Raw genomic sequence first — 66,878 nt, 5'->3', positions numbered from 1 at the left:
ATCGGTCCTTCCAAGATCTTTGCATTTTATGATTTTTTTCACATACACAGTTTAAAGTTACACCTCACAGTGGTTTTGAACTCGGAGGTAGAAGGGTGTGATTTTAGGTATGATTTGTTTACCTTCAAATGATTGCTGTGCTCACAACACAGCTGACTTTGTGTCTTCATGTCTGTGATGTATGTCACTTACAAAAAATGTTGCAGAAGGAACAAACATAAAGGTCTTACACCATAAATGAACAACCGAAGAACAGCCTTTCTAGAAGTGTTCAGTGTAGCTGAATCCCAGAGATCCAGGCACTTGAATGCAACTGAATGCCTTGATGCTGCTTGTATGGTGTTATTAGCTCTTTACAATGTTGATGGTGTTTGACAAAATATCACTGTGATGTCGTACCTCCACGGTTGGTAATTTGTATTTACACTGAGGTTAAAGTCAGTATGTAGGCAAAAATTGCAGCATACTCTTCCTACTTTAAGCATTGAAAATGGTAGGGGTGGAAGGCCAGAAAGCAGTCAGCTGTTTCTTGCACTGCAAAAAGAGGCACTGTTGTTAGGTGCAAACAATGTCATCATTGACTGTCAGCTCCCAGCTAAAAGTCTGCGGCAGTAAATAGCCAAGCAACACCGTTAAGCATCAAAACTCCATTGTCCGTTATGTGAGGTCCACGCAATGGTTTCACGGAGTCCAAGAGGGTCTTGGTGCTTTCTATCTCTCTACATTTGCCTGGCTGTGTGCGTGTATTGGACACAGGCTGTTCCAGATTTCACAGGTGAGCGTTCCTGGGCTACTTCGGCTCTTGCAGATGAGAAGTGTGTGTCTCAGCAGTGTGTCCTCCATGTTACATTCCATGATTTATTTCCAGCACATCCTGTGCCAAACATCTGCAGGGACTCGTACGGAAAGTCTCGCGTCCGGGTTGAAGGCTATTCTCTTTAATTTGTTTGTGTTAGGAATTACTGAGAATAGGAAAATGGTCAGCATATTTGGGCAGCGTGTACAGAGACAGATCGTTTCACTGTAATTCGGAGGAACAAAAGATTTTTTTTTGAAGACACTGAGAAATTAACTTATTTTGCAGTCTGTTGGGGGAAAGTGAGTTGTGAATACAGCATTCCAATTGACCCATACAAAAAGTAATGTATTGAGAATATTTTAGACAATATATTTTTTAGCTCAATAAATATATTGAAAATATGTACGTTGTTGGTTTGGTATATTTTTGCTTTGCATTAATATATTTTAAATGTATTTTCAATATATTTTTGGGCTTAACAACATAATCTCAGGATATTACAATATATTTTATTTTTGTATGGGAGAAAGCACTTTTGCTATGTTATCATGTCCATTTGAACAGTTTCAAGATGTGACTTGAATTTGTCTGCTGAGTGTAGCCTGGGGTTGGACAGTATTTGAAAAACAATAGCACTTTGAAGTTGACAAACATGATTGGTTACCTCTCTTGACAACGACAATTCTGTATTTCATAATGTTTTACAAAGATCTGTGTGAAAATATAAAATGTAAGAACCTTTACCATTCCCATAACAACATTTTGCAGCTGACCATTTACCTGGTGCTTAATTTAATTCACTTTATTTAATTCAAAGTATTGTGAGAACTGCTGCTGTATTTCCTCCTATCTGCAAACTGAGAGCTGCCATGCCTGTGAGAGAGAGAGATCTCAGGCTAATTATAGCTGGCTGTGAATGAGTGCCTGGCACGACCTCTTTGAAGGCTGTCTGTCTGTAGCTGCCTCTCAAGGGACACAAAGCAGGGCTACAACTTGGCAGAGTGGGGCCAAGAATGGTAACCAGCCTGCGAGAGCTGCCCTGACCTCATGGGGTAATTACAACGCCTACACTGACTAACCGCTATTCAGTGTGGGTGTTGGCATAACCCCCTCTCCAAAACTGAGGCCACCCTTCTCAGACTCAGAGCTAGGTGACGCGATTCAAACGCAGACAAAGACAAAAAGAGGAAGCTAGTCTCTTTGAGTCAACCCCAGTCTGCAGCTGCAAACGGTGATGAAATTCTGGAAAGGCCCGGCTTGGAAAAGCGTTGCTTGGATACGGCACATGACTGCCACAGCTTCTTCCAGAGCTGTCCAACCACATGAAACAGGTTTCTCTTTTCTTCAGGATGATGGCATAGCCATTTATATCACTTTCCGGTGAACTGTCAGCCACAATTTAATAGTTTCACATCTTAAGATTTCAAATCTGATTAATTTGGCATGGTGGCTTTCTGTGGGGTTGAGCAACAGCAGCTGCACATTGCTGTCTCCCTCCCTGCCCTTGCTCAAGGGGCAAAATTATTTTGCTATGATTCAGTACTATGACTGTGTACAATTCCCCTTATGCTGGGAACATCCAGTACACACCCTTAAGATTAGATATGACAGGATAGGTCTTACATTGAGATATGATGTGGCTGTAAAGCTGAATAATGATTATACCCCCTCATTGAAACCTTACTGCTAGAGCATTTATTTTCTTTACAGTTTATACACGGTTGCCTTGGGCTTCAGGTGTGAGAGCTGAGGTGCTGCACGTGATGTGTATAAACTGTGTCCCGACCATCTCTGCCTCCTCACGCTCTCAGTGTACCTGCATACGATCCTGAGGAACCACACTACACATGGCTGCGAAGGCGAGACCCTCTCGGTCACATGTCCCTCCAGGACCGCTGTGGCCGTCCTGTCCGCCTTCTACGGACGCCGCGTACCGAGCGAGAACTTGTGTCCTTCGGCGGACGCAAACAGAATCGGCGAGAGCACAGACTGCTCGTCCTCTGTGGCGGTTCAGGTACCGGACAGCAAACGGCCTACGTTCTGCTAACAATGGACTAGCCTTATGTTTGCTTTCTCTAACATGTTTATGATTGTTTGGATGACTTCGGCAGTACAAGTGGACAAGCTGTCCTAATAATGATAATGATAAAACAACACAGCTGGGGTGAATTAACAGGATGTGTCAGATGCTGCTGTCTGTAAATCCAGTGTGGAGCACTTGGGTCGGGGTGAAACAAATTGGGTTGTGAGGGAGTCTCCAAAGGGAGAGAGGGAGATTTATGCGGCCTCATATGAGTGAACTCCTGTGAGGAACATGTAGAGATGCTCATTTTTGTGTGCCAGCAGAAAGTGATGGACGAATGTCAGGATCGAGTGTCCTGCCATATCCCGGTTATCAGCCATGTGTTTGGCCTGGACCCCTGCCCTGGCACTAGCAAGTACCTCATTGTGTCCTACAAGTGCCGCCCAGGTCAGATTCCATATTTCACAACTGCATCAAAGTAACTCCTCATATTTATGAGCCAGAAATATGCATGGATCTTTTAATTCAGACAGTATGTAAGCAGAACACATTACACGTCTGGCCAAAATGCAGCGATCTACGTTACCTACAACACATGTTCACAGCGAACACTTTATCACTCCCATGTGTCAACATTTCTTTGCATTTAGCTTTAATGCCACTGTATTTCATGAGGGACCTTTCGAAGACTTTGAGAGAGCCACAGCCTCTGTGTGTTACAGAGCACCACAGCAGCAAGACGGTGTGTGAGAATGAGAGGCTGCAGCTGGAGTGCAGGAACAACACAGTGCTGGCCATCTACTCTGCAACTTTTGGACATCTACTGCAGGGGAGCAGCGAATGCCCCCAGCAGGGCGCCGCTGCACCAGACATGGGTCAGCACAATCTACTGCCAGGGCTCGGAGTGGGAATGACTGACCTGCCGAACTGTATCACCCACTTTCATCTAAGGACAAGATTAGCCTCTAGTGGAGAAAGAGTAGAACTGCAGTAATGATTGTTCTAAGCACTGCAGCTGCCACCTCCAGGGAGCCATGGGAATTAGAGAGCAACTTGAGCATATATCACGTACCACAGCAGATATACTGTATATCGTTCTAATGCATCAGTGTCAAACGAATTTAAAAAATACACTGCAGTGCACTGTAATCTGTGAAAGACAAGGTTAAGAAATGCAGGCAACAACTTACTAGGGATGTGCCAGAAAAAAAAAACAAACAAAGCAAGACAAAAAAATCATAGTTCAGAAAACTTTATTCATACGTCCGTACAAAATGTCAGGAATGACAACATACATTCATACTATTGGTGCATAACTCCATGTCTGTGTACCCCTCAGACTGCCTGTCCCCTACGGCTCTGAGGAGGGTATCACGCAGATGTCACGGCAGGACAAACTGTTCTGTGCTGGCAGACACACAGGGCTTTGGGGACCCCTGTTTCCCTGGGGTGAGGAAGCACCTGCACGTGTCCTTTACATGCGGTGAGTGACAGGAAGAAGGGGCAGGACTGGGTGTGTGTGTGTGTGTGTGTGTGTGTGTGTGTGTGTGTGTGGTGGTGGGGGGGGGGGTTTACACAGATCTGCCTCTACACACTGAGTGCCATCTGGGGATCAGAGATGCCAACTATTAGTCCTCACTTACAGTGGTTCCTATTTGTATTTACGGATTGTTATGACACTAGATTCACTCTTCTCTACATGCCACCAGAATGCCACTTATCTGTATGTGTGTCCATAATTTCCAACAGTTCTTCCTCTCAAAGCCATCCCACACAACTACATGTTATTGCAATCACAAAATTACGTACCACAATCATTAATACTTCATAAAAGCTGTGGTTTAACTGTTGCCACCAAAGATGGGTTATTAATGTATGCTAAAAGTTTAACAACTTTGACACATTGATGTAATTAATGACACCCAACAGTCCAACTACATAAAGTAATCAGTTACGCTGTACAGCTCATTACAGACATACCTGGTATATTATTTCAATTGTTCTCCCATCCCTTTCTCACTCTCTCAATGTTTAGTACCTAGATACCTCTTGGAGGATGTGGGACGTGGGTCCTCTGACCCCTTCCTGATCTCTGACTACACACACGGTAAGACATACTCACCTCCATTTTCTTAAGTTACTGGCTTCACTAAGGTGTCCATTTTCTTTCACTGTGACTCTGCAGTGGCTGTTCACAGAAAGCAATGCCCACTGAGAAACGTCACTTCTGCTGCTTGAAATAGCCTTAGCCCATTTTCACTCTGCTGGATACCCATCCACTAGCAACAGAGATAAACAGGAGGAGGGAAAGAATCAATTTGGTCGTATGATAAAAAAATACTGTGTGGTCTCAGAGACCGAAATGAGTTCAGCTGGGATTCTGATATTGTTCCTGAGTCTTTGATTGCGCCCTGTCACATGGCACAGTAACTGCAGGGAGAGCTGTGATTGGCCTCTAAGCCCGGTCCCCTCTCCCCTGCAGGCGGCTGGTATACTGGCCCAGGAGTATCTAGGCCTCCCCAAAACATGGTGCTCTTTACCAACTCTCTGGAAATCTTTGACCAGATCAGGGGTATGTGTGTTGATTGTTGTACTCAGGCTGAGGGGGTCCTTGATGGCACCCTATTTTTTAAGTCTGAAGATGGGAGCCCTGCAACTGGCTATTATGGTGGGGGCTGAGTGGTCATTGTATAAGTTGGTGTTCCATGTACATTTTCTTTAAAGTTGCTGTAATGGCTATGTGGTCTTCTATTCCACTTAATGCATGTGTATCCAAGTACATGCCCATCTATAAGCACACTGTAGGATGTTATGCTCCCTCTCTCCCACTCCACTCCATTCTGGTTGTTCAGACCTGTAAATATGGGCATGGTTGTTTATCCTGTCAGGTCTCCCGGAGAAGGTGGCTCTGTACTTCGTGTCTGGCATCTGTGCTGGCTTGGCCTTCCTGCTGTGCCTGTTCGGTGTCAAGTCAACGCTGGCGAGGGACATTAAGATCCTGATCTCTGAGTTTCGGAGAGGGTCCAAGGACACCCAGGACCCCGGCCTTGAGATGATGGAGGACATAAACGATGACGCCTCCTCGGACTCCTCCTACCGCCGCCTCACACAGTCCTACCGCTTAGCCGAGATCTTCGGCCCGGAGTTGACGGTGGAGATGGCGGAACAGCAGGAACAGAAGGAGCTGCCGAACGGGAGTATCTGGCCACACAGGGACTCCAGCCCTTACGCAATGCATAAGATCAAGGCAGCCACCGCCTGAGTGACCACACTGACCCCAGACCAGCAAGGCCTCTGAAGGGAACCAATCTTCATGGCCAAACAGTGGTGATGGTGTGCCCATATTTTGATGTGCTTTGCACAGACACACGTTCACTTGTTTCATTTCACAAGGACTGGGATAAATGGAAGAATGGCACATGCATTAAAAATATATTTTTCATGTTTTTGACTGCATATCATAGAAATAGTGAATCAGTTACTAATGTAAGTCATTAGAATATCAGAAATATATATAATAATAATAATCAGAAATATGTTTCTTATCAGTGTACAATGTTCAAATTCATGATAAGAATCAGAACTTGTTGCATTTTTAACAGAAAAGATTACCTATTATAGATATGTTCAACCACATAATTAATTCAATTGTACTAAAAACCATTTTATCTACATATTATGTTATTAGTTGAAAAAAAAAAAATACTGTGTGTGTGAGATTCTGCATCAGTATCCCAAGACAAGAAAACTGCCAGTCAAAATTCTGTTGGTTTACATTCAGTTTAATTGTTGGGGAAAGAAATGAAAAACATTTCATTAAAAGATCATTTCTCAAGCCTTTTTCAACGGCTGTCTGTTTCATGGTTACTGTGGTTGACTATTGTGGGTCAAAGATGAGCACTGGACTAGAAGTCAGGATAAGCAAAAGCACAAAACCATAAGTGGCAAGCGGCTTTATGTTTAGTGGACAAGAAGATAAATTAAGAGCTTGAAAAGGATCACTGTGGTTGTTTCACATTATGAGATGACACAATCAGCATAAAATCTTTGACAGCATACATACTCTCTTTGGTTAATGTTATTCATTTTGCATGTCAATCTTGGTCATATCTCAACCAGACAAGATAGACGTCCAGCATTTCCCTTTATAACGTTTAATTACATGTATATCATCGTCAGAAACTGAGGTTTAATTTAAAGTGAAATTTTCAAGTAAAATTCAATTTTGGTTGGTTATGGATCATAGGCGAAGATTGGATAATTAAAAGTCTGGTACAACATTGGAAAGTGCACTTGTTTGACATTTTCCGGGCATCCTCTTCACTAGAGGGCACTGTTTCTCTTGTTCAATACAGTTTGTTTCCACTGATACATCGTTGGGCATCATGTAAAGCATACCGTTCCTGCGGTCGTCACTACCAATCATTCTGCAACGGGCAAAACACAGACCCTACCGCCTTCTGATTTCTGTCTTAATTTATTCTTGGTATGTTCTGACAAGCATACACTAATTCTGACTAGTGTACTTTGACGATATGCGTTAACATATGTTTAGAAAAGTCTTTATAACTGAAGCTCCAAACAAAGTCGGGAGGATAAATTTTAGACATTCCCTACTCGGTTAACTAGACAAACCGGTCCCGTCCACAACTACAAAAATCCCATTTGGGCTACCACTTCCTTTTGCGTCAGCTGTTTAGGAAACCCCTCCTCCACCCCACGCCCCCTCTCTTCCAGCTGTTTATGATGTGTAGACGAGGGGTCAACAACCTCAGTCCGTGGCCAGATGCGGTCCCTTCATTTGACTCCAAGCCAAAAAAAGTAGCTAAACCACAGCAAACGCAACAAATTGACGGTTTGATTTTAAATCCATATGTCCTGGACTTGCCGTCTTGTGTTCCTGGTGGTTCCAGACCTGTTCTTACAGTATGTTCATGTAGTCAGTGCCACAGAACAACAGAGCACAGAGCAATCATCATTACCTGAATCGAGCTCGTTCAAAATTCTGCTCAACGATCGTCCGAGTGATGTAGAATGAAGTAGGCCTAGCATTTTTGGCCGTTCTTTTTGTTATGCACGTCAAAGAAACTAACAAGCCTAATTAAATAGCATACTACATCACAAAACAGACGCGAAACACGAGTGGTGATCCTCAACCCTCGGCTCTCTAAAAACCTCTCAGTGATTCTCCTACCACTGCTATAATCAGGATACACAACTCCCCCCATCCACTTATGCAGCCTTGGCCTATATCACCTCGCGCAACTCAGTTGGATGAACAGACGACATATCTACCTCAACTGGTGTCCTGTTGCGGCCAGAGTATGATATAAATCTTTGGTCCTAGGCTATTGGACAGCAAAAGGAAATGCACCATCTTACCTTCAATCAATCATCAAACCATGTTCTCGGTCACGTCTGTTCTCTACTCTGGTCCGTCAGTGGCGGAATCAGCGCTCCACAACAGTCCTCAGAGCTGCTGAATCACTGACACTCTTCCGCCGCAGACTGAAAGCTCCTCTGTTCAAGCTACATCTCATTCACCGAACACTGACTGGTTCGACTAACTACGGCACTTAACAGAATATGACATGTTATGCATTGACCCCTGCGATCAGGTTGTTGTGCTTGTGCAGTTATCACCTCTGCTCTTAGCTGAACCTCTTGTATGCACTTCTGAAAGTCGCTCTGTATAAGAGCGTCTGTTAAATAACTAAATGTAAATGTAGGCTGTCAACCTGTCCCAGGGTAACAGACTGTAACAAACAGTTACTGTTTTGTTGCGTGGTTTTGACGCTCTTAAGTTGCAGATAATACGCATTAAATTTTCAGCATCAGATCTCCCCAGAAATGCCCGACAACAGAGGAGAGTTGTAACAGGCACGTTACTGAAAGGGGCGTGGACGATTTCGTGTTGCTACATCGGTAGCTATCGAGTTCTAGCCGTACCACCGGCAAGAAACTGTCGCTGAGAAAAATGTAGTAGGTAGCCAACAGTGAATGTGACCGATTTACTCGCAGCTAGCTAAACAGCTAGCTACCATAATTTACCCATTTCAAGAACATTTCTCTCACTAGCAAAGGCTGGTTTGACAGCTGACATTGGATGACCGTGTGGCGTTTGACTCATTCAGTCGGGACCAGATTCAATTACTCCGTCTCCGGCGCCTCAAGAGAAAAGCGTCTTCTTGGGTGGGGAACATATGCTGTAGCCGGCCACCTCGACTGAGAGCCGGCTGTGCGGTGCACACGCAACCAAGGGGGATCGAACAGACTGGTGACCCCCTAAACCTACTGCGACTGTCACCCCGAAGGCCGGACACTACTGTCGGGATCACTATCGGGAAGAGGTGGATTGGTGTCTTGTCAAAAAAAAAACGTCAGGAGGAAGAACACGGACAGGGATACAAACAGCAAAATTTAGCTAGCTAGCTAGCTAATGTCACAGTTTTATGACGATGGATACATTTTTGGGCTTTGGACTTTGTGAAGACAAATGTCTAGCAATATCCTTTTGGATCTGATAATCTGAAACATTTGCAGCTAGCTTCCGAGCTAACCACAACATCGACGAGTGTTAATAATTAGATAAGTTCACATATGTAACGTTAGGGTATGATATGGGGGTCTAGCTTGCATAGCTAGATATGCGTTTGTGGTCTGAATATTGTTCAGACTCAGTAGCAGGTCATTAGCTCTTGGTTAGCTGTTAGCTACAGTAAAAATCAAAAGCTATTTGAGTTTATTCTGTGTTAATGCGTCATCCAAGCATCCATTAGTCAGCTATTTTATGAGCAATGGAACAGCAGCAGAATTAAACTTAACAGCTACTGATTTCACGCACTTGAACAGATAATATATATATATACCGTCACACAAATGTTATCTAGTTCGATATTTATAAACTAACCAGGTATTAAAAGTAGTGGTTGATGTATAGCGTGTTTGTCGTAAATTGTTGCTCTTGGTAGTTTTAATATGCTGTAACATCCATTGTGAACCTTCCTGTTACGTTGGAATACTTTTTTCCTAGTCATGTAGCTAATCGGCAAGCTCACTAAAACTGAAAGCATAAAATTAACCTGGGCCGAAGAAGCGGTGACCGCACGCTGTCTCTTTTAATAGTGCTGGCACAGACTAAATGGGTTTGTTGTTGGTGGTTTGTACCTTCTCCGTCTTCCCCTTCTGCCTCACTTCGCCTGATTCCTTAATCGTTGTGTCCAAACCGTGAAAGGACAGGAGCTCCGAGCCGGGAACAAGGAGCCTCGCCTGCTGACGCTAATAGAGCGCTCCGGAGAGTACATGTGAGTATGCCTCTGTTTACATCTCTGGCTTAGCTCGACCTTTCTTCGTGGAACGACGGGCATGCAACTTCAGGTTTAATGTCAGCAGCTGGTTAACTTTGCAGTGCTGGCAGTATTTTTGGAAGCCTGTTAAGTCTACAGTTCTGTCCAGATTCCCCCTTAATCAAATGTTATTCTTTAGTCTATCTGTAAGACAATCTTTTCTGTCTCAGTTTTCGTTAATGTTTGACCCCACAGACAGGCCTCCTGTAGTGTAGACGGGGCTATTTATGGAATCTTGTGTTGTTCTAATGATGGGCTTCAAGCTGCAGTGGCGCAACAAGGCCCCCATTCATGATGTCATAAGGCTGACTTCTAATTTACATGCTTATCCCCCAGGCCAGAAGAACATCTGTCTGCTACATTAAGACAATTTTAATATATTTAGTGCATTGGATTTCATTCAGTTTAAACTGGGAAAAACCTTGGCTTGCAGCGGAAGCTGAAGGATGCTTTCCCTAATAGGTGTTCTTGTAGATCCTGTTGGCTGGTATAACAGCATTGTGCCAAATTGTACAGAGAGCCCTTGTGCGGCAGTTAAAGGGTTAAAATCTTGCCAGTCCAGGCAACAGGCACAGCTAAGTTCCAGGTGTAGTACGCAAATGTTTTATAATAGTGACGATGCAAAGTTACAGTGCAGAAACAAGGACCCTTTTTGTGCTAATGCGAGGCAAAGGTTGGCATGTTTTGGACTGCTTACGTAAGTCTTGGGTGGGAGAGCCCAGATCTGCTACTGGCACGCTGCTGTGCACCAGGTGCCTCTGTTGAGGCTAATGGCTTTAGCGTTTGCACAATTGCTGGGTGTCAGAGTTGGGGGTGCTTGAGAGTCGGGCCAGTGACTAGGGCCTTTGAGGGAGCTGCGTGAGCAGTGCTGGTCAGTGCAAGCATCTGTGATCAGCTCCAGCTATCAGCCAGCTCTGCATTCCACAGCCATGTCCCTGGACCTAATGGGACTCACATGCCTACAAACCCCTAACCGCATTAGAACTGTACTCGCTAAGCCCTGCTGCAGTCTGCAGAGAGTTCACAGTGACTGAATTAGGCCACAGACTTAAAGCACTAACTCCCAGCGCAGTGAAAGTGCTGCACCAACACTGAGAGGTGGAACTCCTGTCATAGGTTTAACCTGTGAAAAGGTTTCCCGTGTGAACCAGATTGGCCTGGCCTGGCCTGGCCTGACCTGGACTATCTGATTGACAATGAGTTTCTACAAAATGCAGAGGTCTCTACTGTGTAGTATTAGCACAAGCATGCTTAAGCTTGCCTTTGCCTTGGTATTGATCTTGGCATTAACGGACTTTACATATAATCCAACATATAATATGACGTTTTATAGTGCATAAAAACAGGTAGCGTGAAAGACCTGGCCAGAGACCTAGGTAGCGTGAAAGGCCAGGCCACTGCGTAGTGGGGGAACATTGCGGAATGTCCGAGCATGACGGTTGCATAACGCTGTGGATTTATGAAACCGGTGTTGTAACAGAACAAGGTGCTTTACTCAGATTTTCAGCTGCCCTGTTGTTTGTATGTGCTTTTGTAAGGTGGGTGTGATTGAATGGTCATAATCTAACCAGTCAGTGGATTTTACAGTGCTTCACAGTGAGATGGTACAATTAAAATTAGACTAAAAAGTTGCAGAAATTGGACTAAATTCATATCTGCTGTGGATGATCTCCATTTCCCACAGCCATGGAAATTGTCTAAATTGTTTCCTTTCCATTTATTGTGGAGGTAATTTAAATCAACGCATAATATCAAAATAATGTCTTCATCCTCCTTAAGTTGTTGAATTTGTTTGGCGCTTATGGTAGTCCTGTAACGTATGCTACTTTTTCTTACCCGGCATATTTACACTTTTGCACATCTGCAGAATAAACTTCATTTTTTGACGATCACATTTGTCTAATTCCTTTGTCTTTTTTCCCTTTGTTTTATTTATTTATTTATTTATTTTTTTAAAACCGTGTGCAATTTGCCCTAAATGTTATGGTCTGCACGGTTAAAAGCAGTGGTGGCTCTAATAGAACATAATACCCAGGAAAGCATTTGGATGGATGTATTAAGTATTCATAAATCAGCTTTGAAGGGCTGTTAATTCAGGGTGTGCCTGATATGTGCACCTGACAGTTCCCCCAGGGTTTTCATTCACATTTTCTGGGAACGCCAAACTAATTTCAGTTTCTAATAAGATGTAGTCCTGCTGAGCATCACAAGAAGCTGGGGATGTGCAGTTCCATTAGTTTGATATTTGAGTGGTCTATGTCTCACAAGATCGAACATTCAAATAATTGAGTCCTGCACTTTTCATCCAAGTTCTGTATGAAACTCTGGTTCTGTGTAAACAGTGTCAAAGAGGTTCATTCACTCAAGCATGTGTCCACCCAGGAAAGCAAACCAATAGATTATTTCTGATAATATGCAGGATTTGTAGAGTCACCTTTGTTAATATTTTGACAAATGCTGTATTTGTTTGTTTTTGTTATTAACAAGTGTTTAATTCTGGCCTAATCAATTAATTAGTGATCTCATCGTTAAATATTTGAATAAAAGAATATTCAGTTTCGCCTCTACTCAACCTTTCTCTTTGTGCATCTCTCTTGCACATACGGGAGTTACTGCATGTTACAAAATTACTTCCTGCAGGACTGTATTACTTCACATTAATTTACTGAGAAAATCAAATGAAACAGGGGCTGTGTCTGTAAAACATGCTGTCCTGGCCTGTGTACTCCCATTATAGGGTAAAATATGGCCTGCAGTGGCCCACATTGCAAGTCATGGGCTTTTCTTTCATTCAATGTTCAACCACAGGAAAGAGGAACATTTAACAGCTAGCTGTGATGTATTTTCTCGGTTCTGGTTCACCAAGCAGAACCATTTATGAGAACATATGCAACATAACCATAAGCATCTGATAGTTGGAGAATTGTGTTGCTAACAAGCAAATATCCTAGCATTAAAACTAACCAAAATTACCCAGGAGACCTTGTTTAATTATGTCACATACAGCAGAGTTTTCATGTTAGTAAGAGTAAATTTCACTTTATGAATTGCATTTAAAATTTTTAGATTAAGAAAAAAATCCCTGATGGTTCTATTGCTATTAAGTTCAAGAAAGGGTCTAATATCAAGCTCCTTGTTGAGACCACTAAGTGAGAGTACCCCAGTGTAAACCTAGTCTGCAGGACTTTTACACTTTTGGCAGCAGACATTGTGCAGATGTATGCTTTCTGTTCAGTGCTGAGGAAATGGCATGTGTGTATGTTTTCCTTTTTATCTGTGAATTTGTGAAAGTTAAGTGGTGACGGTCAGTGTCCTCTAAAATTGTCCTGTATAGATACATAAATGTTAATACTCGGCTGTTGCAGGTTGGGTGTTCTAGCCAACCCTGATGCTGTCGTCACAAGTCCAGTGCCTCAGCTATCCATACCCATTAACAGCCATTTCCACCTGGTGCGGGGTAAGTCCAGAGCCTGGAGCTCCTCTGTGAACTTTTTATCAGATGCCAACAACTGTGAAGAAAATGGTGCTGATAATCCTGAGGGCTGTGAAGAAAAGGTTAATGATGGTGATGAATACTGAGGTGACTGTCAGAGTAGAGACATCAGAGCCTGATCAGAAATCAGAGCCTGCAGTCATGGAGTTTTAAATGTTTTTGGTCAGTTCTGAGAGGCAGAGTTCTCAGCAGCAGTAGCAGACATTTATTCATGGGTAATTTCAGTTATCCAGGGAGCTGAGATTTTTTTTCCCCTTTCATTGCATCCCAACATTTATTTAAGATTTTCATTTTTGTGAAGATGTCAGTCTCTTTTTAACTGAAACAAAAAAGTAAAACAATCCTGTAGAATAGAGCGCTCTTGTGTTTGATCCCTGAGTTGCATTTATTTACCATTTCTCTTTTTTTTCCCCCTCAAATAATGCTTTGTTTCAGAGGCTGAAGAGGCTCTTCTCATTGATATCCCCATTAACTGTGAGTAGTGCATTTCAGAAGTTTGCTACATTTATTGCTACAATAGCACAAAACGTTCTGTCAGTGTTTCATAAAATACTGTGATAAATGGGTGGTTTTATGTCTCCAGACTGTGGCTGTATAATTAATACTTAAATTGTGTTCTGGGGAAAGAAAAGCACTTCATTTTATCTCTGTTGTTAGATAATAGCAGTCATTATACAGTGCTTTGAGAACAGTATTTTGGCAACAGTGTAATGATAAGACCTGTCAGTTGTTCAGACAGTGCTGTTAACCTAATGTTGCCATTGACATTGACTTGTTGCTGATATCAATGTTGTATCAATGCTTCTGTTGTATAGCATCCTATAGTATTCAAGCGGTATGCTGTTTGGGTTCCACAGGCAGACCTGCATGCTTCAGTATGCAGGTCGCAAGTATTGTACAATGCTGGCTGAGTGTTGCCTGGGGTTGAAGTAAACTTTGTTGTGTATCTGTATCTGTGTTTGCGTGTGTGCATGTGTATCTGTGTGTGTGTGTGTGTGTGTGTGTGTGTGTGTGTGTGTGTGTGTATCTGTATCTGTGTTTGTGTGTGTGTATATCTGTGTGTTTGTATCTGTATCTGTGTTTGTGTGTGTGTGTGTATATCTGTGTTTGTGTGTGTGTCCGTGCGTGCGTGCGTGCGTGCGTGTCTCCCCTACTCCAGCTCCCCTGCGTGTGCGGGTGCAAGGTGAGCGCGCCCCAGAGCTGCTGCTGGAGCTGCTGGACGATGAGCGCAGCCACGCCTTCTTTGCGCAGTTGAAGAGGGCCAAACAGCAAGGTGAGGTCCACATTGCGGCTGCCAGCACAATCTGCTGGAATTATTCATCGTTATTGTTCGCTTATCACATATCCGTTATTAATCAGATTTGGTGGCCCCTCATGTTGTTGGATTGTTTGCGGAACAGTTCAGGTAAAGATCTGTGGTCACTCAGTGTTAAAGCAGCGGTGTAGCTTGACACATACCTGACACGCACTGGTCATCTGCTCTGGTCACCTCTCCGGACACCTACTCACCGACCAAGGACAGCTCAAGCACACAACAGTGACCAGGCTCTCTGGTCCTCATGCCACCGTCAGCCTTAAGGCAGTACCACCCTGGCTTTTACAGAAACCTTCAGTTGCACTGGAAGTCATATATTTCAGTGAAAGCCCTGCATTAAATCACAAAGCTACTGTCATGGTGAAGGTGACTGGCCCTTGCTCTGCATTGATACTTTGAAAATATGCGTTGCGTCTGTTTAACCATGCTTCAGATGCCACTGGGAAGGCACACCCACTGTTCATACAAACCCACATTCAAACAGAAAAGAGGCTCAAACTACCTTTCTGTACCTGCTGGGAGCTGCAGACAGAGAACAGCAGCGTTGAAGAGAATACAGTCAATATCATCTTAAATCTTAAGGAATAATAACATCATATAAAAATACACTAGGAGGAGTTGGTCCAGAACAGCTCCTAAACATGCTTGGAATGCTCATGATTAAAAAAGGCTGAATTGTTACCAGTCATTGTCCGATAAATTCTTACTTCCTGCAACAGGGAGAGGTTACATGCTGATAGTTTGGGAATAGAATTCAGTGGGATTGTATTTGGGACAATTTAGTGCACTTCATTTTCATGCCAAATAAGGAGCAAATTAAGGAACAGCACGCGTTCTTATGAGACTGTTTAAGTGGCACTCTGTTACAGAATCACAAGACTGTTTCCCTAGATGATGACAGGGAAAAGAAACAGTTAACGAAAAGTTGCAGGTTTGATTCATTGCTGGGGCACTGCTGCTATACCCATGGGCAAGGTACTTAACCCAGAATTGCCTCACTAAATATCAAGCTGTATAAATGGACAACATGTGAAAATCGGAACCTATGTATGTCACTCTGGATAAGACCCTCTGCTAAATGACGGCAGTATAATGCAATGTCAATACATTCAGCACGTTTGCTCACGGGGAGTGAAACTTCATGCTTCCATCATGCTGAGTGCCTCTGTCGAAAAACCTGTCCCTCCAGTTGTTGATGACGTGTTCACTTGGCCGTTTTCTGGCGCATTCAGGCATTGCTTAACAAAGCCCTCAGCACGCGTGGAGGGTGGAAGTGAGTCTTCTTACGTTAGTGAGGCGCTTTTCTTAGCCTCCACCTTCAAACCTGTATGGCAGCACTATTGTTACGTGACCTGCCCCGGCCTTTGTCCTGCTCGTTATTTGCTTTGTATAGGGGATAGCCCATATCTGTGGTATGTGGAAAGCGTGTGATATACGTAGTGTGGGGTGGTGACTTTGATGGCGGCACCATACTAGCAGTTGTGTTTTAAGAAAATGTGCCGGTTGGTTCCGGTTACGCTGCTCCCCATAGCTTCAGTTGGTTACGTCAAAAAAAGAGGGTTAGGTTTATTATCATTCTGCACTGAGTGTTTCCTCATAATTTGATTTACTCAATGTAAGGAGATCCAGAGCATCTTGGATTGATGGATTGGATTCTTGGATTAATGGTATGATATATATATTTATATATATATATATTTATTCATTTAGCAGACGCTTTTATCCAAAGCGACTTACATAGGTTACAGCTCTTTACAATGTTATCCATTTATACAGCTGGATATTTACTGAGGCAATTGTGGGTTAAGTACCTTGCCCAAGGGTACAGCAGCAGTGTCCCAGCGGGGATTGAACCGGCAACCTTTCGGTTACGAGTCCTGCTCCTTAACCACCATGCTACACTGCCGCCCATCACTTTCTGACAATATGCAATATTATTGACTAATCTCAAAAGATGAAAACAGCTAAAATAAAATACTCCACCAGATTGAATATAGTATAGAATATATTTGGGAAAACTTGATACTGGTACGTTGTGGCTAGATTGTACTTCTGACATTTATTTTAAGAGCTTTGTATATTTAAATAATATCAATCACTTTGCACTTTGCATTTTACATAATTTCAGTACTCTGTGTATGTGCAGGTTGACTGCATACTCTGTGTGCTCTGGTTGTGTTCATGTGTGAGAGAGAGCGAGAGAGCCCTGCTGAGTGCAGTGTGTGTGTGTGTGTGAGAGAGAGAGCGAGAGAGCGAGAGAGCCCTGCTGAGTGCAGTGTGTGTGTGAGTGTGTGTGTGTGTGTGTGAGAGAGAGTGTGTCTGTGTGTTTGATGTCTTCATGTTACAGTTTACAAGTGTTCAAACAAAATATGTACTCAGGGGTCTTGGGGAGGCTGAAGACGTGACTGTACTGGGCACAGGTTTATTTTAAGTTTTGAGTTTTCCGGTGCTGGGTGTTTGACAAGATTTGACACAGATATTCAGACACAAGGTCACTAAGGGTAGGGTTTTCACTGTATGCAAGCAAACAATATGTTGTGCAGGAAGCTTTTTTGAGCAAAAGCTTCTAAATCCTCATTGAATTAGGAGTGACATACTCATTTATCTCCAGTGCAGTGACAGTGAGGAAGTTACCGCATGTGTCTTTGTTTCCATCCTGACTAGTGGTGAGATACACATTGTGTTTAGTTCTCAGAAGCCATGGAAAATGTGTAATTCTACTCGCTGGTTCAGAATGCAGATTAGACAAAGGCTTCAAGGGTGCTTCCTTGCTGAATGACTCATTCAGTCCAGCCATTTCAGTAGAGGTTGCTTTGTTTCAGCTGTGTCGAAAACCCTGCTGCCCAGAGAGATGGTCCCCCTCACTCCCACACCCCATGTGCGGCCAGCTCCTGCACCCCCACAGAAAGGCGTCACCAAAGCGACCAGCCCAGTGGTTCCCAGCAGCAAGCCCCCAGTGACTGCCATGTTCCTTCCTCTGAACCCCAGCATTGAGCCAATCCGGCCTAGCACAGGTGTGTAGAGAGCCTGGGGGCAATCCCTGATTCTTACCTGTCTCTTTTACCGATGGGAGTACCTGTGCCTTTTCGAGCAGCAGAGGGGGAGTGTTAAAGAGGTCTGTTGACTGTCCCCGTCTCTCTCAGCAGACACGAGAGACCCAGCCCTTTCCCTGGCTTCGGACTTTGGCTTTGAGGAAAATTTCAACCATGCGCTGAAAGTGGAGGAGAAGAAGAACCTGCAGAACCGTATCACCCCCTCACGTGACCCGCCTCCGGTGCCCCCTCTGCCACCCCGTGAGAAATCCCACACCCCCTCCTTCACCCCTCCACCTAGACTGCCCCCCAGGGACAGAATAAAAGTCCCTCAGGGTAGAGAGGGGCCTGTCCTCACCCCTGCAAATAATGTGTGAGTAATACTACTACTAGAATCATTTGACCTCTGAATATTTTTAACTCACAATTTTTATTGTTGAAATAATTGTGACCCACATTTTTCTGCAAGCACAGAATTAGGGTCCATATCAGTGGCCTTTGCTAGGCAGGTATATAACTGGTTGTTACATCCAGCCAAACACAATCTGTGTGATTTAATTTCTCACAGAAATATGTACAGGGTTTTTAATCCTGTTGAAGTGAAGTCTGTGAGGCAGAGGTTCTCTGAGCCTCTTGTCTTATCTTGTATGAGAGGAGCTGCTGCAGAACTACATGTGATGCGATGATGATGATGATTATGACCTCACAGAAGCAGGCCTGCTGTGAAGGGCACCGTGTATTGGAACAACAGGCCCGCCTCCGGCCCCATGAGGCGGAACGTGTTCTCCAATCAGGCCAGCCAGAGGGAGGGGATTATCAAACACCGCATGGTCAGGAAGGAGAAAGAGTATGTGGACATACATGACTATAGGTAAGGCACAATGTCCTTACACAGGAAGTGGAGTGCACTGATTAATGCAGTAGCATGGGAAAGAGAGTGTGTGTGTTTGTGTGTGAGACTGCGTGCGTTGTGTGTCTGCATTTAATTTAACCCTCTGTGGCTTTATACAGGTTGTCATGGTGCCCTGTGTGCTCTGTGTGTATATGTCTGTAGGGTGGACCTGGCTCTGTGTTTTGTGTGTGTTTTGTGTGTGTGTGTGTGTGTGTGTGTGTGTGTGTGTGTGTGTATTGTATGATGGGTACTGCTCTGTGCGGTTTTATGTGTGTATATGTGTGTCTGGATGATGGCCTCTGTTCTGTTTTGCAGGTTCTTCACAGGCACTTGGAATGTGAATGGCCAGTCCCCTGATAGCAGTCTGCAGCCCTGGCTTTGCTGTGACCCAGAACCACCAGATGTCTACGCCGTAGGGTCAGCATCAAGATCAGGGTCAAAGACAAGAGTCAAGTGCTGCCGAGTTGCAAAAAGAGCATTTTTGAGCTATGATTCATAATGGCCCTTTGCATATTGAAACTTATTTGCCACAGTTCCCATTTTTGTAGACGTGATCATTTACAGAATATGTGGTCGTGTTGTGGTTTCCTGTGAACCATGGTCTTACTTGACATGTGACATCTTTGGCCCCCCAGATTCCAGGAGCTGGACCTGAGTACCGAGGCCTTCTTCTATCTTGACTCCTCCAAGGAACAGCTGTGGGTGGAGGCAGTGGAAAGGAGCCTACATCCTAAAGCCAAGTATAAGCGTGTGCGTGGGAGGCACAGTCTTTCCATATAATACACTGAAACTTGAACCACACCATTTCGACACACTGTTTTAAGATCTTCCCACTGTTTTAAGATCACATCTCCCCCGCTGGTGTTAATAGTCTCTAATGGTTTGTTAGACAAAATAGCAGTCATACACTTAATGCTTGCATTCCGTTAAATACCTTCCCTAGGGTTGACTTCCCAATAATTACCCACTTCTCAGAAAACCTGAAATTAATTTCAAGCTCCATTTGAAACTGTGTATTAAATGATTGGATGTATTTCAGACTGCTGATTTTTGTTTTCAGAGAGCATGCCCCCGTTCAGTGCACAGTGGGTGCAGATTATAAAGCTGTTATTTTGTCCTCCACTTACACGCTTTAAAAAGCTTTGTTAATGAGTTATGTATTGCATTTGATAGCAACGGGTGTCCACGATGCTGTAGATGTTAGTGTCATCGGTTGTTCAGAACTTTCTCCTTTTCGCTTGTCTTGTCTGCAGGTGCGCACCGTCCGGCTGGTGGGCATGATGCTGGTGGTGTTTGTCAACAGTAAGCACAAGAATCACATCAGACAGGTGGCAGCTGAGACTGTGGGCACAGGCATCATGGGTAAAATGGTGCGCATGTGCAACGCCTTACATTCACGAAATGTCACACCGTGTTCACCTGATTAGAACGCCCGATTAACTTTGACCCTTGCTGTTCTGTAGAAATGGTATGCCTGTAATCAGTATGCACAGTTTAGTGTAAAAAAAGTTTATGAATGCAGACTTACTGTATGCATTATTCAGTGGTTTACATTTTTTGTTATTTCACTTTCATTCTCTACCTCAAGCTTCCTCCTCACTGCAGCCCATTGCTGTATATGTAGACTACACGCTAGGTTTCCCCACCCTCTGTTGACAGAGTGATGAAATGTGTGTTTCTAGGGGAACAAAGGGGGCGTGGCAGTGCGGTTTGTGTTCCACAACACCAGCTTCTGCATCGTGAACTCTCACCTGGCGGCACACGTGGAAGATTTTGAGCGCCGGAACCAGGACTACAAGGACATCTGCGGCCGCATGAGCTTCAGCCTGCTGGATTACCCCCCACTCAGCATCACAAAACATGAGTAAGCCATCCTCCACTTCCCAAAAAAAAAAAAAAAGAACAGGCCAGCTCAGGAGGCTCAGCTGTAGAGTTTCCTAGCAATGTCTGATAACATTATGATTTTATGATTTTTATACCGCTTGTATACTGAACTACACTGGTGCCTCCTATATGGTGACATTATCCATTACTTCTCCAACCCTTCTCCAGTGTAGTAATTTGGATGGGCGATCTGAACTACCGCCTGTTTATGTACAATGCAGCCGAAGTGAAATGCCTCATCTCCCGGAATGAGCTGAAGAAGTTGCTGGAGTATGACCAGGTGAGTTGTGCTCTCTCAGCCCGGTTTGATTGTAGATTCCCTTGTTAGTTTCCTTTAATGGGAATTTAAAAAAATATTGGCTCTTCATTAAAAGCAATTTCCCTATTGAATACAAAACCACAAGTTAACTGTAATTCATAAACCACAATTCTTCTGAGCTGGGCCTTTATGCCCAATACTGTTGAACAGAGTAAAGAAACAAGTTCCCTCTTTGTTAGGGACTTGTTTATGATGTGAAAGAATTGCTATTTTTAACACTGTAGTGGAGTAGTTCCTCTATCTCTTAAAATAGTATCTATAAGTGTGCATTTGTTGTTCTTTTTTGAGCTCAACGTCCAAAGGACGACGCAGAAAGCTTTTATTGACTTCACGGAGGGAGAGATAAACTTCAAACCCACATACAAATACGACCCCAAAACAGACCGGTGGGACTCCAGGTACTGAGGCTGATCTCTGAGTCTATGGGTCAGCGTGGAACTGTGCTACCTTGTGTGAGGTGGAGTGGTTGTGTAGCCGTGTCTTAATAGTTTCCTTCCCACCAGAGCTGATCTGCTGTTGCACCTGCCTTGTCGGCTTCCAGGCCCATTAGGTGTCAAACACGATTTCACTGCCTGGCTCCAGCGTACCCTTGTTTTTGCTCCAACCTTTCTCCCCTAAGCTGGAATCGGTGAATTTCTGTAGTTAAATTGCAGTGAATGATTAAGGGTTAAAAATGCAGATAGAAGTGGTTGCAGGTTTCTGATGTGCATCTATTAAGCAATAAGGCAGGCATGTGGGTTTGGAGAGACTGTAGAGTGGAAGATATGAGTAAAACACATACACACGCACACACACACGCACACGCACACACACACACACACACACACACACACACACACACACACACACACACACACACACACACACACACACACACACACACACACACACACACACACACGGTTGTAATGGAAATAACTAATGTTTCGGTCACCTTTTGACCGTTGTCTTCTTCTGCATACATTGTGAAATACCTTACCAAAATGATTAATTGCATATAAGGCACTGGAGTCAGAGCATACATGTCAGCAGCCATGTCTGAGCCACAGTCTGACTCCTCCCTCTCCCTTATCGCCGTTTCCGTGGTGTTGTCTGTAGCGGGAAGTGCCGTGTCCCGGCGTGGTGTGACCGGATCCTGTGGAGGGGGAGTGGAGTCAAGCAGCTCCACTACCGGAGCCACATGGAGCTGCAGACCAGTGACCACAAGCCCGTGAGCGCCCTCTTCAGCATAGGGGTAAGACGCGTCAACACAGGTGCACAGCAGTCCTAATTGTCTAGTGATGCCTGATACATTTTGTTTACACTTTGTTTGTGTAGATCAACAGTGATACCTCATTCTGTTTGACCTGTATGCTAGGTAGAAGATAAATGTCGAGTGTGACACAAAGGGCAGGAATCATATTTATTTGATTGATTTATCATTAATCTGATGGTTCACCCATTAGTAGATGCTAGAGCATGAAATATAGTTTAAAGACGCAGTACGAATTAAGAGGTGCAAATACGTGAAATAAGGACTGCATAATAACACTACAAACACTACCTAATAACAAGAAAAGTTTAAAAGCAGCTGTAATACCCTGAATATGGGTACAACCCTAACTGGTCATTGTCTGGTTTGTGTAAAAACATGGTTTAGTTTTACATTTACATTTATTTATTTAGCAGACGCTTTTATCCAAAGCGACATGCAAAAGTGCATACAGTAAGTATAGCGACAGTACGGGGACAGGATGTGTACAGTTCCACAATGAGACAGTAGTTCTCAGCTGAGAGCAAGGTCTTTTCAGTTTTCAGCCTAAAAGTTCAAATGTAGTCCTGATCAATGTTGGAGGAACCCATTTAAGAACGAGAATCTTTGGGAGGGGCACAGAAGTTTGGAGTAGATTCTGCTGCTGATGGACTGCAGGTGAAAATGGGTGGACCCTTGCTGTAGGGCTTTGGAAGGGCAGGGCTTCCTGTCTAGTTCTAGAATTCTGTGAATCGCAGAAAAATGTCTGTACACAGACACTGGGAGTTTGTTTAGTGCATCGTGTTGGAGTGGCATTGCTCCACAATAAGAAAGTAAATAAATGCTGGGCTAATTTGCAAAGTACGTACTGTCGTACACACAGAAGAGACAGCTGGGCTGAGATGCGTGTTAATTGCTTTTGCTTTCACACCCGTGCCCGTCTGCCGGCTCACGGCATGCTGTTCAGTGCAGGATCTGTCGGTGTGATTAGGCACGCCTCTGTCTGACAGGTGAAGGTTGTGAACGAGCACCGGCAGAAGGAGGTCTTTGAGGAGATTGTGCGCGTGATGGACAGGATGGAGAACGACTTCCTGCCGTCCCTGTCGCTGTCTCGAAGGGAGGTGAGTGGAGAGACGCCAATCCAGAGCATTGATTTTTATATCTGCGCCTGTTATTCTTTCTCCACCTCGGTACAGCTTTCCTGCTTGTCCTCCATCAGTAAGTTTCAGTGCAGCTCTGCTTTGACCGATGCCGTGAGCGAGCTCGGTGTGTTAGGGGAAAAAAAAGAGGTACGATCAAATGCAAGAGGTCTTGTAATGATCATCACAAGATGTACGGTAGGGTTTAGTGACATGTGAAAGCCTTAAACTGGTTAAGCAGGACGCCGTTGGCCAGGAGAAGAAAAAGAAATGAGTGTGCTCTTCTACGTCAGACATTAAGCTATTGCATACAAGCAGTTGATTCATTTTTATTCCACATAATTATGCAGTGTACAGTATGTACAGTTTGGTATAGTTTTTGCTCCTCCTTAGCATTCCAACGGTCTGCACAGTGCCATTTAATACCTGATGAATGCTGCTGTTGAATATGTTTCAGATTTCAGTACTGAGTGTGTGTGCTTGTTTCTGTGTGTATGTGTGTGTGTGTGTGTGTTTCTGAATTGCTCCTCTCTCTCATCTCTCGCCTGTCCTGTTCTCCTGCAGTTTGTCTTTGAGAATGTGAAGTTTTGCCAGCTGCAGAGAGAGCGCTTCATGATCACCAACAACGGGCAGGTCCCCTGTCACTTCGCCTTCATCCCTAAACTCAACGATACCCACTACTGCAAGCCCTGGCTGCGGGCGGAGCCCTGCAGTGGCATCCTGGAGCCAAGTGAGTCGGCGACACGGCCGGGCACTCACACACAGTGGATGGAGAGTTTCCCTGGCTTCTGGAAAGCCTGCAGCTTTCAGTTGCACAGTATGGAGGCGTGACTGACTGCCGTGATGTAACCTGGCAACCGTCTCCCGTGTCTCGTTACAGACGAGCAGCTGGAGATCTACCTGCAGGTGCTCGTCGACAAGGACACCGTCACCCTGCTGAACTCCAGGGAAGACTCCATCGAGGACATCCTGGTGCTGCACCTGGACCGAGGCAAGGACTTCTTCCTCACCATCAGCGGCAACTACCTGCCCAGCTGCTTCGGCACCTCCCTGGAGGCCCTGTGCCGCATGAAGAAGCCCATCCGCGAGATCCCCGTCACCAAGCTCATCGACCTGGTGAGGTGGCACCCGTGAGCGGTCCACAGATCACAGACACGCACAGGGCGGTCCCGGTCAGGGTTCCACAGCGGAATGCAAATGATAGAAGGAACGCGTCTGCGTAGCAGTGAGGAGATCGCGCATAATTAAGGGCCAGCAATGCCAGCCTGCCGTGCCCAAGAAAATAGTGACTAGAGCTGGGGCTGTTTGTGTCTTACTTCTGTCTCTCTCACAGCCTGTAGGTAGGCCGCAGGCAGACACACACACACTTTCCTATTAACGCGTGGTAGGCGGGGAGGGATCTTCTCACTGAAGAAGGTAGGGTATTTTTAGAATGTAGGCTCTTAGTGAAGAGTGCCACAGTGACCAATGGAATGAGGAAGTGGTGTTCTCTAACCAGAGGCATTTAAGAATGGATTTACCGCAGACCATGGGAGGAACCTGAAATATCTTTGTGTTTATTTTTCCGTTTGGAGTGAGTGGAGTATTTCCTGTTGAATTAGATTATTCTTTGAAAAAAATACAATGGTGTTTTGAAAGAGCTGACTCGCTGGTTAATAATAGGAAGGGATAAATAGCCTTAGAGCTGGCATTAGTTCAGTCTCTTCTTTCCTCTTCCTCACAACTGGCTCTTACCAGCAGTTTGAAGGAGCTGAGTGATGACCCATTTACTGGAAATTTCGGCGCATTTAAAAAGAGTGGCGTGCTCTTCAGTCTCCCGTCTTCAGTCTGAGTCTTCAGTGATCATGTCCTTCTTCCTTTCTCTTTTCCCTTTCCTCCCTCCTTGATTACTGCCTCTCAATCACTCACTGTCTGGGCTTCTTGGTGCTCAGGGAGAAGAAAGCTCCACAGAACAGGTAAAAATTCAGTATGATCCCAGGGTAGTGAGTCTGTGACATCCATATAACTCTCTAACTGCGCACCTCAATATGTGACCACTTTCGCTGTAATTTCTTTAGAGGGTAAGGTTTTTAATAAAATACTTAAAAGCTAAGGTTAAAATGAAAACCCTTCGCTCTTGAGAACTGGAATTTCTTACCCAAGATCTGTGTTGTAACACAGTGCTGTTGTGTGGAGTGTGTCTTTTTGACTCTAAACACAGTGGAAGTGGTTAGAGTGAGTAGCCTCCCACCACATCCCTATGGAGACACCTCCACAGTGCATTCTGGGACTGTAGCCTCCTCTTCCCACCCCAGAATTAATGCAGTCTGCTCCACCGATCCCAACAGCATTGGCATCTCGCTCAGTTTTAATCCTGTGCGCCGTTCCTTGCCTGAGCTGGTTAACGGTCACTAAGACAGAACTTTTCACTGAAGGCCTAATTAAAGTAATTTGTGCGGTGATTCGGGTGCTCTTTGTAGCGGTGCAGTGAGCCGCGACCACCTGGAATCCCCGTTTCGCGTGACGCCGGTGTTCTGTTAGAGCCGTTAACACGGGGCCTGGGTTCTCGTCGTCTGTCATCACCTTGTCATCTTTTCACCCTGCCGCTCCACGCCCCTGGTTTCTTGAGAACAGCTTTGCAGGGAAGGAAATCACTCACTGTGCATGGCTGACAGATAGCGCAGTGGATGGAAAGAGATTTTCCAGCCTCCCTCACCACATTTATTCAGGGTGTGTTTCACTGTCGGTTTCCCACTCATGTTTCCTCCGCCTGTGTATCTAGCTCCGCTGCGGGGGTTATTTTTGGCCTCTGCTCTGTGTTCTCAGGGATGCACTTTCACACGCCTGGAAAAGTGTGATCGGGACGGCTCAGTGTGGGATGGCCCTTGTCCAAGCCACTGATTCATTTGATTCTAATTTATTATGGTGAAGTAATCTCTGTGGAAGAATCTGGAAAGTGATTTGTAGGTGTGCGCCAGTAGAATTAAGCTTGTTTTTGATGAAGAATTTTCTCTACTTAACTGCACCGCCCTGTTGTTGTATTTCCCCCTTGATAGTGTATGTCACAGTTTCATGTACACAAAGTGAGGAGGGCTTCCATTTTTATTGTATTTGAAAAAGAACAAAGGAAAATCTCAGCATTCCTTCCCTCGACCATCTTGTCATTTGCAACGCAATCCATACTGGATGTTGTTAGTCAAAAAGTTTCTACATTTTTGTAAAGTGTTTCTTCTTCAGCAGTCAAGTTTAGCTTAATGTATCAAAGATCATAGGACACAAATAGAGTTCTCCTGTAGCTATTTGTGACTTTTACAGCCCTTAACTGGCTAACCACATTACTATAATAAACTCCACACAGCATGGTGCATGTGTGACAGTGTGTGTCACAGAAATCAAATAGCTCTTTGGCATTTGTGCCTTCTGGCTAACCTGTTCATGTCCAGCTTCGTATCTAATGTCAGGCTTTTCTGTGCACTGAATCAGGAGGACTGTCGTGTGAGCTTCCTCCTGGTGGAAGACTCGGGAACCGAGGACAGGCCCTTGAGGATACCCAAGGAGGTGTGGCTGCTGGTGAACCACCTGTTTACCAAGTCCTGTCAACAGGTGAGCTCAGAGGGCAATGTCAGGCCCACTGCCAGTCTGTGATAAGGTGGATAAGACCTCATTTCTCTCTTCCTCGTGCCCTTCACTCTAGGAGGACCTCTTCCAGACACCAGGTCTACAGGAGGAGCTGCAGAATATTATAGACTGCCTGGACACCAGCATAACTGACACCATCCGTATCCTTGCTCTCTTACCCCACTTCAGGATCTGTAGACTTTCAGCCAACTTACAGAACTTCGATGGGTTGCCTCAGTATTGACCCAAACACACAGGGCGTTCTGTGCCCCTGGGTGTGTTATTGGTAGAGACAAACCCTCTTGGTGTTGCTTTGTGAAATTAGCACGTGTTCCTACTGCTTTTGTATAAAGTGGGTCAGTGAGTTTGTGTCAAGGTGCAAGGGTTTGATGTAACTATATATATTTTTTTAAATGTACTTGAACCCTTAATAGTTTTTTGGCAGCCTCTCACAAAAAGAAGAAAGTAAGTACAAGTAATCCCTAAGACAGTGTGCAGTTACAAAACATGATCCATTAAGTCAGCTAGAATCCTATAAACGGAGTTTCTTGTAACCGTGTGGAAGTGTCTTGGCAGAATGCCCCTTAGCTCAGGGCAGATGGCTGTAGCTGTAATTGGTTGCATCAGCTTTCACTTTTCCTGTCCTCTTTCTGTGGTTCCTGCACATAATCCTTCTCTCGGTGTCTCTCCTGTCTTCCGTCTCTCTCCTGAGCTCTTTTCTGTTCCTCCCTCATTCAGTGTACTCCTTTTATTTCACTTGCTCTCCACCCACCCCAAGGGTCTGGGTGTGCCGGTATTATGTGTCTTTCCCTCAGTTTTTTTTCTTTTTTTCCCCCCTCAGTCTTCCTCCCCATCTCCCTGTCTCAGCTGTGTTGCTGTTGTTGTTGTATTATTTCTTTTTTCCTCTCATTTTCTCAATCTGTCTCTCTCTCCCCCCCTCTTCTGTATCCTTTGTGTTGCATTTACCCCGCATTCCCTTGCTTTCTCCCACTCTCTCTGTCTCCCTTTCTTTCTGTCTGTCCCCCTTTCTTTCTGTCTGTCTCCTTTTCTTTCTGTCTGCTGTATGTCTGTCTGTCTCCATTTCTTTCTGTCTGTTTATCTGTCTGTCTGTCTCTCTCTCTCTGACTCTCTCTCTGTCGCTCTGTCTCTCTCTCTCTCTCTCTCTGTGTCTCTGTCTCTGTGTCTCTGTCTGTCTCTCTGTGTCTCTCTCTCTCTCTCTGTCTCTCTCCCTCTCTGTCTCTGTGTCTCTCTCTCTCTTTCTGCCTGTCTCTCTGTTTCTGTTTGTCTCTCTCTCTGCTGTCTGCTCTGTTGTTGTTGGTTGTTGCTCCACATGTCTCCCTGTGTTGCTCCCTGACCGTGCCCCCTCCCAGCTGGCTGTAACCACTCTGTGGCGGAGGCCCTGTTGATCTTCCTGGAGGCCCTGCCGGAGCCTGTGGTGTGCTACGAGCTGTACCAGCGCTGCCTGGAGTGCTCATATGACAGCCGCCTCTGCAGACAGGTGCCCTGCCTGCAGCACTGACCTCAGTGACTGCCAAGCAACACTTATGAGCAAATGATTGAATCCTTTTTATATGTTATCTGTTTTTCTGTGATTTTGCCACTGTCATCAAACCCCAGAACAGTCTTTGACAATAATATGCAATTACTCTATATATACGCTATTGTCATAGCTTATTAATTTTCATTGCTGTTTGGTAAGCTTTTACATATTTACATATTTTCAAATATTATTTATGTATGTTACTGTTAGATTTGTCATGTTAACATGAGATTAACATGTGATTAACATGAGACTAAAATGTGGTCATTGAAATAAAATTGAATTGAGTGCAGATCTTTGATAATATTGCTCCTGAATAATAACCTCACGCATCATTGGAAGCTGTATATTTGCTGTCCAGGGGCATGTTTATGTAGGTGATAGAGTGTGGATCAAAAATGGAACACCTGTATACTGTACTCTGATATCCGTGGGTGGGCGTTTATTTCCCTGCTCCTGTTTCGTGCCAATCTGCAGCTCGTCTCCCAGCTGCCTCGGGCTCACCGCAACGTGTTCAGCTACCTCATGAGCTTCCTCAAAGAGCTGCTCAAGCACTCCCACAAAAACAACCTCACTGCCAACCACATAGGTCAGTTCCCACGTAAAGCTTTGCAGCCACCACCTCCATGCTGCTTTGAAATGTTCTAAGTGTTCTAAGTGCTCTAAATGTTTTCAGTGTTCCAAATTCCAGTGTTCTGTTTTTACGTGTCTCTCCTCCCCCCCCCCGACAGCTACCTTGTTCGCCAGCCTCCTTATCAGACCCCCACCCAACCTGGTTGGCAAGCAGTCGACGCAGGACCGTCAGAGAGCCATTGATTTCATCCTGGGGTTCCTTATGGGTGGTGACGAAGAGTGAAGGCGGCCCTCAGAACATCAGGGGGTCACGGCCTGACCGCATCCCCTGGCAGGGGTGCTGGGGGCAGTGAAAGGCGGCGCGCTTACACTGGGCGTCGGAACACTGCTGACCCGGCAGTGAGTAGATGGTACGTGGAGAGGGACTGGCGCAAGGTGGCCAGCAGAGGGCGCTGTTCTCCACAGGCACTGTCAGTGCGCTCCCTGTGTTTCTTTCCCATCGCTTCAGGTCATTGCCGTGCAGAACTTCCCCCAGAATCTCCACCCCAATGCAGAGCTTTGACTATATCACGTCTAAATGGTTCTTCTGCGTTGCTTGCTGACCCAGAAAGGTACTTCCCAGATATGTGGCATTACTGTCCTGTTTGAACATGTGACCCCACTATTTCATTATGAAATCCGCACACATTAGCTGGATTTTCTCCCTCAATGAGCCCTCTGTGATATGTTTTCACTTGTGAGTGGGCATGTGTGTCCTTGGGTTCGAAGAAATTTGCAGTGTATGACACTAAAGACAGGTTGCAGTAAGGGCTGTTGGGACAAAAAAAAGCTGAACTGATGCTGCCTGCCAGATTTTTTTTGTTTACCTTAATGAACCTTACAAACTGGGAGTGTGTTCTCCTACTGAATGTGATTTTGAAACAAGCTGAGACTCCATCCTTTGACAAAAAGCATGTCGAGGGATGTTTCTGATGGTGAACTTTGAGATGACTGAGCACTTTGAAATGGACCAGACAATCTACCAATGAGCATCAAGGTTTTATGTGCTGCTTAGGACCTGAGGACAGTGAGGGGGTGATATTTGAGAGTCGTCATTGATTATGTCAGAGGTCGTATAAATTTTAGTTGCATCCCGTATGTTAACCCTTTTATAATCTTCGTTCTTCTCTCCTTCCTCCTGAATCCAGTGGAAGACAATTCAGGTTTCCTAAGTTTAATGAGTGAGTTGATCAGTTCTGCGGTTTTCAGTGACCACTTAGTGGTCACAATCAAAACCTTTCAGGTCTGAAGTCTGCAGCATGCTTCTCTTTAATGTTGAGCATTTTAACTTACAGCTCCGTTACATCACTACGCATTACCTGAATCCCTTAATCCACTTCCCTGCCAGCAGAATTACATTACATTACAATTTGCTGAGCAGATGCTCTTATCCAGAGTGAATTGCATAGCTTATAGTTTTACGTGTCATCAAGGATATTTACTGAGGCAACTCAGGTTAAGTACCTTGCCCAAGGGTACAACAGCAGTGCCCTACCCTGAAATGAACCAGCAATTTTTGGGTCACAAGCCTTGCTCTTTATTGGGTAATTTTTTTTTTTCACAGCTGCCAGAATGAACTATATTTTCCGTTCACTTCATCATAATATATATAGCAAATGCACTGAACGAGATCAAACACACCTAACTGCATTAATATCTTAGCTGTTGTTAGCGGTACTGCTGCACCTATTGTTCATTAGTGGATATTAAAGTGTTCTGGCACCTCATACTCAATGCTAGAATAAGCCGGCATACGGTATATGTCATGCCAGTGGTACATCATATGTTCAGAAAGTGGAAACCTTTATAGGCTTTTGTTGGTTTGTTCTTGCCATTGTGTGATTGCACTGGAAGATTAAAGGTCTACATTGTATAATGTTAGGATGTTAGCTCCTGTCAGATGGTCCAAGGAATGGAATGTTACTACTGATAAGTGAGGACTCACTGTGATGTCACAGTGACATCACAGTGCAGCATTCACTGATTTTTTTTTTTTTTTGCTGTTGAAAACTCATTACTAACACATTGAGAAGGAGAAACTCATAAAATGTCTTTTTCAAAACCTTTGCTGTTAACTAGGTCAGTAACTAGGCCACAGCACGAATGGCTTCTGTTCGAGATCTCCGTACAGATTACGGAGAGCAAACACTCAGCCACTCAGCAATCTACTGTATGAAACTGTGACCGTCTTAAATGTTTTTGTTACTTTTGTTATTATTTTTATTTTATTGTATTGTACTGTGGTGCAAGTGGTTCTTGTGCTGGCGGTGGCGTTTTACATGCAGATGCTGTGCTACCTGCAGTGCTTGTTTGAACTGTCCTTATGGGACTTTTCTCTTGCTCACGAACCAAACTGTCATTGAGCATTGTTTTTCATTCAAACAACACCTGTGTCTGAAGTGACGAGAGGCCCAGGGCAGCCTCTTGTGGAGAAGGCGTCGGTCCACTGATTTGATTACTGGCACGCCGCAGAATGCGCCCGCTGACTTAGCAGAAGAATGTCTCACTGTTCCAAAACATATGACACAACTTCCCAAAACACTGACGCTCTGCCTCACGCCACCTCTTTCCTCTGCATTAAACAACCTTATAAAAAGCTCTACCCTGCTCTGTTGTGGCTTCCCAGTAGAGCTTCTTGGTGTCTGGCACTTTGGCGATGTGTCTGCCAGCTCTTAACCGCACTTCAGATTCGGTTGGTGAGGAAACTGTCTTGTAACACAAGGCCATTAGCAGAATCACGAAAGGGCCACCAGGGCTTATGACCCCTGCAGAAATGTCACAGGCCTAAGTGCTTGGCCAGTTTTGCCCAAAAGATGCCTTGCGTTGTAAGGAGGGGGCTGGGGAGATAGCTGCTCATCGTGTCTCACAGTGGAGGCTGTGTTGAGCCGATGCTGAGCGTACGTTGAGATTGACTTTGTGCACCACAGAGTGCAAGCAAGTCATGAGTATTTATTTGCTGTCCTTGACATTGCAGTTCACGTTGCTGATGCCATTGAGACAGACCTGGAGGAGATTGGATTGGGATAACTTATTCTTATTGGTCACTGTATGGATGTATGTATTTATGTACTGTATGTGTTATTTTTAACCACCATGTGGACTGTGTGTTCTGCTGTTCAAATGTTGGGCTCTGTAAGGATTTGTGATTATTGTACATATGCAAATGAAATATCCACATGCACACCTCTTGTTTCCAAAACCTCTGTTTTTGGTACTTTTAATTTATTTAACAGGAATAAAAAGATGTGAATGATCATTTGGTGTGTGGTTTTTAACTCCATTCACTGATGCTCCAGAGAGACAGTACAACATAGTTGAATTGATCCATGTCATGCATGAATATATGCTTCAGGGGCTTTATTTTTTGAAAGAATCATATACACAGTACAGTTATTTTAATGGCATTTTACTCTGAAGAAATACTTTGTAAACACAGCAGAAACTAAAGAAGGCCACAAACAAATAATTGAAGCAAAATGCAATGTAATAAACTTTGTATTAACAGATGCTTTTATTCAGAGTGGCTTCCATAGATTAAAACGGTTACATTTTATCCACATTTACAGTTGGTTATGTGCTGAAGTAATTAGGGTTTAAGCACCTTACCCAGGGGTGCGACAGTAGTGACCCACTGGGGAAGTGAACTGGCAAACTTTGGGTTATGAGACCTGCTCCTTACCACATCCTTATCAGGGATATCCCACATGAACATCAGAGGTTCTTAAAGTTCCTCAGTTGATTTCTATTTTCAGTTTGTGTCCTGCCTTTGCAAAATTAGGTGCTGTTGCTTGAGCAGCAATATACTGAATATTTTCTCATTTACGTAATTATGATTTGATAATAATTCAAAATGGGGAATGATGAAACCTCAGGGAACCTCAGTAACAGCCTTGCGGAGTGCATCTGCAGATACTCCCCCGCTCTGTAGGGTGTCGATCAGTCATGCTGGTGCTGCTCTGTCTCTGCTCCCTGTGAAATCCCTGCTCGTTGACAACGCCCCTATAATTAGTCCAGTGGGTGGCCTGTGAGAGATCCCTCAGCTCCACGCGAGATTCCCCCTCTCTCTGCATAAAACGCCCTGCCTGGACCTGGAGCCGCTGTTTGCCTGCTGCCAGTCACCCTGTCACGGCCCGCCGTCCTGTCACCTCGTCCACCCGTTCACCCGTCCACCCATCCACCCGATGGCCATGCTGAGAGTGTCATCCTACCGCCGGCTGTTTGAGGAGGAGCAGTGGGGCAGGGCCCACGGGTCCGCCCTGATGTGTGGAGGACAGTACCGTGCCTCGGCCAGGTCAGTTTGCTCTCTCTCCGCTGCACGCTCCGTTTCCCTGTTCCCCCAGGCTGAGGACTGGGTCAGGGTACAACCCTGGAGCTGTGCTCGGTGTGTGCAGGTGCTCATGTCGGAGTAACAGTTTACTGAGAAGAGACACAATGCAGAGGCTGACCGTGACGGATTTAGCCCTGGAGTTGTCTTGGCATTTATGTGTGTCTTTGATGCTGCTTTTGAAGTGTGTCATATATACTGATATACAGCAATGGAAACATAGTTTGCAGGAGCCAAGCTCAGGTGTTTGAGAGTTTAAGGCAGTTCTTTGGCTCCACATATTGTGAGTGTGTTAGTGACGCTGTTGGATAACTCTGGGTGTGAGTGAGTCCTCTGCAGTCTGCTGTACAGGGTTGTATAACGCGAGAATGCATCTCCGCAGCTATGGAAAATGCCTCACCCAGATGTAAGGCTCTTTGTTTTCAAAGTCATGATAGTGATGTCACAAAACACTGACATCACTGGGAAGTTGCCCAGCTGTGTAATTTGACACATGCTTGATCAGGGAGGGACTGTCTCGTCACTGATGCAAATTGAGGTCATTGGACCACTTTGTGGATGCTCTAATCGGGATGGAAGGTATGCCATCCACCAAGTTATGGGTTGATGATGCATATACCCCATTCCCATGCAGTGCAAACGTAAGCCATGGCTTGACACTGCATTCATTTAGCAGATGCTCTTATGCAGAGCGACTTCCAACACAAAAGAGCATGAGCGCTTCCATTCAAGTTGAATAAGCAATAGTGTCAGACCAGGCTAACAACACTCCCAGACCAGTGAGTGTAAGCATAACACTATCCAAGCCCTACCACAAGTTAACCTCACTAGACAAGGGAAGCCAAGTACACTACCATACATTAGTTGCTGGATCACATAATCCAAAGCACATTCCCCTCTTTAGGGTTTCCAGCTGAAATGAACACAATGACCCTGAGCTCTGACTCAGTACAATCATTTACTTCTGCACCATTGGAGTACTTACAAAGAGCATAACACGTCTGCCATGTCCTGCATGTTGGGAAGGCCGCAGGTCGCCCTGACCGGAGCTGTCTGTGTGCCTGTTCCTCAGGGGCGGGGCTGCAGTCTGCGAGTTTGGGGAGCCTGACTTCGAAGCCTCACGGACCCTGAACAGAGAGGCCATGTCTCGTTTCGTGAAGGAGCGCACCCTGATCGCCGCTCTCAACGACCGGCTGGCTTTCCTCATCGAAACGGTGAGGCTGGGCTGGGTCTCGCCAATGCGGCTGCTGTTGGAACACCACCCACAGATCATCACCTGGTCATGCCATTGCAGGGCAATACATTTGACAGGAAAAAGCTGTGCTTAGAAATAAATTGGAGAAAGGTTTTAAGGTTTTAGATGTTTTAAAGGTTATAAAAAGTTTGAAAATGTCTCCCCAACCATAAATAGCCCTTTCCTTCATGTGCTCATATTTGCATGTTTTTTTTGTCTGTGTTTATTGATTCCTGTCCTAATTTATGCATTTATGTGCACTGGTAGTGGAATGGCAAATAACCTACCACTGCCCTTGATGTGATCTGGAACACTGTGTAACAACGTGAATGCTGAAAATGATGCAGGCTGAAGTACAGTTACAGATCGTGATACACAACGCACGGCTCCGTCTCTGCATTGTGTGTGTGCTGCTCGCTTCCGTCTCCTTCGATCAGCGGAGCGGCACCATGTGCAGGGCTCCTCAGATGGAGCCTCTCTGAAGGCGTGCTGGAGAGGTGTGACCCCCCCCCCCCCCCCTCCTCCCCCGTTGCTGCTCTCGCAGGCCCGATGTCTGGAGGAGGAGAACGAGTCTCTGGAGGCCCAGATCCTGGAGCTGGAGGAGAGGCTAGGCAGCCAGGAGACCGCCGTCACCTCCACCGCCGCGCCGCCTGACCTCAGCCTGGAGGCCGTGGTGGAGAGACTGCGCAGAGAGAAGGTAGAGAGCGGAGAGGGGTGCTGTGTGGGCCTGCGGGGGAGAGGAGGGGGGGTGGAGCAGTGTATGAACCATTCCCTCACATCGCAGTCCTCATCTGCACTAATGTTCACCAGCCTTGCAGACGACCCTGTGTAGTATGGTTTATATTGGATCTGATCTTAGAGAGGACGGAGCTGATCTGGTGAAAGCCACATCGATATTCCATATATCTAATGTGTTCCTTACTTCACCTGGTAGCCAGAGGAGAGCAACTATCTTGTTGCAAATCTTTACGCACCAAGCGGAGATCGGCATCTGTGGCCCTGATTATCACAGAGCATAGAGCTGTATGTCCCGTGCGTGGCTGACCGGCGTTCATGGGGTAGACACGCCCGGAGCCACCTGCAGAGAGTGGCTCTCAGTGATATGACTGTCTCCTTGGCGACTGCGCTTATGAGCTGGAGATCATGCTCGTTGGCTCACAGGCCAACAGAGGGCAGTTGGCCTATTTGTGGTAGGATTGAGGGGCTGCGGAGGGAGATTTATGGTCAGTCAGTGCGGAGGCTTTTTCTGATGGTTGCTGTCCTGATAGCTCTGAACTCCCGTCTTGGCAGGAGGAGATCTTGTGTGACACCGCCAAGCTGAGGAAGGAGCTGGTGCTCCTGCAGACACGGCATGAGGAAGCAGTCAAGCAGAGGACCGTCATCGAACTGGAGAGAGACGATGTCACCATGGTAATTTCCATTTTGATCTGCTCTGTAGGATACTGCTAAATTAATCCAAACAGTGGTTTTCTTCAGGGGCTTCAGATGCAAGACACTCATCTGTGTTTATAGCTCTCCTGTACTCTTTTTCCATTACGGAAAAGGTATCTTAGAATAGAAAAGACCTGCTTTTTATTGTTGTTTCAGCTCTCAGGATATTTCCTATAATTCTAAATATTTCCATGATGACTATGCAAAGCCAGTATTGTGGAAATGAGCTTTTTTTAAGTATGGAAAAATCCAGTGTAGCCACTAGATGGCACTGCTTGTCAACACCCTCTTCACTGCCTTGGGTGCCAACTCTCTGAACCCAGCCTCCTTGTGTAAATTACTGTTTCGGCAGCACATCAACACAGCTGTTCATCACCAGATCTGCCCAAAGGGTGCTGATTATTAGTTCCACAGACTCTGGGCCATCCGCCACAATGAAACCCAACCTGCTGTCTTTTAAATCCAAAATGTCTGAGCAAATTGCCTGGAAAACCCAAATCTAATGTGTTATTTTATGAATTCATTCAGGATTTAATTTCCTTTATGACCTGCTATGTTGCATCTCAGCAATGTAGGGGTCCACTGTGACTCCTTGTCCTGAACTGAGTGAAAGTCAACCATAATTCTACAGCAGAAGAGCAGAACTGGCTATAATGGGGCTATTCCTAAGAGTAAGAGTAAGAGGGGGCAGTCAGTGGGTTGCAGATCTCTTAACATATTGGTGCAGAACAAAGCAGGAGGTGGCTTTTAGCATCACCTTGTCATTTTGAGGTTTGATGTCATTCCAAGACACAAGGCAGAAGTTGGTCTCAGTCTGCAGGTCTGAGAGCTAGCCTGCCAGGCATAGCCTGGGTTCTTTAACTGCTTGGAGTGGTAAGATAACATGGGAGACTTGCACTGAGGTGCAGAGGAAGCAGGATAACAGCAACCCTGCCGCTGCTGGTTTGCATTTAAAATCCACGAAACGGGATGGCGTTGTTAAGCACTGCCTAAAGCATTCTGGGAAGAGAGGGATCTTGGGGGGGGATTTCTTTGCAGCGCGCACACACACAGAGCCCAGACTCTCTCCAATTACCGCCTTGTGTTTGTACAGAGATAGCAGAAACAGACCGCCCGCCTGTCTGGTACTGTATGCGCATGAGGGACCCATGTGTTTGACTGCCGTGCGAGGCATTCGAGTTTTCCTCCTCCTTCTCAGTTCATTCAAATGCAAATGCAGGTATGCGGAGTAACTGAATTCATCATCGCTTAATCAGGCACTCAAAAGACACAGACGATTTAAAAGCCCTGCAGATGAATGGATTGGGGCACAGTGTGTTTGTATCTAATTACCAGCCCTTTCCCTGCTTCTTCCTCTGCATCCAGTGACTACCTGTAGGTTGTGTGTGTGCGTGTGTGCGTGTGTGTGTGTGTGTGTGTGTGTGTGTGTGTGTGTGTGTATGTGGTGAGGTGGTTGAGTGAATGCAAATGTATGCACAAAATATAGAAGCATCTAGAAGCATCTTGCACTCTTGTATACCTTATAGGAGGTGGATGCAATTACCACAGAATGCCTGGCCCTGAGGGAACAAGTCGCCATCTACGAGGAGCAGCTGGCCAGGATGCAGAAGGAGCATGAGACGGTGAGGTGGTTTTGGAATATGTCAGCCTCCCCAGGTCCTACTCTAAATGGTAACCGCAGAGCATCCATCGTCTCAGTGGTCACTGCCAGATAGCGGCAGCTGAGACAGTGAGGACCTCAGACCGGCAGAATGGGCAGCCTTGGCACTCCAGCCTGTGGACATGAGTCAGTGACCTCTGACGCCACCCCACTTGAGACAGATGCTGTGGAGAGCTTCCGAGAAGAGGCTGCTGGCAGCGCGGTACACAGCGCGCTTGCCAGATGTCACCATGAGCCATTACACCATGACGGGGGGAGGAAGTCTGGGGACACTGACAGGTATGGACCAAGAGGAAACCAGACCGGGGGGAGGAGACCACACAGACGAAATAACTGGCTGACAATCAGGACTCAGTGCTGGAAGAAAAACACTACTTTCCAGAAAGTATCCCCCCCCCCACTATCTCCTTAGAGCTGACAGACTGGTTCTCATATTTGATTCAGGAGCAAAAGGCACAAGTGCATTAGAAGTAGGAGAAACTCCATAACTCTGCCTTTTCCTCTAAAGCTCAGCCACACAGCGTTTAACACACTCCTTCTGGGACGTGGCCAGTAATCTCAAGCCCTGGAAGTGTGTCTGAAAATGAAATGAAAACAGGAGTCTGCTTGGTTTTATTAACTGCTATTATTATCCTCCTTTCCACATACAGCGCTCCATATTCCCATGATAAATCTACTGCGGTATCGTTATTCATGTCCACGGAAAACAGGCTGGGAATTGGGCTGCTCTTACTTTCTTAAGCGCTTTTCTTCTCACACTGTGAATTTTGAATGTGCTTTTAAAATACTGTGCACTGAAACTTGAAGTCAAAACACGTCAGGGTCTCTGTTCGCCCGCAGACGGTTGAGACCCTTGTTGAACCCGGTGATGGTGTTCCCATGGTAACCCTGGAGTTCCCGACCCCCGATGCCACCCCTGCCATCTTGGACATCAAGGAGTATTACTATCAACTGGCAGAGAGTCTTAAGGTACTGGCATCCCTGCAGACCTCCTCACAGTCTCAGTAAGGAACGAGTCTGGCCTGACGGGCATGAAGCAGAAGGAGAGACTGTTTGTATCTCTTTCTTCACTGACAGAACATAGGGCCCAGAGTCCAGGGTGCGTGTTGATGCAGGGTGCCATTGTCCATTGTCTGCAGAGTGTGTCTGAGGAGGAGGCGCTGTGTGGGGCTGGAGCTGTTTATTCAACAGCCTCACACAGTGCGGGCAAGGATGGTCAACTCTTCAACAAGTTCACAGCCGTACGCTATGCTTTAGTCCCCTTCCCGTTATATTCAGGAACGCAGGGCTGCAGCAGAGGGAGTACTTTGAGGCAGACAGCTTACAGCCCCTTGAGGTCCCCTGCTGCGGTTTTACTGTGTGTGTAGAGGACTGGCTCTGCTCTGTCTACCAATTCTACCAAGACAAACTCTTCATTCCCTCTCTCTTTCCCTTTCTTCCCCAATCCCTGGTCCCACTTGCGGTTACTAAGCTAGAGCTCCATTAGTTGCCATTGTTAAGTCTGTTTTGTTGTCAGTAGTCACTGAAACTGAAGACCAGCCTGAATTCTCCTGAAGTTAGTACACGTGTTTTGGTTGGAGGGAATAATGTTGCGGTCGCAGCTAAGGTGGAGTGGGTAGTGTTACGGTCACAGATGGGGTGGACCGAGTAGTGTTACGGTCACAAGTGAGGTGGAGTGAGTCGAGGTTTGTGGTTACAGATGGGATGGAGTGAGCTTGTTTTCACTTCGCATGAGTGTGAAGGTACACGGGGAACCGAGTGACTGTGAGAGTACTTGTGAGGGTGGGAGAACGAATGATTATAGCCAAGCTGAGCACGGCCAAGCAGAGATGTCTTATGTTCCCAGTATGAAACGAGGGTGGCAGCGGCCGTCGCACTGAGGGACAGGAAGCCAGGGGAGGTGGTTAAAGTCCCCGGGGCGAAAGTGACAGATGTCTCCAAAGTGACGGACATCGGTGAGCTGAAGGACCTGGTGAGTGACCCTACTTGCAAAGCAAACATGACAGCCCCCCCCCCCCCCCCCCCACCTTATCCATTATTACACTACAGTCAATCACTGCTCACTGATCCACTGCCGGTGTCTCCGGGCAACGGCTGCCTCGTTCCCTCCCTCAAGTACCTTCCCTGAAACGACGACTCCGTTGGCCGTCGTCTCCAGCGAGCTTCCCCCGCAGCACGCGGCAATAGTTAAATCAGGTCTAATGGTGGAAATTAATGGGCTCCAACGCCTAAGGAAAGCAATCCCCCCTGCTCGGGTGTTCGGGGAGCCGGTGACTGACAGCTCAGAAATTAAGCAAGCCAGATCCTGCTGACCGGAGTGTTTACACTGAGAGATTTAGCTGGGAGATGTCAAGGTTGCGGTGTCTCTCCAAGCAGGATTTATCTTTCTCACTGTCTCCCATGATTAGCAGTAAATTTCACAGCCCTCCTGCTTTTTCCAATCAGTCTGCAACTTCGTCAGGCTTGTGCGTTCTGCAGTTAAGGCTTGAGGGGCTCAAACCTAAACTGCATGCTGGTAATACACTAAGACTGGAGCCACCAGCCTTCTACTTTCTCCTATACAGAAAAGGTCTGTTGAGAGGTACGTCTGTACCAGACAAGACAAAATAGTCTGATATCATTAAGGAGCCAGCAAAGGGTATGGGTGGGGTGGCATGCTTCAATTTTACTCAAACGGGGAACAGAAATCATGCAACAGAAATCATCAGGTCTCCACAGCTGACATGGTTCCACGTGCAACAACAAACTGGGTTCAGTTCTAATTATCGTGGCTGTGGTCATGCCCCCGACTCTTCAAATAAACAGCCCCTCCCCAAACTACTGCCGATGCTTTCATAACGCAATATCCTCTTCCCTTATCTGCCACACAAGTTTGCATGACGGACGGAGAGGTCGCTTTCGTCTGCTCCGTTTCCTCCTCTCCCCCCTCCTTTCGCTGCCCGTGATGAATGCCTCAGGTCTGCTCCCTTGCTGAGACACTGCTTGACTAAACAAACAGCTTGTGGTGAAATCAGCTGTGGTCACGCTGTATATAGTAAAGTAGGTTTGACTGGGCCACTTCTGTCTGTGCAGCTGGAGGCCGAGTCTCCAGACCTCACTAATCATACTGGAGCAGAGTAGTGAGCTGGCCACTTTGGGTGGTGTGGATGGCTCCATCAGAGATATTCTGTATGATAACCAGATATTAAACTTCTGCTTTCCTTTGATCTTCCATACTTCCTCATCTAGTGGGTTCCAGTTGTAAAAGGAGGTTCTGGCACTGTCTGTGATACTATGCTAGCTAGCATGTGCTTGCATATGGATATTCTGCCTTAGACCACACCCCTTTAATAATGTTCATAACTAGCAAACAGCACACGGTTTTTATAATGGGAGAGAGACAGCTTTCAGTCTGAAGAACAACAGAGAAGGCTGACTATCTGGTAAACACGTATAATGCCTGTGCTTCTAGTGGAATCCCCCCCCCCCCCAATGGATCTTAACCCATTCTCTGATTTACCTGAAAGAAAAGCAGGCCCCTGAGTCATCATTAATCTCTGACAGCTAATTGTTTAAGTTACCTGATTACTGTAATAATTCACAGCATTGGCCACCTCTGAGGGGGAAGGGTGGGTTGCCTGTGTGTGCTGTTTGTTGTAAGGAGGTTGCCTTTGTTGCTATGTTCCATGGGGCTTATGTGCAGTTATGTGACTCTTTATGTGTGTGTGTGTGTGTGTGTGTGTGTGTGTGTGTGTGTGTGTGTGTGTGTGTGTGTGTGTGTGTGTGTGTGTGTGTGTGTGTGTGTGTGTGTGTGTGTGTGTGTGTGTGTGTGTGTGTGTGTGTGTGTGTGTGTGTGTGTGTGTGTGTATATGTGTGTGTACATATGCATGTATTTGTGTTTATCTGTGTGTGTACATGGGTGCATACATGCATCTGTCTGCACATGGGTGTGCATGCAAACATGCATGTATGTGCATGTGTCTGTTTGTGTGTGGGCATATGTGCATGTCTGTATGTGTGTGTGTGTATGTGTGAATGTGTGTGTGCGCATGTGTGTGGGCATATGTGTGTGTCTGTATGTATGCATGCATGTGTGTGTGTGTGTGTGTATGTGTGTATTGCATGTATATGTGTGTGCATGTGTGTGGGCGTGTGCGTGCGCATGGCCATGTGTGTGAAGATCGCGGAGCTTCAGAGGGAGCTGGTAGAGCTGGAGAGGCGCGGCGGGGAGCTGGAGGCTGAGATAGAGGCAAGCAGAGCGGCCCACCTGGAGGAGATCTCAGAGCTGGAGGTGAGGGGACACCGCGGTGCCTCTGAGGCCCCCCTCTCATTGGCTGACTCTGGAGCAGGTGCCATGTCTCACCGCTCTCGTGGTGTGTCTCAGTGCTGCGTGGCGGATCTGGAGGAGGCGCAGGCGGAGCTGCAGGCACAGATGAAGGAGCAGTGTGCAGACTACGAGGAGCTGCTCAGTCAGAAGATGTCTCTGGATATTGAGATCACAGCCTACAGGTAACCAAAGTCTGGTGGCCCCGCAGTTTGTGAGGGAATATATACTGTATATAGGTGTTTAATTGTATTCTTTGGCTTGAAGTCCCATCATTACAAGGGGTAATACAGCGGTTTAGTATGCCAGGAAATGGGGACTGTGTGTGTGTGTTTGTGTGTGTGGTTACTTGGCTGACACCATATGGTAAAGAAGAATTTCTTGGGTGGGAATGTGATTTCCTGTGGTCAATAGGGTTCATGGCAAATAGATCCTGTGGTGATCCATACATCACATATGGTGAAAGTCGTTCCATTTATTGTGACTTTGCAGACATTTCTTAAGATACCTCCTCTTGGCTGAGAATGCTTTGCCATCTGCCAGGCTGATGCATGGAGTGATGCACTTTGGTTTCTCTATCCCTCTCAAATGTGTTATTCTAACAGGAACACCTGGCAGGACCTGTGGTCTCGGGAAGAGGCTGTCTCTCACAATGCCTTATTAAAATGAAAAGGGGACCTCAAACTGCCAGGGCTGTGTGTCCATAAGCTGCCAGCGAGTTTATCCTCCGGCAGGCTGTCAGCAGCATGCCTCTGCAGTAGTAGATTTGCTACAAATCAAACGGTCTCTTCCCCAGGCTGGCTGTCCCAAGGCCACACAGGCCAGACTGTCTGGAACTACTTTACTTTCTTTCCAAACCCGCCGGCAGTTCGTCATCCGGGGTGAAAAACATGAATAAGAAATGAAATCTGGCTTGTTAATGCCTGTCTGTGCTTCCCAGGCCTTTCTGCGCATCGCACTCTAGTGAAACTATATAGAATTTATGAGTGCCATTTACTTGTAGAATTCACTAAGAGCATGCTTCAGACAGATGCTCCGTGCTCCCGGTCCCAAGTGACTGACTCTGAATGTAGGGTACAATATGTGTGTAACAGTTGTGTGCAGCTTCCTGTGGGCTCTGCCTAGTTGAAAACTAGTTGAATTGACATGCAAGGCTCTGTTTAGTCCCACTGTGATACTTTTTTTTAATTAACATGCATACCTATGTGTTCTTTTTCCTCTGCTCTCAGGGGCTTGGTGGAAGAGGAGGAAGAGAGGCTATGCTACCTGTAACAGGAAGTGGGGGGAGAGAGGCTGAGACCAAAAAAAGCAAAAAAAAAAAAGCAAAAAAAAGAAAAGACAAAAGCACCAAATTCATTATGAGAGCGAACTTTACCAGAGCTAACAGCCACGCAACAGTCCACGCATACATAATCCCATTGTGACAGATTTACAAGGCATCTGGAAGTCTAAGTTGGGCCATTGGTAACAGATTGCTGGCAGGTAACCCTTGTCTGACAAGAAAGAGTGCATTGTCTAGAGGTGGTGGGGGTGGGATACTGGGCTCGTAGGAAAAGAACTTGCGTGTTTGTGGGGTGGAGGAGATCAGAGCTTGTCCGACGTGTTCCCTGCCTGCAGAGACTCCTGTTTTTGGGAGCTACCAAACTGACAGCATCTCATAGACCATGACACCCTTCTGTGTGGCACAGCGGTAGGTTCACGTGCCCCCGAAGCAAAAGGTGATAGTCATCGCCCCTCATGCCAGCGCTGATGGATGACGCACCCTTAACCTCTGCTCTGTCCTTAAGCCGGTGGAAATCTTTAGAACTCAGATAAGAGCCTAACACCATGGATCTCAAACCATTCATGCTTATATGCATCTTTTTAAATTTGCAGTCACCCATATATCAGGTTGACGCCTAACCAACTGCACTCAGGATGGTCATGGTTGATTGGTTTGAAATGTTGTAGCAGCTGAGTAAACGGTTTATAAATTTGTCATACTGAATTTCTTTGACAAAACATGTGTTCCAGAAGCTGAGGTGTATGTAAGAACTCTAATTTTGCATACATAAAATATTCATTTTGCATGAACTTCTGTTGTCATACTGATTTTTTTTCCCCATTGTTTTCTCATCAAGCACAACCTCGGTGATTCAGTAATGGGCCGGGAGAACTGTAACGTGCTCTGAACCCGCCCATCTTTAAAATATTCCAGTCAGTCCACCACCTCACGTAGCGTGGCCCTCAAACCATGATGACGCAGTTAAGGCAGGATAAACGCCACTTTAGAACTTTTCCCCTTTTCGTTCTCATGGTTACCCTCACAGGCGATCTCTCTACATCTGGCAACCAAATCAAGGTCTCGTTATCCACGGCGGCGAGATGAAAAACGCCGCTAATAATGGATCAGATAAGATTATCCACAGTCGGTGAACTCCTGTCGCGCCTGACCACTCCTCTCCCTTCGGCTGCAGTCCGTCTGAGGAAGGCCACGGGGCCCGAAGTGACTTGTTTAATTGTGCGGACATGAAACATGGCGGTGGGGGGAGGAAGCCCGGTCTGTCTGTGGGGGAGCTCTATTTTCCTAAGGCCGTTGCACTCTCAGCCATCCCCAGTGCCACAGAGGGTCAGACCCTTGGGGCCTTATCGTCCACCGTAGGCCTCTGTGAGCCGCAGGAACGTCTGCCTGGCAACCATCTCCCTTCTCTGGAGACATAGCTAGACTTGGGTCCTCTGAGCGAGAGGGAGAAGAGAGTAGAGGGGCAGACACTGGGGGGGTGGGGGGGCCCGGGGGGGGAAGGAGATAGTGACCTAGGGGTCACGTCCAGCACTTCAGTAAGATTTATGTTTTGGGTGATGTGTATTAAAAGACAGTTTTACAGCACTACAGATATGCATTTGTTTATTTCTTAGCTGCCTGACATTAGGGAAAGTTTCAGGCAGTGACTTTCTCATGAGTGATCTGATCCATGCAGCTGTCAAAACCAAACAAGATTAGGGAGTGTCGTTTACGTAAATGTTTTACATAACACAGCACCTGAATGCATGAATGCGCTGACCCAAACAAAAATTAACATTTTTCCAGAGCTCATTCTCTTTTCAAAATGCCCAGATGAGAGTCTAAATTGGTTTTGGCAGTCTGAACCGGTGAAAGAAAGGGTGGAGTGTTGGTTAAAGAGCTTAAGTGTGTTGGCATCATCGTTTGCAGCGTGAAAATGTTGCCCCTTGAGTTTTCCATTGGACCTCCTCACAAAACCGCATGTCGATGGTCGTTAACCCTGAGAGTGCATCTGTGTCACTGAGGGGGCGGGTAGGCCCTGCCCGCAGACCCCCGGGACCCCTGGTTGTCTCGATTTGGCCGGTGGTCATCAAAGCTGGGTCATGGGTCAGCGGTCACTGACTCCGTTGGCCTTTTTAATCCACTTGCCCTTGGTGAGCACAGACGATGGGATGTGGGAGGGTAACGAAATCCAGGGCACCAAGAGAGAAGGAAAAAAAAAAGAAAATTTACATTCAACGTGTCATCACAGCTGTAACACCTGGTTGCCATTACACACCATTGAAGCACACAAATAACATCTTCAGGTGGCTGTGGGGTTGACCGGGGGGATAGGCAAGCATGCAAACATGTTTCAAGCCAACAGATTCTCTGCAATAGGCAAATGCTAATTCCGTTTAACAGTCATTCACCTGGAAGAGTAAACGAATATCGAAGAATTTGTTTATATTTAATGTTTTTTTTTTATCCTGGTTATACTGGGTGGATACATGCATTTAGCAGACACTCTTTTCCAGAGTGATTTTCTGCACAATAGAACATAAGTGTATCTATTCAAGTTAAAAGGGCAACAGTGTCAGACCAGACTAACAACACCCAGACCAGTGAGTGTAAGCACACCACCATTCAAGCCCTACCACAAGTTAACTTGTGCAATCTGACTAGGCAATAGAAGCCAAGTATACTTTAATACGATACACGGTACATTATATAGTTTTCACTGCAGTTTAGTTGATGAGGTTCCATGCATAGAAGGTTAAATGGTTTTTGAGTCAAAATATTTATCAGGGAAAAGGTGAGTTTAAATGAAAACCTGTGACAGTGGAGATCTAAAGTAACAGGGGCCACAGCAACTGGTGCGATCCATTTCAGCTTTCACCAACAAAGAGCTAAGTAAATGCCTGTATTCCCAGAAGAATCACTGAGCAAATAAACACCTTTCTATGAAAAAAGGAAAATAAGAAAACACAAGAAGTGTTTCAGAGAAGGATCATTTTTAAAGATTTCATCACCGTGGTGTCTGGAGGCCGGGGACCAAGCTAGTGTTTATACACCAAATAAATAAGAGAAGAGGGAGGAAAATCGAGACAGAAAAAAAAAACATTGTGAAAACATACAAAATGGAGGGGCAATTGGAAAAAAAGAAGTATTTCCCTAACAAGAGAACAAGTAATAAATGAGGGGCCCCTTCACCCCTGTGGAAGAGCCGGCGGGGCAGAGGGTGCTGGAGGTGGGCATCGCTCACAGCGTTTATGGAGCTTACAAGTTCCTTTCCACACTGTGGGAGAGAGAGAGCCACGATATACTCCCGGGGGCCCTGGGAAAACACCCATAATTCCAGCTACCATCCCACTGGGATCCTGCTGCTAGGCCACCACTGGGGAAGAGGTGGCAATAGTGAGGTCATGTGACCCTCCCCTTCCTGTATTCAGTGTGTTGTTGGGTGACAGTCTGATCTCTGATCAGTGCAAGATTGACACACTGGTGATTGCCCTACCCTGCTCAGCTCACTCACATGTGGATATTTTTCTACTTCTTATTTGATAGTGACAACCAGAGGATTTCTGCTACTAATGTTTTTTCCCCACAGTGAGAACAGTTCAAGTCAAAGTAGAGGCAACTGTAAATGGCTGTGTTGAACATGTATATTTGCTCATGAGGAAATAGTTAGGACACCTATTAGTAAGGAGTGGAAACATTTATAAACGATGAAATTCACAAAATCAATATAATCTCTATAAAAATTTGATATCCCCCAATGTATGCTACAACATATTCCTCAATAGACAGCATGCAACAAGCATTTTAACTACCTTAGTTAGCTAAGCAGTTGCATTGTAGGAGAGATGCATTTCTGAAGGTTTTTATTTTTCATCTCAACCATAAATAAAAACTTCTGACATCCTGAATGGTAATTCAGATCATGATCAAGAGATGATTTTTTTTTCTCCTGCTTATTTCTCAGATCAAACCAATATTAGATACAACAACCCTTCCCTGTTGAAGAGAGTTTGGCCTTCCCTTGTCTGATGTAGACTTTTAATTATAATCATCAGTAGTAATAAAAGGAGGATCAGAGGGATCAGCTGCAGCTCGTGGCTTTCTCAGTAACTCAGGCACTTTTCCCTGAATTAATTTCAGAGCCCCCCTCCCCCTGCCTTTTTCTTGTGCATCCACACACAGCGATCTTAGGAGTCTGCTGCTGCCAGAAATGTGTGATTTCCAATTTAAAACCATAATGCACAGAATTTCTTGTTTTAAAAGATTAATAGACAGTGGCAAGGACGGCAGCTTTAAAAGACCTGTGGTGCACATAATTCTAATCTTGTTACAATCAAAGATGTCTATCAACCTCCTTGCTACAAAGTGATGTTGGTTTTCCAACAGAGCATCGCTTTATTTTTCTATTGCAAATAACCATTTACACTGTCTTTCACCAATGTTTCCAAGACAAGTGTTGGTCAAAAGTGTTTTATTATATGGCATCTGTCTTCCTCCTATTGCCATGAGCTTTTGTTTTCTTTGAGACTCGCAACTACAGTACAACCATATCACCCATCTGTCACCAATCCACGACAGCCGTTGTTATTTCAGGATGATCACCATCTTGTCTGTCTCGATGTCAATGTTGCACAGAATTACTGTACATTGCAAGTCCAGTACTTGTTTATGCATGGCTACATTAACAGCCTGATTGCCTGATTAAAGTGAGTTAACATTAGCTACACAATGTATTGTACAGTGATGCTTATGTAAGCTAAACACCACTGAGAAAACAAATATCATTAGTCACAGTAATTGTATTTTTATTGGACACATATCTTGCTGACAGTCCAGTAGTGGGCCTATATTATCTCACTAATTGTATGTTACTCAGTAACGCAAGATAGTTAGTTAGGTCTATACCAGATCGTTAGCTAAGTAAAATTAAATCGAGTAGTTAAAACATGACTAGATAGCTATTATTGCATATGCATTTTGGAGGCAGCGTAGCCAATGCCATGAATGCCAAAGCCTACCTGACAAAGTCTATTGTTTTGACACTCTTTTTAGTATTATAAGCTGCCACAGCAACTTTGCATTGATGTTCAGTGAAAAAAGGCAGCTTTTTGGTGGCTGAGGATGCAGGTGCTAAGATGCATCTGAAGAAAAGGTTTCCGTGTATGTTAAAAAGGTTTTCACGTATGTTATCGCTCAAATTACTAACTGAATTACAAACAACATCCCATATGTGAATTGTTGTTTTTAAAATTGGCACAATAAACTGACGTCATTGGCACGGCCTGGGCAGCTCATAGCCAGACAGCCTGCTTATTGGCAGCAGCTGGCACTGATCAGGATGAAAAGTGTTGCCTGTGGTCCATGCTGGTGAACCGGCGCATTTGTATTCCACAGAAGCAGTAGCTTTCATTCAGATAAAGCAGTGTTAACATCTTTGGCAGCTCAGTGAGTTAATTACCAGCAAAAGGCATTCAGTTTCAGTCCTTTTAGGTATTGAACTTCAGCCATAGGGCCCCGTCGGAGCATGGCCGCCTTGAAGTGCTGCCCTCACGCAGAACCACATCTTTTGTCCCCGAGTATCTCTCTGTCTTGTTGCAGAATTAAAATGGAAGTCAAAGACTGCATTGTTTCTTTAAGGCTTGACGTTAAAGGACAGAGGAGACAATCTTATTTCAGGGAGGAAGTCAAGCATTTTTCTTAAAAACCTTGATGCTTTACACAAATGCTTCTTTTCCCACTCCTCCTCATCTGCCCCGTCTTCCTCCCCTGTCTCATATGCTGAGGATTCCAAAATTCAACACAAACTTCTTCTCAGATATCCCATTACTTTCACACAGTAGGGAGAAATGAAAACATACTGGGATGCATGTGTTATGTATCATTTTAGTGCATAGATTTCATGTGTTGATTGCTTGGAATGGACACTAATAATTTTACTGAGAAGGCTGTTTTGCCCCCAGACTCACAGGCCTGGTTCTTCTCAGCTATGGCAGGACTAGCAGGTAACAAGGATTAGCAGGCTTCCTCCTTTATTTCTGAATCATACATGTATGCAGTTCAATCATTACAAGAGGGCAAGTTAAGTAAAAGTTATTTCGGGTGCAGGGAAAGGGTACATGGCATTGTAATCTCTCAGACAAAACTGGCAGTTACCTGATGTTAGACATAAAAGCTTCAAAGACAGACCCATGTAGAAGAAGCCTTTGTATGCCTTTCATTATGTGGGTGATGAATTGGGAGGACTACACAGGGAAGTTAAACATATGGAGCAAATAGAGATTAGTCTGTTACAGCACAAAGGTTATCCCCAAATTAATCTTGGAATTCTTCTTTTATTTTTCCTATAGCTAAAGCTGACAAGACCAGGTGATTGATATGGATTCAATTCCCGTAGCACACTGGCCAGGACACTTATGCCTGGAACACACAGCTTGATTTTTGAAAATTGTAAGAAAGTATACAGAGTTTGTCCCTGACACCCTATACGAATTGGCTTCATCGAAATGACTGGACTCGGGCCTGATGCACCACAGGAGTTCTGAAATTGCGGAGCTGCAGTATATCACCACCTCAGGTTGCGGCTATGATTACTACTATTCCTTTTACCAACCTCGCCATTTTATCACTATCTTGTTCAGATGTGTTACAGCACGTAACTCCAGGGTACGCAAAATTGCCTTGCCACTGTGTCTACTGAGCCTCCTGGCCTTTTTGTTCTAGTTTTTGTGCTTCTCTTGTTTGCTGTAGTTGCAAGGTCTTTGCAAATGGATGAAATGGATACTCATATTCCCATATGAACACAATAAGCTCTTCATGTTCCATCTGTGTCCAGTGGGTGTTTATGCTATAGTACAGTACCACATCTACTCAGAGAAGGGTTCTTTATTTTCCAAATTTTAGTGTGATAGTAAAAGCATCAAAACTATGAAATAACAAACAGAATAAATAAAAGCTCTCATATTTTATTCTTGAATTTAACGATTAACACTATAAACATTCAGCTTCTAGGAGGTGGTGAAGGCTCTCCTTCACATTGATCTAAAGAGTTATGCTTAAGTTCTTGAAATCTGTTTGTTAGACAAAGTATCTTTGAATGCCTGTTTTCCCATTATCTTAATCAGGTGTGTCCAAACTTTTGACTGGTGCTGTATATGCAACTAGTTGCCACTGTGTCTAGCTGATTCCACAGTCCTCTCAATGCTTCTTGTGAGGAAGGGAGGCTGGGATGTTACTTTGCTGAGGAGTTGTTGGCAGTCTTCACATGAAAAAAAAAAAGACTCACAGCTCACAGGGACCTAGGAGAGCAATTATTATAGCTCATAAACCGCTGACACATGACAAAATGTACTGAAATCTACAGGGTCATTACATGTGATGCAGGCTTCACCTGTACAGGAGACTCACGCTGTTTAACGTGTTTCATAAAGCATCTGATAAATGGTCATTAAATGTAAGTTTGAGTGTGATGAAGAGGTGTACTTCTTCAAGCTGATCTGATCCTCTGCGTCATTGCTCTGTAGAAGGTCACAGTCATAATCTCGTGCATTATTTTCTTGCTAAATCTGTGGAGAAAACCCTGATACCCTAACATGAGCAGATAGCTCAGAGGACATTCCTGCAGCCAGTGCCGTTTAACAATCACAGGCCGGGAATTTCAACAGCCAGGGAGGGCTGAGTGAGAAGGCTGCCTGCGGAAACCCAGGTGTCTGAAAAACGAAGGGTTAAAAAGGAACAAGCTGGCAAAGGAGAGGCAGGTTTATTCTACTAATTTACAGGGGAAATAATGGTGCACTTCCACAGCCCTGTGGGAGAGATGGTGTAGAACGCCAGACCTGACACCGTGCCACACGGGGAGGTTTACATGATAGCCCACCATATAAAAACCCATTTATTCAGCACGTGAGTAACTGCAGTATTCTGCAGTCGAGCACTGCTGAGCATGTATGCAATGTGCTCTATGCCACTTCGATGTATCAGCGCAGCTAATTATAGATTCTTTCGATTCCTTGGACAAATACTGCATGCACGCCTGTTGGTAGCACGTTAACGTTATTGACATTTATTTCTGGTGTTCGTAATTGTTTTCATATGAGCAGTTCAAAATAAATATTATTCTACTCATTAAGGAATAATGAACCTTGATGTATTGCGCTCTTTATAGGAAATTACTTACATCTGGGAGATTGGACTCCCCTCTTCAATAAAAAGCAAAAGCCCTAAAACAATATGTACTGCTGTTTAATTTAAAGGCAGAACAAGGTCTGTGGATAAATGTTGGATAAAAGTACTACTACTAGTTATTTATCCTCAGGACAAATATTGTTTGTTTTCCTGTTGTTTTGTATATTTATGTAGTCTCACTGTAAATTTGACCCCAAACTGGATCATTAATAGTGAGAGAAATAAAATCTGGAGAATGACCAGGAACTGAGGAAAAGGCATACACTTTTCGTGGGTTTCAAACATTCCACAGAATCATGAGATTTTTATTTTTGAAAAATACAGTAGTCTGCCAATAACAACCATCAATGCCTTTTGAAGTGTTGAAATCCTTACACAAGAGTACAAGAGTAGGTCTGAATAAAGGTTTGTGATGATTGGACAAAACTGATCTCTAACTCGCATGCTAACTCACAAGTTTATTACCCCCTTTGTACATGCTCTCAGACTACTAATAAAATAATCATAACCAACAGAAAACAAATCTACCGTTAGATGGCATCACATTCAAATCCCGGACAGCTTTGGTAAGAAATATGACCACAGCCGCAAAACCCTCAGACATTGGCACCCACTTCCCATTCCCACAGCTTGCTTCTCTCCACTTGGAGGAACAGTTGACCCAACAGTGACAGCCACAGTAAATATACACTCTGTGGGACAGGTGAACCTTGTGGAGCCGCACCAATATAGTAACTAGATGGTCTGGCCCAGAGGATGGCTTAAGCCCGCTGCTTTGAAACCCTGTCATATTTGGATAAAACAAAAGGATGAAGCTAGAGTGTCTCACTCTTACATTTTTGGAGTTGCAGCTGAAGCTCTGGCACATTAACTTCGTTTGCCTTTTACATTTGTTTACAAGACAGTAAAAGGAAGTGTGCGAAATGGAGAAAACAGTGGGATGTTGGCCTCCCAAGGAGCTTCAACACAGTTTTCCACAGATGTTGGCTGACTTTTAAAAGCAGTAGCTAAATTCACTGGTTTGTTTGTTTGTTTGTTTGTTCCCCTCATTGCTTTGTCATTCAAATGTTGCTTTTGGCTCAAAACGAGGCCAGTGGAGAGTGGCCAGAGCCTTTGGGTTCACTGTGTCGCAGCCCTGAACTCAGTTACCGTGACCACGGCTTCGCTTAAGGCCAATCTGATACAGATAATAATAAATGGCAAAAACAAGCCATTATTTCACCTTGCCCGTTTTATCTATTGGAGTTTTATTTGAATTATCCGTTTATAAGATGATGAGGTTAATTATAAGATGGGCCATCACAGAATAGGAAAATAATTCTGCCAAAGCACCCATGATGTTGACATTTGAATGCTGTGTTTGTTTTCTTGTTCATTTTCTTAGTCATGACAGCCAAGCCACACACTTCTAGGCTGCACACAATTGAAAATGTTTTGGCCTCAATTTACTGAATCAGCACTACTTTGGAGAAGGAGATTATTTTAACATTTATGTTTTGTAATCCATATATACACTGAGGGAATTGCTATGGGGAAAGCTCTGATGTGGTATCATTTTCTATGGGAATTTATGTACATGAGCTATACTTCCAATACATTGATGCCAAAATGAAGGTGATTTTAGCTGAGCAGGGGATTTTTCCTCATAAAAGCCATTCAAGAATTAGCAAATGTGATGAAAGGTTTTCTTTTGTGAACAAAAAAATGTAAAAGGTATGTAAATATATATTATAAAAAAAAAAAAAAATCCATCACTGTTGATGCCAACACTGTACTTAGCAGAAAGATTTAAAATGCCAGCCAATTCCTCTTAAAACACTGACATTTAAAAAATACATACATTTCAAAGCAGGTTGTTCGCCAGGTGTAGTGAACATCATATGGGAAGTGCAAGACCTATCAAAAGTTTTAATTTAAAACACAAATATTGAGATCTAGTCCATATGTTGTTTGGGCCTGCCCCAATCTTGCCTTTAGCATGTATTGGTTAACAAGGCTGAAAGTCTACAAGTGGCTGTCACATGTGGCACAGTATCTTGTGCCGACTAGATTGTACAAAATTGTAAGGGAAGACACTCAAATCGAAGAAAAACTGGTTTGCTGGCATATTGCCCACACATGCTCTGTGTTAATCAGACTTGGAAAAGTAGCAGTGCTGAATTTTCATTGCGAAAGAAGCCATAGCATAGAGCTCTTGCCCAAATTTGAGCAAATTTTTTTTGTGTAGATCTTACTGGGCTGATCTGTACCCCTGGAACTCTGAGCATTCTGCTGTATCCCTCAAACACCAACAGACTGTCTCCTCTATTTATCCCTCTCGGCTATGTTTAGAAACCAGGTCTCGGAATGTTAGCCCCAGAGATGTCACCAAAACATTCCGCATAGAACGAGGAGAGGGTCTTCAGGGTTTGCCCCCCCAAAGGTAAGAGTGCATGTTTAATAAACAATTCAGCAAAAAATCATTAGCACATACTGAAGTGATTTACTGTGGGGACTAAACTTTATAAATCGCCTCCATACCCCACGACAGTAACAAGCTTTGCATTACCATATGCTGAATATTTAACACATTGAGTAGCTAAAGGAAAAAAAAAAAAAACGGAATGCAGATTTATCCTTGTGGGATCTTGAAGGAAAGGACCACTTTGTCGTATTTGCATCTCATTTTCTATTCCTTTGTTTTCGAGATGTGGAGATGTGCTTCTTGGAGGGAACGTCGGATGGCTGTCTCAGATGCTGTCAGTTGTCTCTGACCACTAGGACAATGGACTGACGAGTGTCTTTTTTTTTTTCTTTCAGTCTCCCTGCTCAGCTCACACAGAGGTGGAGCTGTGATTCTTTTCTCACCCTGGCGAGCAGTGAAGAGCTGCCAAGAAACTTGGCTGGATCTGGGAGTGGAGCCCCTGTGCGGCTCAGCTGGCAGTACTAATAGACATTATGAGCGTGAAGGAGCAGTCTGAAGGAGGAGGCAGCTGCTGCCTCTGGACCATCCCATAATTTCCCTCACCAGTTTAGCCAGTTGCACGGCCACACGGAGAAGATCTGAATTAAGAAGTGTCCGTCGGTCACAGCTACAGTGTTTACGAACATCCTCAAATGTTAATACAACAGCAGAGCTTTGGCAAGGCTTAGGGAAATCAGCTGTTGGTCTGTTTTCATGGTGTTTGTGTAATTTAGGTTTTGGCAGCTCCTGTCCTTGGGGGCTGCTGGATCACACAACTTTTGTTCCACCTCATTTCTTAGCAGTTTTAATTTGAATTTGGGGCACCAGGTGTAAATGCAATGTAGCTGAATGAAAGTTGAACCCTGCTGGACTGGTGCCCTCCCTGACTGAATTTCCCCGTCTTTGATGCAATTCACCTTGGCAGTGTGGAGATGTTTGGACAGCTCTCAAAAGTGGCTTCTTCCATATAATGTTACAGCATTTATGGGTTGTATACTACCCTCAAAGGTAGCTAGTATGTCTGTCTTGTTGGAAGATGAATGTGAGGTTGAGATTTTCTTCCTTGAAACCTCCTAAAATACTTTTTACCACAGCAGCTTGGAGCCGGATCTAGAATCTTCTGTGCTGAGCTCATTCTGAAATGGTTGGGTCTGTCTCTAATTTTGTCCACCCAGCCATTGTGTTTTAGATCACTGAGCTGACATGACTAATATGCCACAGCAAATTTGCTGCTTAACCTTGTCTTTCTATTAGAGCTTCCCTTGTGGTTAGAAAACTTTGTGATACTTCAGGGGAAATAGGTCTCTTTTGGTCTTGTTAAATGACACCCCCCCATATTCCCCACATCCAGACCTCACTGGCCATCTGACAGTCATTTTCCTATCATGTGCAATTCGGTGATGGTTCCCATTCTCACAGGCCATTGGCCCTGAATGTCAGCCAATTGCAGAGCTCTGGTCCTTTGGTGACAGCTATTACAGGTCAACATGTGTCACGGCTATGGTGCCTTTGTTTGAATTACTGATGTGTTCAATGCTGCATTTCTTTATTCTGTTAGATTACAACTTCATTTTAAAATGACTTGTACTACATGGCCGGTAAACCATTTGGTGGGTCTTTTTATGGTCTTTCCTACATTTCCAAAGAACAGCGTCACATTGAAAGCGTCCAATCTGCACTGCTTATCAATATGGCCAACCGAAAACAGACACAGTTATCCTCCTGTTATGCCCTGGCAGCTACATCCCCCAATTCTGGAAACGGCTTCCTAAATAAGGTAAACCCCAGCTGACATGGACAAAAACCTCCCTTATTCGTCAGTGAGTGAAGAAGCAGAGATTAATCTCCCACTTGAAAGATTAGGAGGATGCCCAGAGGGCAGCGACTCGTGGAGCTGTCTTTCTACAGGGTACGGCCGGTAGCACTTCCCCGGCTGCACGTCGGCCTACAGGCCACAGTTTCCTATGCTCCTCCATTCAACCTCTGTGTCATGCCCTCTCAACCACTCTAACAGGATAAAGCTTCAAAAGCTGCCACGATTAGTAGCAAATTGTTCCCTTTACGTTTGGAGTTGTACCAGAGCGACCCTGAACAAAATCCATCAGCGGCCTCTTTGCTCTCCCATAGACCACACAGACAGCATCTGATTTAACACCACTAAAATCTTTTTTTTTTTTTTTTTTTTTTTTGGTGGACGCCAAATACATACTGCAGCACAGTTAAAGTGCGAGAGAGAGAGAGAGAGAGAGAGAGAGAGAGAGAGAGAGAGAGAGAGAGAGAGAGAGAGAGAAAAGAGTGAGAGAGAGAGAGAGAGAGAGAGAGAGAGAGAGAGAGACAAGAGAGAGAGAGAGAGAGACAAGAGAGAGAGAGAGAGGAGAGAGAGAGGAGAGAGAGAGAGTCAACATGGGAGCAAAGAGAAAATGCCACCTTGAATATTGTGCTAGTGTAGATAAGTATTATTTCAATTCTTTTTAGCCAAATTAAACTGCTCTTAATCACTCATACAACATTTTCAGCATCAGACTTTATTGGCTGAGTATGCTCTCACACATACAAAGAATTTGACTCAGTTTCCAATAAATGCAGTAGCTGGTGACTCATTTTTCGAACAACAAATGGTTAAAACAAACTCTGCCCTCCCTGCAGTACTTATTTATTTTTTCCTTTTTACATGACATCACAGCACAAGACTGCGTTCCATTTGCAATGTCGCCGGATCCCCTGGGGGTCGCTTGTTTACTGCAGTGACACGCAACAGTAAAGATTGCGGAGCTGCTATCCCACAACCCTTGCCTCAGCAATGAACTCATTTGTCCTCCTAAAAACCTGTCCTCCGCAGAGACAGAGGCAGGCCGTATTATGCTGTGTGAGGGAGGCCTGGCGATTTCTCTCTTGTGGCCGGTCTGCGATTGAGGCTGTGAGAGAGAAAGTGTCTCAAATCAGTTGTCTAACATCATGAACATGTAACAGCGTAATGATGGGAAAGGTGTGACCTTGACTACATTTAACTACGGCCCAGTGCACTTGCTTTGTTCCCCAGTCTGTGAGGTATGGGTAATTTGACTGTTCACTCTATGTATTAATCCTTGGGGACAGTTTTGGCTCGGTGAGGAGGTAAAACAAGTTCAAGGATAAACGCAAACACTGACCAACCCAGTCCTCCCTGCTCCACGTCTGAGATGTTGTTTAAGCAAGAGAATCCTGCAAGGCAAATCCCACGTTGATCTTGGAGGCGACGTCCGAGCTGGTTTGGAAGAGACACAAGTTCAATCCTTTCTCCCTCTCCTACCGGTCTGCCTTCATGCACCAAACCCCCCCCCCCCCCCCCCCCCCCACCCCTGCATTCCTTCACCCACAGTCCCTTTACTGCCTTTGTGCTGGGCTGGTTTTTATGACTAGACCAGTGATGTGTACCTTCAGCAGGGTCACTGGTGTAAACACAACTGAAGTACATTAAGCTGGCTGCTGTTCTTGCCTCTTTCCTGGATCAGGATGCCATTTGAGATTCCACGTAGTTGTGCTGCACGTCTGTGAGGATGCAAACCACTGTAGTATAGATATGCATGACACTATGCCAGTGGCACCTTTTTGGATATTACCTTTTTGCCTGAACTGATGCTTTTGTCCCTTCACAGCCTGATCAGTCCATAGGAGGAAGGACAGATGAAAATTTAAGATATCTAGGCATTTTAAAAATAAATTAGTCTTGATGTATGGTCTTGCATGTTGCATTCCACCATTCCATATAAATGAGATCCCTTATGGTTGGTTGAATGTACTCAAGGACTTGGGCTCCTGGTGTATGTGGAGTGATCCTGCTGTTAAGTGCTGGGAGTAGTCCAGATGTTGCCTGTGTACTGTGGCTTGGTTAGATATTGTAGCTGCATGACTCATGGTAATGTATTGTCTAATGAGTATTACAATGGCTTTTCTTGTCATCCTTCTCTATTCATCAGGATGGGAACCGTAATCGAGATGACTGCAAGACGCTCGTCTTCGGCAAAGACATTATCTACTGCACAAGTACTGCAGAACCATGTGAACGCTTTGGCTTTTCAGCTGTGAATTAAGCACTGTTTTACATCAGTAGTGTGAAGGCTACTGCAGGCCCCTTGTGTCGCAGTGATTCATTGACACACATTGCAGGAATGGCAAGAGCCTTTGTTTGGGACCTTGAACTGTTAAAAGTATCGTCTGAGGTGCAACGGTGTCAGCTGTCATCCCCCTGCTACATGCTGCACCGTAACTCTATAGCCCCATCGTCATGCTCCGTGTCACCTCGGCCACCCCCAGCCCAATTATAAGGCTGACTCCCGCTTGATGACATAACCCCTGGTGTCCCAGAGGAGCGGGGGTCCACTGTCACTCTTTGGGGCGGGGGGGGGGGGGGGGTGGCCTTGCCTGTCACCCCATGGCAGCCTTGCATGCTAAGCAGAGACGGCATTGGGTCTGCCCTGCCGAGGTCAGGGGAACACGCTCCGCTCCCCGGGCGCTGGCCCACACACTTTATTACTTTACTTTTCTCTTTTTATGACTTGTGTGCTCCAGGGCCATCATAACTATGTGTGAGAATTGGGCACGCACTTTCATTAAAGGGCTCCGGCACTTAAACACGTCTGACCCCTGAAGGATTCCAGCTTTGTCACATTAACCGCCCTGTGACATGCTTGGTAATATTCCCACTCTTTTTCTTTCTTTCTTTCTTTTCTCCTTCTTCTTTCTCTCTCTCTTCCTTTATGAACTTTATTAACATGAGGACGTTTGACCTAGAATGATGATCATCATTTACAAAAGAATATTATAAATGATAAATATGACAAAACGAATGTAATTTTTGTGCATTTCCCCCCTATTTAACCAATTTTAGTATTTGCCAATTTGTGCCAGTTGCATTTAAGCTCATCACTACCTACAGACAACTGCTGAACCTACGTGGAGCGAGATATCAGCAATAAAGGATTCAGACTCAGATTCTGACTTATAAAGGATTCAGATTCCATTGGATAAATAAGTCACTACCCAAATTATCTTGACATGGTGGAAGTGTCCTCGGTGTAGATGTAATCGTTATGGCTTCACATCTGGAATCGACTGCCAAAAATCATTAGAAGTTGTCCCACTATAGAAAAGGACATACTCTTCATCAGAAACACATTTCCCATTTTATCCTTGTCTCAAATTCTGGCACAGCCTCCAACTTCTACACTTGTAGACTTATCCTTTAAGCCAAAACTATGTCCAGTGAAGCTGCTTACTTTTCACATTTACTGCCAATCAAGCACACATCTGCAGAATCTAAGAGCTACAAGTGGATCAGGTTCCCCATTTTTATTAAACACCTTAGAGAAACAATTAGATATGTGCGCCTAAAAAGACTGGATCTTGGTGCGTGTCCAGAAAAGAGGGGTTAAGGCCCACTCATCTGTTTTGCACCTGTTACATTGGGTGAAACATCTGGAAAAATGTTGTTTAATTTGGTGATGGAGTCATAAAGCCTATAGAAAGCATTAAGTTTGAGAAAATTATGGCTTCAAATCATTGAGGATTGATGTTTGTTCTGGAGACAATACTCCCACATATCATCTGCATACTAATGTTCTTCCACACTTTTTTAAATACTGTAGTGCTTAATTTGCGAATTGATTTGCTTTGAATTGAATGGGATTGCTTGATGTATTGATTTTTTTTTGTCAGTGCAGACACATTAATCCCAGTGTTAGAGGAATGGCACCATTAGTTGACAGCTAGCCAATTACTCATTAGTTACAGACTTCTTTGGTATGAGGTGGAGTATTACACTAATGTGTATGGCCAGGATTCTGAGAACTGGGACCGTGACTTCTCCCTGGTTGGCTTGGTCTCGAAAGCATATCTTTGGTGGCAACTCATTTGTGTGTTGTTTGTACAATCTAGTCAAGGTAGGTACTTGAGCTTAAATGTCACCACTGTTAAACTAAAACATATTATCCTACTTGGCTCTTGGCTCTGTCATACTTTTGTTTTTAGACCAAACTGAACAAACCAATGCTTATTTATGTAGGTAGCTAATTAGTGAGCAGGGCAGTCTTTACTAAACTCTCCCTCCTGACCCCCAAAAGCATAAGTGTACCATTGTCTCGCTTTTTTCTGTGAGACCCCTGAATAGATTCCCCTCAGCACACAGTTCACAGCCTTGATCTTCAAGCACTTGTTTGTTTTAGGTTTGTACAAGTTTACCCTTACACCTCGTCACTATGATCTTAGTGAGCATCCTGTTGGTTCCAAGAACAGAGGTATTACTTCAGACTGGAGGCTCTGATACACTGGAGCCTTAGACACAGAATAAGGACGCAATACACAGTTATTTTCTTAAAATAAGATTTTTTAATATTACTTATTATCATAAAGATATATTTACACACTTTACAGAAATAGAAAATAAAAACACAAAGCTACGCATGAAAGGAAAAATAAAATAAGTACTCCAAGAGCTAAAGCTTATCTTTTATAAATTAGAAACCAAAAGTTCAATTATGTACACAGTATTTCAACCATTTCAGATACACTTGTTTTTTTATTCATTTAAATTTTAATTTTTGCCCAGTTCAACATCAAAACAGAGACAGAGACTATACATTTGGCCAGGTGAGGAATATGAGCATATACCTTCAACAGGAGAAATGACAGTAATACAACAGTATATTTAAGGTGTTATGTCTGTAAAAGGGTAATACTGATCTCTTGAAGGTTGGTCTATGGGTTTGAGTTCTCTTCATCCTGATCTAGATGGAAGTAGATGTTGGGCAGACCAGCCTGTTTGAAACTCCTGAAGATAATGACAGACACTTCTCAGACTCATGTCGTTCCTCTGGGAGATGAAATCTAGTTATGCTGTAGATTTCTCAGCTATCAGATTCTTGTGAATGAATGGGATTGTATTTCAGCTGTTAGGCAACATTACTGCACACGCTCAAGTGACAGGCTCACCATAGACAACTAAATTGAACGTGCTGAATACTAGCGACTGCTTTTCCTAACGCTTGTTAAATGTAGCACGGGTGTTACCTAAGAGGAACTGACAGGGAGGAATATGGGGAGTGACAACTCCACCCAGAGATAAAGAGCAGCAGTTTTTAGTTGATTCCCAGGGGTGGTGCATCTGTGGCCACTCCAGCGAGAAACACTGGCCCATGCCTCAGCCACAGTTGCCTGCACATTTGTGTGCCTGTAACTCACTTTCCCCTGATCCTGTCAACACTAACTGTACAGTTTTTTTTTTCCATCTGACCCTAACCCCCACCCCTTATTTGCCCAGCCAAATACACACTGCTACAAGTAAATAACAGCTAAAAAAAAAAAAAAAATTCAGATCTTCAAACATACAGTACTAGTGAGACAAGCGAGCAAGTGCATAGGAACATCAATCAGGCCTTGTGATGCAGTGAAGAAAAAGAAATGACAGAGACATTTGTCTGGTGTAGGTTTTGTTGGATTAAGAAACCATTAAGAATATGGTTTAGCTTTCCGAGTATAATGCAGCGGTTTAACACATCATGTTTGTCCTTTTATGCCACAGGACCCAATAACCTGAAGCACTGAAGGGGCTTTGCGGTTTGAATTGTGCAGGAGAGAAAGGCAGGTGGCATAATGCTACTGAACTGTTTTATATACCTTTACTACCACCAAAAAAAAAAAAAAAAAAAAACAGCTGCCCACACTGTATGAGGAGCAGCATCGAACAACCAGGCAAAAACTGTCATCATACATTGGAAACCCATTACATACCAAGAGACTCTTTTTTGGATTTTTTTTCCCAGCAGCATAATGGATTTGCAAAAGTGCAGCCCTCCAGACCCATGCAGAGGTCTTGCAGCAAAGACAGATGATTTATTGGGGGAGCTTTGCTTTGTAAGGAGTACATCCTCCTTAATGCCAGGTTGTCTGAATAAAGGAGGCTTTGGAGTTGAGATTTTTGGTTTTAGATGATGATTCTGCTGATAACCGTCCCCAGGTTTTGGTTACAATCAACGGGGTGTTTGGGGAGAACAAGACTCATTTCATTATGTTAATTTCCAACATTGGCATTGGCTAGAGTTTGCTGGACAGGTACAGAAGCTTGGCTGGTGCAGATGGTGGAGATACATTCATGAAACACAGTGGATACAGACATTGCCCAACATCTGAACAGTCACTTCCCAAATACCTCTTTCAGATCCCCTTCCCCTCACCCCAGTTAAGAGACATCCAGCTCACATCTCCTTGATTTCCCAACAGATAGGACAGCCCCAATGCAACTCTCGTGTTACAAAGAAAACAGCAACAAAACGTATATCTCTGTCTGAAGATGAAATAAATAATGATAGTGAGCCTGAATTTATTAATATTCACTGTGCCCTAAGATTTAATACATTTTTAATCAAGTCAAGCCTGGCTGGCTACCACAGTGTTTCCAGCCTCCCTTATTAGGAGTGGCTCCTGCTGGAGGCCATTGGTGGGGAAAGTAGTCTTTTTTTTTAAATTCCAATTTCACAAAGAAAAACGGAAAAGAAAAAAAAAAACGATGGATATGTCTAGGTCTGAAATTTAGCCAGCTTCACTCAAAACGGAGCCCCCCCCCATGACTGTGCGTTCAATCCACAATGTTGGGTATGGGGTGACATTCTTGTTAAAGCCAAGTGCGATTTCACAAAAAACCGGGGGATTACTAAAGACACCGATAAAAGAAGCAGAGCTCGCTTTACATGGATAACAAAATGAACGCCCATTGTGTGGTATTTGCTCTGCAGGTTGCGCATGTTTTTTTTCCTTTCACCACACGAGCAGGTCACGAAAACCATCAGGAGATGGTGGGCGTGGCTCCTCCCAGAGCCGGTTTCACAATGAGCTCGGAACCCGGACGCCTCTGGGCGTCTTTCTGGGAGGCCCAGATGAGAGAGATTAAGCCTTAGCATTTAATGACCAGAGTGATCAAAGCCAGAACCACCTGCACTATGGAAGCTGAAGCTGAAAAGGAAAAAAAAAAAAAAAAAAAAAAAAAATCAACCATTCCTGACAGAGGTGTAACAGTGAAGAGCGAGGACAGTATCTGGGCACAAAGCTAGTGGTGCATACACAGGCAGGGGAGATATACAGTATAAGTATATATATATGTATAAGTATATACAGGTAAATATTTTGTGTTACTTAAATAAATGCACAGAGTAGACACTGCTCTGGTATAGGCTTCTATCACAGCACCCTGAGAAAAAATAAAACTCAAACAAAACAGTAACATATTCCAGTATAATGTAAAGGCATAGCATCCATCAACGAAAGGTCTCTGTCCCCCCCCTATTGAGGGCAAATCCAGCCTCATGCCAGCTGATCACAGAAGAGTGCATTGTGGGAAGGCTGGACACGGTGGATTATTTATCGAGCTGTCGATGTGACTGCTTGAAGTGGTGTTTTTTTTTTGTCTTTTTTTCATTTTTGGTCTAATTTCTTCAAACTGTCCTTCTTTGTGTTTGTAGATTGATACTACTGCCTTTCAATGACATTTTCTAACATGTGTCTTAATGCATATGTGTCAGTGTTTTGAGACCTAAAATAAGAGGTAACCAGTCTTTTCCTGGCAGCATGGTGGAGTAGATCATTATTTGGCACTTCATTAAAAGGAGGGGAGGTCTGCTATGGGAGCAGACCGCCCCGGCCAGTTAACAGTCGTGTAGAGCAGCTGCTCTGGGCTGCGTTGTGGAGAGAAGGTGAGGGCACCGGTTTTCGGGATCAGAGTTGGACTCTGATCCCAGGTGGGACACTGCTGCTGTAGCCTTGAGCAAGGTACGTACTAGGAACCCCGGGTGTTAATGCGTTCTGTAATTTCCGAAATCGCTGTGGATCAAAGCATCTCCCAAGTGACTGAATCATGAGAAATGATCAGAGTCGAACATGGGTCTACAGAACATGCACTATTACGGAGATTGTAAAGGAACTGATGAATATGGACTTGAACTGACTTGACAGACTCCAAATACAGAGCAATAATTACAGTGGTAACGATAAGATCAACTGATAACTGGCTTAGTTTTTTTTTTGGCTCTACTATCTAAAACACAAGTTTCAGGTTGACTTGCAGTTCAAAGGTTAAGTAGCCCCCTCTGAATCCTGATCCGGCTTAAGATGGCATGAGATTTTAGACATAGCAAAAAGTGTTGGATAAACTTATTTGCCTTTAGGTGACCTGCTCCCATTCACCCCCCCCCCCCCCCCCCCTCCCGGCTCCCCACACCCTTTCTACTCCTGAAGCCAGAAATAGCCACGCTGCAATGAATGAATAGCTGTGACCACTTTTAATTGGAGAGAATGGAAATACCACACCTTGGAGAGAACGGTCTGACGCTTTAAGACTGAAACTGCTGGGACCAAACTTCCCCCGGGAGGCCACACGTCATGCAAAGTGTGTGACGTAGGGGGAGATGGTAATGAAAAGGCTCTAGAAAGCAAGTCAGGAAAAAACACAGAGATAAGGAGAGAGAGAGCGAGAGAGAGAGAGACAGAATCTGTCGGCCCGGGCTCAAAACTAACCCCTCCCTGCCCCCAATCCTTTTTCTGAGCTGAGGGTGAGTGGCTTGTCCTGTTTTCTGGACAGACAAAGAGTTGCTAGAAGAACCAGGAGGTGCTGTGGACGTCCCTCCTCAGGCTGGGGTAAGCTTAGGCCCCCGTTGCAAGGCCCTCCCCAAGGCAAAGGAAGAGCACAGAAATCAAAACCTGGGGGAGGGTGGCCTCAGCAATGCCTACAAAAAAAAAAAAAAACAAGAGAAGGGTAAAATATGCTCACTACAGTCCCAGTCTGAGATTGAACATTAAAATACAGTGTAGTAAAGACTGCATTTCCCCCCATCATATTGGGATACACCCTTTTGAGAAGCTTAGATGAAGAGTCTTCCATTCAGTAACTAATCTGAAAACAGCTTCAATAAAAACAGGTAAATGTCATCAGATAGCACATATTGTATACCCATCAAAATATGAAACAGTCTTTTCAGACCAAAAGATATGATTTAAAAACATAAACAATAAACAATGCACCATGCTGAAAGAAAAACAAATGCCCCCCTTCACCAACAGATGACAACAGCACCGGGCTATTCTTTCAATGAACTATCTTTGGGATTGCACCTGTTCCTGTCAGTCTTTGGAGACCATAACGTAAAAACATCAGTGATCCTCAGATCCTCAGACAAGATGAATGCACAATCCCAAGCAAAGAACAAATGCCTTTTCTGGCTGTGAGTGCCCATTAAGGTCTGCTACATGATTGCGTCATCGGTCATGTGATAAGAATTCTCTTTTGTTCCTTTATCTACCTGGACATATTTCTGCAGTCATGTATTCTCATGGTCCTGATGCATATCTTCATGGCATTACAGATGTATTACTATGACTCCTGTAAGGCTTTTATTTTCCACAAGGCAATCATAATCTCATAATGGAAGTCCGCTCGGGTAAGAGTGTTTGCATGGGCTGACAGTTGTATGTTCCACAGAGGGACAGACATTTGCTCTCATAGGTGGAGGGCTTGTTACCATGTTTGTGCACTGTTGGCCTTATTTCTCTTATCTCGCCCTCCCTGAAAGTCCAGAGGCTCCTGAAGCAAAATTTCTCTACAACCACTCCCGTGATTAACGCTAATCCCCCTCAGAGGTCGTATGATCTATGGCAAAGTGCAAGTCTGCTGGAGGCGATAGCTCTTCCAAATTCCCGCTGTGCCTTGCTGCTGAGCTGGGGACGTTCTGTGGGGTGAAATCAGTTGCTCTCTCTCTCGTTCCTCACATATGGCTTTGAACAAAATATATTCAAACAGGTTCTCTCAGGCATATTTAGTTGGTTGCACTTGTAACATGCAAAATGAACAGGGAAAACATCTGACCTCATCCCCTGGTTCTGTTCAGGTAGGGAGGGCCAAGGTGCTGCTGACCCAGTTATTGTATCATAGAGCATCTGAAATCCTGGGGTTTGGGGGATAGGGGATTCAAGGGTAGCACCTCCTGTGAAGGTTTGTGTCTGGTTCTGACAGATCCCTTTGCAGTCAGAAAGAATGACTACCCCCCCCCCCCCCCCACTACCCCCACCACCCCCACCCCCAACTCTACTCTCCATTGAACTTCAGCTTCGATCATCTCTCTTGGGTGGAACAATCCTTTCTTCAGTTGCTTCTCAAGATGAGGAAGACAGACAGGTTGAAAGGAGAGGGCGCCTTTTAAGTTGGAACACTGTGAAGGGGGCTTAAAAAGTGTGTCCAGACGCCTGCCTGTTTAAAAGCCTTGTGAAGAGTTAATTCCCCCAGATAGAGGTTACACTTCACCACATCAGGAGGGGGTGGACCTTGGGGGTAAAGTTCCCATGCGAGGGTAATTATCCTGGGATGTATTCTGCACAAGCTCGAGGTAAAGCCTCTTACACGTGGTTATACCTCCCCGCCACCCCCACCCCACTGAATGGACAATTTAATTTTGTGGACTGTGAAGTGTGTACACTGACATTGGACATTGTATGTGGGAGAAGGTGCGTCTTTCACATAAAACCTTGATGTCGCCAGTCAATTTAACATGAATACCAGGAGCCACAAATGCCTTAGTGAGCAACTGCAACTTGGGCCTTTTTATTGCATCTGTGACTTCTGGTATGAACGCAGTCCGGGTAAGTGTAGATGACCTATACTGGCTATTGTGGCCTCCTTGTGCCTGAAGTGCAGTTTGTGGTGATGACATTAAGATTCTCTGTGCTGTTTGCATTTACAGAGCAACACAGCTTCCTATGCCTTCACAAGTAGGTCTGCTCTGCTGAAAATAAGCATTGACTGCT

The 66,878-nt window shown here is 44.8% G+C and overlaps 3 protein-coding genes across 4 annotated transcripts; all 3 read left to right on the top strand.

Moving 5' to 3' along the window:
- The first annotated feature begins 672 nt into the window (after positions 1 to 672).
- Positions 673 to 6,097, top strand: LOC118790979 (protein eva-1 homolog C-like). Its single transcript, XM_036548162.1, has 8 exons — positions 673 to 775; positions 2,611 to 2,813; positions 3,146 to 3,269; positions 3,545 to 3,697; positions 4,162 to 4,305; positions 4,858 to 4,929; positions 5,305 to 5,394; positions 5,711 to 6,097. The coding sequence occupies exons 1-8, from the start codon at positions 676 to 678 to the stop codon at positions 6,082 to 6,084; spliced, it is 1,260 nt and encodes a 419-aa protein (XP_036404055.1). The 5' UTR covers positions 673 to 675; the 3' UTR covers positions 6,085 to 6,097.
- Positions 6,098 to 8,817: 2,720 nt separating this feature from the next.
- Positions 8,818 to 31,454, top strand: LOC118790978 (inositol polyphosphate 5-phosphatase OCRL-like). Of its 2 annotated transcripts, none has more exons than XM_036548161.1 (23): positions 8,818 to 9,328; positions 10,047 to 10,126; positions 13,534 to 13,625; positions 14,097 to 14,135; positions 14,821 to 14,934; positions 17,799 to 17,990; positions 18,123 to 18,381; positions 18,718 to 18,879; positions 19,216 to 19,317; positions 19,536 to 19,650; positions 20,154 to 20,270; positions 20,583 to 20,764; positions 20,953 to 21,064; positions 21,392 to 21,501; positions 22,202 to 22,337; positions 23,345 to 23,455; positions 24,038 to 24,203; positions 24,354 to 24,589; positions 26,936 to 27,055; positions 27,147 to 27,231; positions 28,441 to 28,568; positions 29,088 to 29,199; positions 29,342 to 31,454. In XM_036548161.1, exons 1-23 carry the CDS (start codon positions 9,275 to 9,277, stop codon positions 29,464 to 29,466), a joined length of 2,949 nt encoding a protein of 982 aa, XP_036404054.1. In that variant the 5' UTR covers positions 8,818 to 9,274; the 3' UTR covers positions 29,467 to 31,454. The 2 variants fall into 2 exon arrangements, with proteins under 2 accessions (XP_036404054.1, XP_036404053.1); XM_036548160.1 differs by having other exon boundaries at positions 18,120 to 18,381.
- A 1,949-nt stretch (positions 31,455 to 33,403) lies between these two features.
- On the top strand, positions 33,404 to 43,446 carry vimr2 (vimentin-related 2). Its single transcript, XM_036547628.1, has 10 exons — positions 33,404 to 33,513; positions 34,619 to 34,760; positions 35,325 to 35,477; positions 36,071 to 36,190; positions 37,738 to 37,833; positions 38,712 to 38,840; positions 39,718 to 39,843; positions 42,031 to 42,141; positions 42,235 to 42,359; positions 43,404 to 43,446. Exons 1-10 carry the CDS (start codon positions 33,404 to 33,406, stop codon positions 43,444 to 43,446), a joined length of 1,155 nt encoding a protein of 384 aa, XP_036403521.1.
- Positions 43,447 to 66,878: the final 23,432 nt, after the last annotated feature.

Source organism: Megalops cyprinoides, chromosome 16, assembly GCF_013368585.1.
Source record: "Megalops cyprinoides isolate fMegCyp1 chromosome 16, fMegCyp1.pri, whole genome shotgun sequence".
Lineage (NCBI taxonomy): Eukaryota > Metazoa > Chordata > Actinopteri > Elopiformes > Megalopidae > Megalops > Megalops cyprinoides.
The sequence above is the reverse complement of the archived record's forward strand: the minus strand, read 5'-3'. Positions and strand labels throughout refer to the sequence as shown.

Excerpts from the sequence above, each read along its gene's own strand:
- LOC118790979 (XM_036548162.1), top strand. The coding sequence starts at position 676 with ATGGTTTCACGGAGTCCAAGAGGGTCTTGGTGCTTTCTATCTCTCTAC. Across the intron at positions 2,814-3,145 it reads CGTCCTCTGTGGCGGTTCAG|AAAGTGATGGACGAATGTCA; the intron begins GTACCGGACAGC and ends GTGTGCCAGCAG. Across the intron at positions 4,930-5,304 it reads GATCTCTGACTACACACACG|GCGGCTGGTATACTGGCCCA; the intron begins GTAAGACATACT and ends TCTCCCCTGCAG.
- vimr2 (XM_036547628.1), top strand. The coding sequence starts at position 33,404 with ATGGCCATGCTGAGAGTGTCATCCTACCGCCGGCTGTTTGAGGAGGAG. Across the intron at positions 34,761-35,324 it reads TGGCTTTCCTCATCGAAACG|GCCCGATGTCTGGAGGAGGA; the intron begins GTGAGGCTGGGC and ends CTGCTCTCGCAG. Across the intron at positions 36,191-37,737 it reads AGAGAGACGATGTCACCATG|GAGGTGGATGCAATTACCAC; the intron begins GTAATTTCCATT and ends TATACCTTATAG.
- LOC118790978 (XM_036548160.1), top strand. The coding sequence starts at position 9,275 with ATGACGATGGATACATTTTTGGGCTTTGGACTTTGTGAAGACAAATGT. Across the intron at positions 22,338-23,344 it reads GCGCCCTCTTCAGCATAGGG|GTGAAGGTTGTGAACGAGCA; the intron begins GTAAGACGCGTC and ends TCTGTCTGACAG. Across the intron at positions 29,200-29,341 it reads CCTCACTGCCAACCACATAG|CTACCTTGTTCGCCAGCCTC; the intron begins GTCAGTTCCCAC and ends CCCCCCCGACAG.